Source organism: Lycium barbarum, chromosome 9, assembly GCF_019175385.1.
Source record: "Lycium barbarum isolate Lr01 chromosome 9, ASM1917538v2, whole genome shotgun sequence".
In the NCBI taxonomy this organism is placed as follows: domain Eukaryota; kingdom Viridiplantae; phylum Streptophyta; class Magnoliopsida; order Solanales; family Solanaceae; genus Lycium; species Lycium barbarum.
This window is the reverse complement of record NC_083345.1, coordinates 125,431,406-125,492,353: the sequence shown is the minus strand read 5'-3', so window position 1 is coordinate 125,492,353 and position 60,948 is coordinate 125,431,406. Positions and strand designations below refer to the sequence as shown.

Genomic DNA, 60,948 nt, shown 5'->3' with positions numbered 1-60,948 from the left:
TCACAAAACGTTTCCAAAATAGTACGTATAGTTCAAAACATAACTTGGCGCATCGTAATGTTCAAAACATACCCCGTAGGAGGAAGTTCCAAAAATCAGAAGTAATGTATCCAACTCTATTCACAAAGATAGCCCAATGAGAGAAATAGGGCGTTTCGGGGTAGCGGGCCCACCTCGAGTCAGAGTGAGGTGGCGAACATATTTTTACAAACATTTATATGCCAAAGGTCATACATAATCGTTTCTAGGTTACCCGACCACATTTCGATAGGTTTCGGACGAGTGGTGGCATTCTAGCCAAAATAGAGCCCTTAGGCTTCAATTGAATTGAATGAATAGTAACTTTTCTGTGGATCGGGTTTCGAGGAGCAGAAATGCTCCGGAAGTTCCAATATTCACCTAGGACACTAGGACATGCCAAATGAAGGAGTAGGGAACTTTACATACCTTTCAGACGTCGCATGCTCTCCCAAAAGTCCAGTCCCGTTTCGTCAAAAATCTGCAAATGGTCAAAGTTACCAATTGAGATTCTTAGGCTTAAAAATGCCTTTAACTCCATTTTTGCCTACCGAAATTTCGGCAGCACTTCCCCTATAAATTTAACATCCCCGAGACTTAGCTCGGCTCAAAATATATCAATAACAACAGCCCACACATCAACAAACCACACAAACAATAATCAAACCACTCTAGGTTCAAAGTTCAACTGTATTACTTAAGTTGACAACTTTCATTCATACTTCCAAAATTCCAATTCTATCTCTACACAATTGTATTCATTTCCTCATTCAAACTTATACAATCACATCCTAACTACAATCCAAGCCAAACACGAAATTGCCCCAAAATCCATTACTTTCCATAATTCTTCAAAACATCAAAAATTCACGACGAACATTCTAACTCACGTCGTTTCATTCCGAATTCATTAACATCATTATAAATTCATATTTAAAGTCTCTAGCACCCTAAATACACAATGATATACATAATGATACCAAAGGTATACGCTTTCTGATAATATCCGAAATCATTTTCTAACACCAAATCAATTCATCAAACATTCATTTGCATCACAAGGGATCACCACAATACAACTAACCAATTTAAATAAACTTTAGACGACTCTTTCCCCACCTTATATTGAACACGGCCACGCACAACTTTTCACACATGCACGACTACTTCACCCACAACACAATTCCATAATCCTCACGTTACTCCAATTACTAACACATATATGTCCATTCCATAACATAAAAGCATAGAAATCTCACCTTTTTCTTGAAATCCCGATTTGCCGCAAACGTCGCCCTTTCGTCAAACTAATTGTACTACAACGGAGAGCGTCTTGAGCACTTCACAATTATGTAGAAACTAAGATTTTTAAGGCTAGAATCAAGCTTGCCAAATTGTTTTCTTTCTCTTATTCCCATTCGGCCGAGAGCCTTGTTTGTGCTCAAAGTTGAAATGTGATTTATTTTCTTGATAATTACCAAAGCACATTGATATATATCCATTACTAAGTGTCATGTGCATAGCACATGACATTTAAAAATGGGTTTGGGCCAACCAAGTGGCCGGCCACCCCACAAAATTTGGGCCTCAATTTTTGTTGTCCAATTCTTGGCCCAATCCATTAAAAGTCCCGTTTTGTAATTCCCGAAACAAATTTCCGAAATTCCAAATTTACCCTCGGCCTTCCCCGAGGTCTTAACACCAATGATTCCATAACCGACATAGTCACATCACTTAGAATCAAAATATTTCCTCGCAACACACAAGTCTTGGTTGTTTCTCGATTTTTACTTACACGAAAACACGGGACATAACACCATCCTAATGAGAGGTATACAATCTCGAAGCATGGTAAGAAATTATCATTTTCAGTGATATCAAGCAGTGGCAAAGCCACAATTTTCACTTGAAGGATTCAAAATATTAAAAACCAAACAAACAAGGAAGCTAAAAGATTCATCATTTACTTATTAGATATGCATAAAATATCATTTTGACCTTATATATACAATGTAATTTCTAAAAATAAAGATTCGAATGAATCTTGCGCCCCTAGCACTGACCATGATTCTAAGTCCTGGCCAGCTTTCTGACTGGGGTTGGCAGCTAAATTTAATCTCCAAAACACCATACAACAACACCATATCCAGTGAAATCTCAGAATATGGGATCTGGGGAGGCTTGAGTATACGCAGACCTTATCTCTACCTTGGAAGGTAGAAATGTTGTTTCCGAAAGACCCTCGGCTCAAGAGAAAGTTTGACAAAAAAGATTAGATACGGACAAGTAGATCAAAGCAGTATTAAAATGAAAACAACGAGAATGAAAAAGCCATGATAAAGCAGCCTGAAAAAAGAGGTAGTAGCTACCACAAATAAATAAGGTAAGAGGCAGTAACTACAATCAATATACAAATGAATACACTAATCGCAGTACTGGAAATAACAAGTAACGGAAGTCGCAGGGCAAGAAACTATACAAGTAATACTACGCCTACTACTATGGACCTACTATGTAGGGCAACACACGACTACCTATTACCCTTATACCCTAATCTGTGTTCTCCATAACCTCCTATCTAAGGTCATGTCCTCACTAAGCTGTACCTTCGCCATGTCCTGTCTAATCACCTCTCCTTAATACTTCTTCGGCCTACTTCTACCTCTCCTAAAATCGTCCCTAACTAATCTCTCACACCTCCGCACTGGGGGCATCCATGCATCTCCTCTACACATGACCAAACCATCTCAGCGTCGTTTTCCGCATCTTATCATCCACCGAGACCACTCCCACTGTCCTGGATATCTTCATTTGTAGTCCTATCTTTCCTAGTATGCTTGCACATCCATCGCAACATTCTCATTTCCGCTACTTTAAGCTTTTGAACGCGAAAGTTCTTGACTGGCCAACACTCCACCCCATAACATAACAAAGTCGTGGATTGTTACTCAAGGGTCTAACTGGATATCTTAAAAAGCTCTTTCAATCTTTTTTGTCTAGAATAACATAATCAAGAGGAGCAAAGCTAAACAACACCCGCTTTGGGGTAATTCCCCCTGAAGTTGGAGCTAATTGAACCATTTTTCACCTTGAAGTGGTCAACATTTGCGGAATTTTGACCAATTTTCACCTCGAATTCGACTTCTTGAAATAAAATAAAATAAAATGATAAAAAAACCTGTATCCCTTTAATCGATCATAGGTAATATTAATCAACATTAGTTTGACCAATGAATTTCAAATAATATATCATTATATTAAAGAAAATGGAAGCATATTTCTCCTGCCAAAAAGGAGGAGATGTAAAGAAGAAAGAAGCTACACTGTTCAAAAGTCCTCTTTGAGTCATTACTCATTACTGCTGACTATCCTGCAACATTTTAGAGTAACATAAATTCATAAAGTCGTTTTTTGTGTCTCATCAATAAATAGGGGATTTAAACCAAAAAATAAATAAATAGGGACCACTCTTTATGGGGTCCACACGGACAATGCTAGCCATTTGGCAAAGTCAAATAGTCAAACCATACCAGTTGTTACTTGTGAAAGTGACTTCTTCTAAAAAGCTTCTTTTCAAACTCTTCACTGATTTACATGTTTACGAGGGATGTACAAATCTTTCACTAAGATATTTTTCATTCTTGTACAACATTGACTTCAATGCAATGCATATTCTTGTTCGAACTTACATTAGTTAGTCATGAACAAATAATATGTATTTTCACTTTAATTTGCAAGTCTCGAGGCCAAATCGTTTGATTCGGTGTTAACATTAAGCAGGGATAAATCGAGTATTATCCATGATTAATTATGCAGGGGGTACTTCAGCCAGCCGCTAGTTACGAAGGATTAAGGGGGTTCAATTGAATTTCATTCATCAACAACTTACATTGCGTAAATAGAGAAATAATGAGTTCTTGTGTGATATATAAACTGTTGAATCTTCTTGGTATAAGAAACATTTTCAGTGTAACATTATATAGAATCTTTTTGAATCCCTTTATATAAATTGTTGTCTCCTACTGTCCCAGTACCTGTCGACTTCTTAAACCCGTCCAATTTTTAAGTCAATTCTCCCTTCGTACTACGGTTTTGTTTTTTACATTATTAGTGTTATTTAATAGACTACAACATGTCACTCATCATTTATTCTAAGTTATCGATCAATATTATTAGAAATAATTACCTGCATTTATCTTTAACGCGACCTGATTGTGTCAATTTATATGGAAATTTTAAGCCATCAATGGATATAACTTATACACTTATAGTTTATTGCATGGGTAGTTCAAGAGATTGTTGAAAGAGCTAAAAGTGAAAAGGTAAATCATAAATGTGGACTATTGAAAACAAAAAGTTAAGGGCCTTTAGAAGATGAAAGAACATGGTACTTTCTTCTGCAGCTATAAATACAGCAAAGAGGAAACCAAACTTTGACACAGACCATAAGATATCAAACACAAAATCTTTATTCCAAATTCCAAACTGCCCCTTATTTCCATTTTTCTTTCCTTATATAAGCCAATCATCAAGAACTAGTTCTTTAACTTTTAACAGATTCTCATATTTTCTTGGATTCAGTGTATTTCTTTTTAGATTCTCTCTTTTAGTTTCTTCAACTTATCTTTGTTAAATCTCAAGAAAAGGGCCAATTTTTATAGTACCCTTCCCCTTTTTGCTTTCTCTTTTCTCCTACATCACTTGTCTACCTTGGGAATTTATTTTCTTGAAGTTTTTTTTTTTTTTTTTGAGTCAACATGAGTACAATTCAAGAAGACATGCCTTACCCATATGATGAGGCTGCTCAAATTAGATCTTCTTTATCTCAAATCCTATTAACAAGTAGCACTAACACTTTAGACTCAATCTTTTCCCATTGCCAAGAACCCAAAAATCAATTGTCTACTACTACTAGTCCTGTTCTTGAGCCACTAGGTTCTTCAGTCTACCTAAGACAAACAGATTTGCTACAAAAATTTTGGGAACAAAATAGGACAAATATCACAATTCCAACAACTTCCAAACTTCAAAAAAACACTTCATATTCACAAAGTTATGTTAGTCCAAACAAGAAAAAGTCATATAGAGGAGTGAGGCAAAGGCATTGGGGAAAATGGGTAGCTGAAATAAGACTTCCTCAGAATAGAATGAGAGTTTGGCTTGGAACTTATGACAGTGCTGAAGCTGCAGCTTATGCTTATGATAGAGCTGCATATAAACTTCGCGGTGAATATGCGCGATTGAACTTTCCAAATCTACGTGATCCGAGTGAGTTGGGATTTGGAGATAGCACAAAGATGAATGCTTTGAAGAATTCTGTGGATGCTAAGATTCAAGCTATTTGCCAGAAGGTTAAAAGAGAGAGAGCTAAAAAGGGTGCCAAGAAAATTGTTGAAAGTGAGAAAAAAGTTGCAACAAATGTGGAGTTGGACTCATCATCTTGCTCTTCTCCATTGGTTGGTAGTGAAAGTTGGAGTAATAGTGATGTGATTTCACAAAGTAGTTGTGAAGATGGATTCTTGAAGAGTGAGAACTCACCTTGTTCTGTTCTTGGTGACTGTCCCGTGGGCCCCGAGAACGATGACAGCTATATCACTAGCATCACACATCAATTCGAACAACCAATGATGGAATTGGAGTTTGAAGATAACACTCTCGCAAGAATGCCTTCTTTTGATCCTGAGTTGATATGGGCTGTTCTGGCTAATTAGAAGTTATTCCGACTTACAAAGGCAGATTCAGAATTTTAAGTTTTCGCATTTTATGACTAAAATCCCTTTTTGATTATAACATCTGAGCCAAAAACTATCGGGTTTTATCGAACCTGTAGCACTTCAACTGTATATCCGCCCCTGCTTACCCTCCACGTGACTTGGATTTTTAACCTATAAGTTAAAAGTGGTTTGGAGTTATTTTTAGAATCTGTTCTTGAAGATATATAGCTACTCAGTTATGATTTCTTTTGTCAAGTTTATCAGTATCAGTCTCTTGTTTCTGATTTTAGTTTCTTTCTGGGATGAACAGAGAATATTTTAAGCTGCTCATTCCCAGTTTTATGTACTCAAATTATTGGGGATTTTGTTTAATTCTAATGAAGTTTGAATCTTTCAAACCATAGTGTAGATTACCCTTTTCTTTTTAGCTTCGAATGATCTTCCATAAAGAGAAAGTTCACATTCCTCTTTCATTATCATCATCAATCAATCACTAGCGTTTTTAGTCTCACATAGTTGAGGTCTATACACATCATAAGCGCCATAATGATACATATTGTGAATTTAACAACGCCAATATGAATTTAACTTGGGTACACTGTTACGCCATAAGCCTATTTAACATGTTGTAATAAAGTTATTTTTCTTATTATTCAGGTTACTAATTTCACTTATTATTGGTGATTTTAGAAATATTGCGTTGTGGATGGATGAAGATTTTATGGGAAAATGAGTGTGAAAGAAGAACAGTACCACATCTCTTGAATTACCATATGGTGGATCATGTGATGCAGAAAGCTATATGAGAATTGAAAAGGCCACATGGAAAAGCAGAGCTCTTTAAGAAGTGTTGGTGGTCCTATGTTCTTGTTTTCATTCTCACCTACTCATTCTCTTCTTCTTTTTGGAGATGCACTACTTTGGTTCTGAGAAGAAAAGAACTATCAGGTTCAAATTCCATCGGAAGCAAAAATACTATTCCCTCCGTCCGAATTTATGTGATGATATTTGACTGTCACGGTCGGAGCTCAAGGAAGTGAAAAAGACATTGAAACCTGTAATGTAAAACATTATCTCATTAAGGGTAAACTTGAAAGTTTAAAGTTAAATTATTACTGATACAAAAAGATGACTTTCTTCTTGGAAGTTGGAACATACTAAAAAGAAAGAAAGAGTGCCGCATACGACAAACGGAGTAGGGTGGGTGATTTCCTTCCATCTATCCAAGCCTGGGTTGATAGAGTCACCCAATAACTGTGTTGATGAGACGTAGCAGATATTCCGTGTATTTCTTTGACTAATAGCAAAGAGATCTAAATTTAAAAAGAAAAATAACCTGTGTGTATTTCACTGACTTAGTCAATAAATCCCAATTAAAAAAAAAAAAAAAAGAAAGAAATGGTCCCAATTCCTGTTGTGGATCAATGTGATCCACCAAGTGCAAACTAGGTGATGGGGATGCCTCAGTAGAGCTTGTCTGACTTATAATATAACAGCAACATAAAGAACTTTTGGGTCATCCTTATTTCTTAAGACTTGTCATTGTTTGATAATGTTACTCCGAATATACCAATTATTTGTCTAGCTTCATCTACACTACATGCACAAACCTGATCAACCTAACCAGCTCTTCTTGGCAGACGACATATCATATATGGAGAAGAACTGACAGACTTCTAAGTTGACAGCTTCCATAGAAAAGGTACATATGAAACGTTAAACAAAAATCACACCGGAAAATGAGAGAAGTAAAATGTTATATAAGCCAAAGCACAATTTAACATGATAACATGCCAGGCTTGCTTTTGGGTCAATATGCCATAGCCCAAAGACAAATCCATGAGTGCGTTGGATCAACCAGGACAATATATATCATAGGCTTGACAATTCTAGTTTCATGGCAGAATATGTAAGGAGATTTAGCCTTTAAATTTCTTACCACAAAATTAGCATGATAGTGCTATACTGCTGCTTATAAATTTGCTCACCCTTTTCCCTTATTGAATGTCTTCTTGAAGTGTCGTATAAGTCCAATATAAAAGTTAAAATAAACAAGATATGGCAACTGCAAAGGAAAATTTTGTATGTTGTGCATTACTTAGATGTAATAGTTGCAAAATCTCCTCTACTTGACTAACAACTAGTGAAATGGAGTAGAATAATAAGTAATAGAAGCCACACCTGGAAATCTCATGGGCACTATTTTCAGTATCACATGATTCAACAACATGTTTTCACGCAAAAGCAGTTTACTCTCGAAGACAACTTTCAAGACTGATAGAAAGAAGAGTAAAAATGGATTTGACAGTTCAACGCATAAACTTTCCTGTCCTTCTGGGCTGGTCTAGTTAGACCTTGTACTGGACTTTAGCAGCAAGCTGGTCCACTCATATGGCCTATTCGCTAAATCTTAGCATTGCACAGCGCACAGTGATAGTAATCATGCGCAGATCTAACATGTCATATGTGAGTTTACGTGAATCCAGTACTTTTGCCCAAACTGTGTATATGTGTTAAAGGAATTCATAATATATTTATAAATATTTGATTGTGAACCCATATTGTAATATTAACTTGAGCTCGTTGTAGTACCCATAAACTTCAATCTTATCAATATTAAGGCTTTTGTTTGGATGAAAAAGTTTTACAGCCTAGTTTTTGTACATTATGGACTGCCCTTTATCTGGGATTTGTCTCTCCAATGTCAATCTTCACGTCACCCTAAGACCACAAAACTCTCCATGGAAATGCTAAAAAGGGTGCCAAGAAAATTGTTGAAAGTGAGAAAAAAGTTGCAAAAAATGTGGAGTTGGACTCATCATCTTCTTGTTCTTCTTCATTGGTTGGTAGTGAAAGTTGGAGTCATAGTGATGTGATTTCACAAAGTAGTTGTGAAGATGGATTCTTGAAGAGTGAGAATTCACCTTGTTCTGTTCTTGGTTACTGCCCCGTGGGGCCCGAGAACGATGACAGCTATATCACTAGCATCACACATCAATTCGAACAACCGATGATGGAAATGGAGTTCGAAGATAACACTCTTGCAAGAATGCCTTCTTTTGATCCTGAGTTGATATGGGCGGTTCTGGCTAATTAGAAGTTATTCCGATTTACATAGACGGATTTAAATTTTAAATTTATGGATTGTGACCACAATGGCCTTTTTGCTTACTACATCTGAGCCAAAACTATTGGATTTTACCAAACCCGTAACTTCAACTGTAGTGACGCCCTCGCTTACTCTCCACGTGACTTAATTTTTTTTACCTCAAAGCGATTTGGGGTTATTTTTAGACTCTCTTCTTGAGATTTAGTGAGACCAGTTTATGTTGTGGGAAATGTAAATTTTTTATTTTGAAGATGTGTAGCTATTCAGTTATGATTTCATTTGTCAAGTTTATCAGTATCAGTCTCTTGTTTCTGACTTTTGTTTCTTTCTGGATGAACAGAGAATATTTTAAGCTGCTCATTCCCAGTTTTATGTACTCAAATTATTAGGAATTTTGCTTGATTATAATAAAGTTTGCATCTTTTAAACAATATTGTAGATTTCCCTATTTTTTGCTTGGAGAGGAATGATATTTTATATAAGGAGAAAGTTCACATCCCTTTACACCATCATTAATTAATCAAAATGGTTTCAGTCTCAAATTAGTTGAGATCGACTATACACATACTGTCAGTGAATATTAGTTAGATCGATATCGAATTTGTTGAGATACTGACATTAGGTAAATCTATATTGAATTTTCTTGAGACATGGAACTCGAATAGAATAAAATTATATATATACTAGTTAAGAATTCCCGTGCTATGCACGTGCCCAAGTTCAAGAGATGTTATTTTGTAATTCTTAAATTTTAATCTTTGTTTGAAAATTGTTCCATATAGTGCACAATCAATTTTTTCTACTAATGACGTTGATAAGGTGATTTACAAAGCGGTTGACACCTAAATTTTAATAAATACTTTTTTTTTTCAATTTCAAAGCAAATACTGTCTTAATATCTAGCTCTAAATTTAAACATCAATCTATTACCTACCCTTTAAAATTATGGTCAATATATACCTTCACATCTTGAATCTACTTTTTTCTTTAACTATTTATCTATAAGTTGATGCCTATTGAGTTTTAGGATGAGTGTAAATTTATTAACAATTTAAATACTATTACTTTCATGAATTTGATAAATTTTAAATATGTCAAATCATTAGAACTTTTTAATAAGTTTTTTTAATTTACTTATCAGATGCTAAAATAAATTCAATACAGTTCGTTCCAAATGTTAAAAAATATCTTTAATAATGTAAGTTACATATGTTAAAAAATATTTTTTTCAATGCTCAACAAAGATTTAAAAAAAATATTAAATCAAAAGCAAATAATTTAATAATTACTTGAGTACCCAATAAGCAATTGTAAAGTGGGTCCCTTGCAAGTTACAACTCTCTCAATAACCCCACCTTACAAATGAAAGAGCCTGCATCAGTACATAAAATGCCAAAATTGGGACCATGGGACAGGCAGCTGAAGCTGCTTAATTATGGCTTCTTATATAGGAGAAATATATATATGAAGCATGAAGATTTTCTTAGGGCATGAAGATTTTCTTGGAAAATAAATGTGAAGAACAACAATGCCACATCTCTTGAATTACCATATGGTGGATCATGTGATGCAGAAAGCTATATGAGAATTGAAAAAGCCACATGTGGAAAAGTAGAGCTCTTTAAGAAGTGTTGGTGGTCCTGTGTTCTTGTTTTCATTCTCACCTACTCATTCTCTTCTTCTTTTTGGAGATGCACAACTTTTGTTCTGAGAAGAAAAGACCTATCAAGTTCAAATCCCATCGGAAGTAAAAAAGATATTAGTAGGTGATTTCATTTCATCTGTCCTAGTTTGGGTTGATAGAGCTTCCCGATGAATACACTGGTGGGACGGAGCAGTCCCGTGGTATTTCTCTGACTAATAGTGAAGAAATCCAAAGAAAAAAGACCTATGTGTATTCTCTTACTAAGAGTGAAGAAATCCAAAGAAAGAAGCGGTCCCAATTCCTGTTGTGGATCAATGCGATCCACCAAGTGCAAAGTAGATGATGGTGATGCCTCAATAGAGCTTGTCGGACTTATAATATAACAGCACCATTAAGAACTCTTTGGGCCATACTTATTTCGTAGACTTATCACTGTTTGATAATGTTACTTTGAATATGCCAATTATTTGTCTAGCTTCATCTACACTACATGCACAAATGTGATCAACTTAACCAGTTCTTCTTGGTAGATGCAAAACTGACAAACTTCGAAGCTGACAAGCTTTTGAAAAAAGGATATATATGAAATGTTAAACAAATTTCAGATCAGACAATGAGAGAAAAGTAAAATGTTATACTGACAACACATAAGTTTACATGACAAACATGCTTTTGGGCCAATGTGCCTTGGCCCAAAGACAACTCCGTTTGTCCATTGGATCAACTGGGACAATACATACCTTAGGCAGGGCGGATGGACAGTTTCGGTTGCAAGTTTTACCCGAACTTTCTATATACGTATAAAAATTCCCTAAAGATCTATAAATATTTGACGGTGAATCACCTTATCGTTTTATATATTAACTTGAAGTCGTGGTAAGAACCCATAAACTTCAAATTCAAATTCTGAATCCACCTCTTCAACGTAGGCTTGGTTTTTGACAAATATATGTGTATAGAGGAGTAGTGGATGTAGTCAAAGTATTTTATTCGACCTTAGCTTCTTGGAATTCTAGTTTCTTTGGCAGAGTATGTAAGGAGATTTAGTCTTTTAGCATGATAATGTGCTGTTGCTTATAAATTTCCTCACCCTTTTACCTATTGAATGTGTTCTTGAAGTGTTGTATAAGTCCAATATAAAAGCTTAAAATAAACAACACGTTGCAACTTCAAGGAAAATCTTGCATGTTGTGCATTATTTAGATGTAATAGTTGCAAAATCTCCTCTACTTTGACTAACAACTTGGTGAAATGAAGAAGAATAATAAGCAATAGAAGCCACACCTGGAAATCTCATAGGCATTATTTTCAGTATCTCATTCAAGAACATGTTTTGACGCAACAGGTTTACTCTCAAAGACAACTTCCAAACAGAAAGAGGAGCTAAATAGATCTGACAGTTAAGCACCTAAACTTTTCTGTCCTTCCGGCCTGGTCTAGTTAGACCTTGTACTGGACTTTAGCAGCAAGCTGGTCCACTCATATGGGCTATTCGCTAGATCCTAGCATGCACATTGCACAGAGTGTAGTAATAGTAATCATGCGCACATCTAACATGTCATATGTGAGTTTACGTGAATCCAATAATTTTACCCAAACTATGTATATGTGTTGATGAATTCATAGTATGTTTGTAAATATTTGATTGTGAACCCATATTGTTATATTAACTTGAGGTCGTCGCAGGATCCATAAACTTCAATCGTATCAAAATTAAGGCCTTTGTTTGGATGAAAAAGTTTTGCAGCCCAGTTTTTATACATTGTGGACTGCCCCTTTCTCTGGGATTTGTCTCTCCAATGACTATCTTCATGTCACCCTAGGACCACAAAACTCTCAATGGAAATGCTCTTCATATTAGGAAAAGGAGAGTGAGGGGAAGAGGGGGCAGCCCTCAGCCCGATCATCCAATCCGTTCCAAATAGGCATTAATGTTAAAAGGAGCTGCAATTCAAATCAGGCTGGCCTTGTAGCACCCACCAAGCTGGTGCATGCTCTACTTTCTTATATGGTCAGGAGCATTTCTCATAAGCAAAATTTGGTTGGTAAACCACACTAGGTGCTTACACCATGATCAATTCAACTTACTGTAATTAAGTGATTTAATAATGTGAAAATATACGTTAATTCACCATGATTAATAAATAGTTTTGTATATTCAAACATATGTTATTTATCCATTGATTTAATGTAAACATGTGATACAAGTTTTTACGAAATTTGGTCTCGTTATATGATCGGGAACCATGCTCAGTTCATGAGTTAACTTTAGAAGGTTCAATTCTTAATATAATATCAGTGTCAGACACACATTCCAGCATATGGTTTAGTCAATATTGAGCCCCATATTATGTTGTTCACCCTTTAATTAGGGTTGGGCGTGGGGGGTATTGAGTTTGTCCCACATGGACTTATGGGATGGGGATTCGGTCTTACCTCAGCTTCTTTTTAAGTATAATTAGGTCCAACATCCATTTCTTATCCGTAGTTTAGCCAAAAACTAGATGAATCAAGGTGGGGCTAAGCAAGCAGCAAAATCAATCCTTTTGCCCTACTCTCTCTCTCTCTCTATCTATCTCTCTCTCCTTCCTTCCCAAAGAGCCACCCAGAGCGCGATATTCAATGCATCAACAAGTTCATTGCTTTTCTCTAGAAAATCAGATTCAATAGCACCAGTTATACAACTAACACCAGATTGAAAGAAACAACAGTTGATCTAATCGAATGTCAATCCAAGCATAAAAACTACCTTTGCTATCCAAAAATCAGGAACTTTCTATTCCAGCATTAAACAAAGTTTTTCTGTATATATAAGCCAAGACTTACAAATGTCTAGTACAATCATATGGCAACATATTCCCAAAACGTATTCATATAGTAATAATTAGTATACTTTCTAGTTCTTACTACATCCCACATGGATGCAAAGTTATTTACAAACAACATCAAAACAAACCAAAATAACACACATATAAATACTTATATAGTTCTATTATACATTATACAAAACGTTAGCATATACGCTTCAATCAAAGTAGTTATGCAGGAACTTACGAACACTTCTCATGAATCCACCTTTCTTCTCTTCCTTCTTATGCCACTTATTCGCTTCCCTAGCTTTTTCTTCCTCTGCTTCACCATTGTTATAATGAAAACGCTTCCTTAATTTCATTCTATCGAAGCTATAATGATCTTCACCATAGCGCTTCGCATAAAGCTTTGATCTTTTGTCAGCCTCATCATCATCAACATGATGAGCATGGAATTGATTTAAAGAGAATTCTTGGTTCAGTTCTCCACCTTAACAACATAAAATAGGATTGATCAAATTCTATTGAGTCTGACTCATAGTGATAGCTCAAATAAAAGTCATGAAACAAGTAGCTGGTAAATTAAAATTAGGACTAGCACATTTCTCAGAATTAAAAGCCTTTGCACAATTTTCTTTTCATTTTTCAATTTAATTTTATCAAACGTAGAAACTTCGAGATCTTCCTCGGTTCGTGGAAACTTCGAAAAAAATTTCACTTCATTTAAAAATCAGCGTGTGGCCATGGAAAATCCAAATACAACTTCAAGTTGTATTTGGAATTTGGAAAACACCTAAAACTTTGTTTTCACTTTCTTTCACCTTCTGTACATCCAAACAAAAAATATTATTCGCAAAAAGCTATAACCAAATAAAACTCCATCTTAAAAAATCCCAAAGAAAGTGAAAAATAGCTGATTTCTACGGCCAAACATTGTTTTCACTTTCAGTACATCCAAACAACCAAATATTATTTGCAAAAAACTATAACCAAACACAGCTCCATCCTAAGAAAATTCAAAATAAAGTGAAAAATAGTTGATTTCTATGGCCAAACGCTTACTTAGTTATTTAGTTATAGGAAGAGTCTTATAGTTGATTTAGCAGAATATTCAGTTTCTTAGTTTCCACATGAGTCTAACACATTTAGTTGTAGCAGGAGTCTACTGCTTTGTTTATTATGTGCCTTATGATTAATACTTCCGTCTGTCAAAAAAAGAATGTCTCTTTCTATATTTAGTAAGTTGACAATTCAAACATTCTACACACCAAGTTCATAACCACAAGATTGAAAAGACATTTTAATACATTATACACATCTTTAAACTTTTAAATCACAAGATTAAAAGCCCTCTCTTTATTTCTTAAACTACATGCCTAGTCAAATTAAGACACTTCAATTGGGACCAAGGGACTAAAATTTATATGAGACAATTTTTCATCCATAATGGTCAAAATTACCCCTCTACTTTGGTAAAAGAGTTAAAAATATCCTCCGTTATAAATTTGAGTCAAAAATACCCCTCCCATCACTAAAGTTTCAAATATACCCCTGTCTTAACAAAATCCCCATCATTTTTAGCCCTTCTCCCTATTTTCTACTTTTCTCCTTTGATTTTCATTTTTTCAATTTAATTTCACCAAAATTACCTTGATCTTCACGATCATTGTCTTATTTGATTTATATTAGGAGTCTTATAATTGATTTAGTAGAATATACAGTTTCTTAGTTTCAGTATGAGTCTAACACATTTAGTTGTAGCAGGAAATCTCCTACTTTGTTTATTATGCGCCTTATGATTAATACTATAAAATTTACATGAGACAAACTTTTCATCCATATTTTCTACCTTTCTCCTTGATGTTCATTTTTCAATTTAATTTTAGCTATAGCAGCAGTCTTCTACTTTGTTTATTATGTGCCTTATTATTAATACTATAAAATTTACATGAGACAAACTTTTCATTCATATTTTCTACCTTTCTCCTTTAATTTTCACTTTTTCACTTTAATTTCACCAAAATTACCTTGATCTTCGCGCTTCTGTTCGCGATCATCGTCTTCTTCTTCATTGTCATCGTGGTTGTGGTGGTGGTGGTGAGGTGATTGATCCTTCGATTTCATTTTCCGTAACATCTCACGATCTTCTAGAAACTTCCAAATCTTCTTCTCTTTGTGATCATCGTAGTGGTGATGGAAATTGAACCGATCTGATGGAATCTGTTGCACGCCGATACGGTACACAAACTTATCAAAGTCAATGTTATTTTTCTTCGCCGAAAGTATCATATCATTATTATTATTACCGTAAGGGATCTGATGTTTAAATACCGGATTCCGGTGGTGACGACATAGGCGGAACGGTAAATTTGATTGCAGACGGAAATGACGGTTGATCGGACGGAATCTAACTAAGGTTAACGGCACGTGATGTTTGGTGCGGATGACGTCATTTTCCGAGGGGAGCTTGAGGTGAGTGACGTCATTTTCCGGTTCAGTCAACGGAGTACGAGCAAGTGAGAGGGTGAAAAAGAGGAATAGAATGATAACGGAGAGTTTAGCCATAGTGAAAAAAGTTAATTTGTTGAAATGAAATGAATTGAATTTTGTATATATATGATGGGGTAACGGGCAGTTCGGGTAGGCTAATGGGGTAACGGGCAAGTGTTGTGGATGGAATTGAATTACACACTAATTTTCTCGGGTCTTTAATTTGTACTCTCTCCGTTTCAAAAACAATTATCTTAGTTTAATTTAGCATAGAATTTAAAAAATAAAAGAAGATTTTTAAAATATGTGATCCAGAATAAGTATTGTTTCTAAATAGATATAAATGTGTCAATTTTTTTGAGACAGATTAAAAAGTAAAGGAAGATAATTTTTTTGGAAGGGAGGGAATACTAGTATTTTGTACACAAAGATTTCCTCCATTTCAATTTATGTAATATTTTTTACTTGTTGATATTTAAATTGCACAAATTTTGATAAAATATTTTAAAATTATTTTTCACCAAATTGATATGAGAAAAATAACAACTTAAAATATTTTAAATGTAGTTTTTAAATATATAAATTTTTAATCTAATTCAGTTTAACTTTAAAACTGAATGAATTTTGATCAAATATCTTAAAATTATTTCTTCACCAAATTGATATGAGAAAAATTACAACTTATAATGTTTTTAATGTAAATTTCAAATATATTAATTTTAATCTAATTTAGTTTAACTTGAAAATTTAGTTAACTCAAAAAGCAATAAGTGTATGGGAAGGAAGGAATGTTCAAAGGGAATTGGCATTTAGAAAATTACTTTTGACCGAATCTTGTACCATACACGATACTACTTATAATTTAGTTGAGAGTTATAACGATATTAAGAATTGTTTTAATGGTTGATTTTAAGCAGCTTAAAGTGATTCTTTTTATGAATAATCATTGAAACAGCAAGGCAATAGAGAGTTTTGCCATGCTGAAAAGTCAAAATTGTTGAAACAAAAATGGATTGAATTTCCTATATATATAGTGTGTGGTAACGGGCAGTTTGGGTAGAGTAGAAAGAGAGGCTCATGGGCAACGGGCAGGTCGGTTATGGCCACGTGGCGCTAATTGAATTGCCCGCTAATTTTTCTCGGGTCTTGTAGTTTGTACTACTACTACTATTCAAAGGAATTGGCATTTAGAACATTCTTTTTGACTAAATCTTAGACATATACCAAATATAATTAATCAAGTAGTTTAACGATATTAAAAATTATTTTGGTATGTTTATTTTAAACAAGTTAAAGTGAGTCTTTTTTAGGAATAATCATTGAATTATAACATTTGTTTATTTTATTTTATTTTTGTGATTGTGGCTTTCTAATATTTGAAAATGCTCTTACATTTCATAAAACATATCCCTCCGTTCTAATTTACGTGGCACCTTTCGAATTTTAAGATTCAAACGAATCTTTCTTTGACAGTAGGGGTGGGCACAGTTTGGGCCAACCCGAAATCCAAACCTAAATACGAACTTTTTAAATATTTGGTTTGGATATTTGGATTATGGATTGGACTTCGGATTTTATTTTTAAAATTTATGAATTTCGGATTGGATATGGATTTAGTACTACAGATTTTTGGATATCCGAAAATTCAAAATTTGTATACCTTATATCTAGCCCTACCTATATCATATATGCCCAATACTAATAAGTTTAGTTTCTAAAGATCCAATAGATTAGTACCTAAGGCCCTACCCATAAAAAATTAAGTCCAAAATACAATTCCTTACTAAATAAAATATAATATAGGGTTTTCTTACTTCTCAAGTCTCAAAATTCTCACGTTAGTGTCAAAGTTCTTTGTTATTTTTCCAGATGACTATTTAGATTTTATTTTGTTCATTTCCACTTTTTCAAAATGCTATTATTTGGTATGGATTTACTATGTTGGACAAGACTTGGATTTGTTAATCCTAATTTGAACTGGAAGACTTTTTTACTTAGCAATTAAGATTTAGATTTACCTATGTGGAACTAACACATGAATTTCGTTCCTAATAAGTTTGTCTCAAGTCTCAAGAGTCAAATTCGAAAATCCGAAATATCCAAACCGAATAATCCGAAACCGAACTTAAAATATCCAATCCAATCCGAACTTATTTGGATTGGATTTTGATTGTAATTTCTTCAATCCGAAAATCGAATATCCAAACCAAAAATTTCATATCCAATCTGATAGCCCGAACGCCCACCCCTATTTGACAGTAATTTTTTCATGTATGTTTTAAATATTTTGAATTGTTAATGACTGTGACCTATAATACTTTTTACTTACTATCAGTCATTTTCAGAAGTAAGCTTGAGGTATGTGACGTCATTTTCCGGTTGAGTAAACGGAGTACGAGCAAGTGAGATGGTGAAAAAGAGGAATAAAAAGGCAACGGAGAGTTTCGCCCTAGTGAAAAAGTTAATTTGTTGAAACAAAATGAATCGAATTTGGTTATATATAGGGTGGGGTAACGGGCAGTTTGGGCAGGTGGTGTAGAGTAGAAAAACTGAAGGTGAGGCTACTGGGCAACGGGCAGGTCGGTAACGGATGGATTTTGAGCAATTTAAAGTGAGTTTTTTTTTAGGCAGAATGGTCTAGGACCCTCCTGAACTTGTCGATTTTTATTTACTGTACATATAAACTTTACGTTGGCCTAATTACCCCCCTCAACTTGAAAATATGATAGCTTGGACCCCCCTAGACGCTAATGTGGCAAAGAGCGTGAATACACTCTCTTTTAGGCACGTGAAAGGGTGAAAAATCGAAAAATCAGCTTCCAAATGGGGTGTTTTTCAACTATTAATTGTCACATAATCAATATAATGATTTTATTTGATCCAATTGTATTTCTTATTGGTTTTTCTTAATATACATTGCATATTTTATCCTAATTGTGTTTTTTTTCTTTTTCGATATGATGATTATTTATTTCAGCTATGTATTTTTTTTCTTTTTTCGGATCCAAATCTAAATAACTTAGTTGAAAGTTTCAACTTGAAATTCTATTTATTTTATTCAAATAAAAATAAGGTTTAGCAAAAGTAATGAAGTTTATACGGTGTATTGTTTACAAAAATATTGTGTATTTTTCTTTTCATGCAAGTACTATTTATTTCAACTGTGCATTATTTTTTTTCGGGTCAAATTCATAAAATATTTGGTTAATATTTTATTTGATTTCTTTTTTAGATTCAATGATTATTTGTTCTTACTGTGTATTTCTTCTTTTCGTAGCCAAATATATAAAAATAACTTGATTAGAATATCATTATCTTTAGGCAAATAAAAAAATTATAGTCAAAATATTTTCAAGTTCCTTTTTTACAGATTTGACCCGAAAAAGATGATTCAAATAATTGTTGAACTTAAAAAGCAAAAAATATATATTTTATCCTTTAAAAAATGCCACATGGACAAAAAAATCCATGTGGCAGCGCGTGTTGACCACCTACATGGGTTGTCAGCGTCCAGGGGGGTCGTGTCTATCATATTTTCAAGTTTAGGGGGTAATTAGGCCAACGTAAAGTTTAGGTGTACACTGAATAAAAATCGACAAGTTCAGGGGGGTCCCGATCTATTCTGCCTTTTTTTTTTTATGAATAATCATTGAATTATAACATTTATTTTATTACTCCCTCTGGATCAAGCAGAGAGTTCACTTGGCTTTTTTTAGGATAGAAAGAATGTATACTTATCAAATTAGAAAAAAATTAATCTTATTTTTTTGCTCCTATTAATAGTTATATGATCAAATCTCAATATCTATTTAATTAGGAACAATTTCGTCAAATTACTTTTTTTTTTTGGAAAGTAGTACTTTCTTAAGGACTGCGCAAATAACTAAGTAGACACTCTTTTACATTCGGAGGGAGTATCAAATTTTTGTGTCGTAGACTCATAGGTCGTGAATCGTGACTATGAATTTCATTGTATTTTTCAAAAATTTGAAATTGTCCTTAGATTTTCATAAAACTTAATCTCGTTGAGTAATAGTTTACGTTAAAATACTGAGATTATTGACTTGACGCACGCACTTACGTAGTGCATGTATATGTTTTTTTTTCTTTTTTCTTTTTTATCCTCGATGACAGTTCTATGATAAATAAATAAAAAAGCACAATTCTTGACTATGACTGTTGACTTTTTAACCTAAGTGGATGGAAAATATTGTCCAAACTAATTGACTTGTAAAACGAAGAGGGGAGAAAAAGAAAAAAAAAATGAGAGAACAATAAGCACTAAATGAGAGATAAAAATAAGAACTCTATTAGTTGTGCGCGTTGGTTTGAAGTCGTAGATGAACTTGGTGTAGATCATCACAAGTTATGACGAGATGGTAATTGATAAATATTCTTTCATTCTTCGGGTTTGAATTCTGCAAACGTAATTATCTTTAGTAGGGAACACTTTCTTAAAGTGTAACTTTGTGGTGGTGCAAATTTGAATTAATTGGGGTCCAAGACAAGTACCTAACACGGAGTGGATAACCCAAAAATAAAAACAAAAATTGAACAATTCGCTCGTATCGATCAAGAAAACACTTTGATTCGAGTATGTTTTCTTACTAAAGTATTTATTGTGAGCCGTAATTCGAGTATATTTTCTTACTAAAGTATTTATTGTGGGTATCTTGTTATAGTCATATAATTGCACGATATTAAAACAACAACAACGACAACAACAACCCAGTGAAATCCCACAACGTGGGGTCTGGGGAGGGTAGAGTGTACACAGACCTTACTCCTACCAAGGTAGGACGGCTGTTTCCGAAAGACCCTCGGCTCAATAAAAAAAGCATAAAAAGAGGTCAGATAAGGCTAAGAGATTCAAAGTGATATGCAAATGAAATAACGCAAGCGACACAGATAACATAGGATAATCAAAGCACAGAAAATAACAGATAATAGCAGAAATCAGAGCACAAGAAATTATATTGCGATAATGTGACTACTAACAAGACAGTATAACGAGACTATCTACTAACCTTCTACCCTAATCTGGGTCCTCCAAACCCTCCTATCTAAGGTCATGTCCTCGGTAACCTGTAACTGCGCCATGTCGTGTCTAATTACCTCTCCCAATACTTCTTCGGCCTACCCCTACCTCGTCTGAAACCATCCATGGCCAACCTCTCACACCTCCGCACTGGGGCATCTGTGTCTCTCCTCTTCACATGCCCAAACCATCTCAATCTCGCTTCTCGCATCTTGTCTTCCACCGAGGCCACTCCACCTTGTCCCGAATATCCTCATTCCTAATCCTGTCACTCCTGGTGTGGCCACACATCCATCTCAACATTCTCATCTCGGCAACTTTCATCTTTTGAACGTGAGATATCTTAGCTGGCCAACACTCCGCCTCATACAACATAGTCGGTCTAACCACCACTTTGTAGAACTTGCCCTTAAGTTGTGGTGGCACCTTCTTGTCACATAGCACTTCGAAAGCAAGCCTCCATTTCATCCACCCTACCCAATACGACGATCTTAAAGTCATGTTAAAATTTATATCAGATTATTTATGTTTTACCATCTAGAATTGTAAATCCTTACATGACATTCCTCCCTCTCTCCCGTCTTTGCATTTCTTGTCTCTGCGTATCTCGAGTTCTTTGGCATATCCTGATGTTGGAATTATTCTTTTATTTAGAAATTATTTATTTAATGGTTTGTTTGGTCATTTATTTAATTGTTTGACATTGCTAACATATGTGAAAATGGAATAACCGAAAATCTCAAGTAACTAGCCAATCCGCTAAAGTAGCTAAAGTAGTGATAAATCTTCAATTGTTCAACTCCTAATTATTACTTATTAGGAAGCGGACGAGTGGTTTTAGTTGAGATAATGGAGTACTCTATTTATGTTGAAAATGTAATTGAAAAAATAAAAGTGTGTTCTAATAGTGTAAACTTTTAGATGAGATGATCACACACTTCTGTTGGGATATATACTATTAATCATGTGTTTGGACATAGTATTTATTATAGAACAATTGTTTATTCAATTTTTAATTATGATTCTAAATAGATATAAATGTGTCAATTTTTTTTAGACAGATTAAAAAGTAAAGGAAGATAAATTTTTTGGAAGGGAGGGAATACTAGTATTTTGTACACAAAGATTTCCTCCATTTCAATTTATGTAATATTTTTTACTTGTTGATATTTAAATTGCACAAATTTTGATAAAATATTTTAAAATTATTTTTCATCAAATTGATATGAGAAAAATAACAACTTAAAATATTTTAAATGTAGTTTTTAAATATATAAATTTTTAATCTAATTCAGTTTAACTTTAAAACTGCATGAATTTTGATCAAATATCTTAAAATTATTTCTTCACCAAATTGATATGAGAAAAACTACAACTTATAATGCTTTTAATGTAAATTTCAAATATATTAATTTTAATCTAATTCAGTTTAACTTGAAAATTTAGTTAACTCGAAAAGCAATAAGTGTATGGGAAGGAAGGAATGTTCAAAGGGAATTGGCATTTAGAAAATTACTTTTGACCGAATCTTGTACCATACACGATACTACTTATAATTTAGTTGAGAGTTATAACGATATTAAGAATTGTTTTAATGGTTGATTTTAAGCAGCTTAAAGTGATTCTTTTTATGAATAATCATTGAAACAGCAAGGCAATAGAGAGTTTTGCCATGCTGAAAAGTCAAAATTGTTGAAACAAAATGGATTGAATTTCCTATATATATAGTGTGTGGTAACGGGCAGTTTTGGTAGAGTAGAAAGAGAGGCTAATGGGCAACGGGCAGGTCGTTATGGCCACGTGGCGCTAATTGAATTGCCCGCTAATTTTTCTCGGGTCTTGTAGTTTGTACTACTACTAATATTCAAAGGAATTGGCATTTAGAAAATTCTTTTTGACTAAATCTTAGACATATACCAAATATAATTAATCAAGTAGTTTAACGATATTAAAAATTATTTTGGTATGTTTATTTTAAACAAGTTAAAGTGAGTATAAGGTCCAAAAGTCACTTCATTTTCGGAGCAAAATCTACCCAAGACTTCTCTTGAGTAGATTTCAACATAAACTTGATCCAAATGTCATGTCTTTTATCCTTGGAAGTTTTTATGGAAAGCTTTGAGTATATCCCTTTTGTAAAAATGCCATGGTGTTTATACAAGTATATATAAAATGTCTCTTTCTAATTTACAAGTTATTTACCCATTCCGATTGCTTTGAAGGTCGACCACACTCTATTTTAAACCGTCCATGCTCTATTTTAAACCTTTCCTCAAACTAAAGTCCAAATGTATTTCCCTTTATTTGTTTAACTTAAGATAGGTTTGACCCAAAAATATTTTGAAAATCTTTAAGTTACTTTGAGCAGTTTGAAGTCCATTTCCACAATGCTTGTGGTTCTAAAATCAAGTTAAAACCTTTGTAAACCTTTAAGTGAAAGAAGTAAGGTTACAAATTTCGTCTCAAAGTTGTCCGAACTGTTTCCAGTTTTCCAGATTTTCGAAAATTCCAGTTTAAGAAAAAGTATTAACTTTCTTTGAAGAACAATACATACTTGGCTGTTTCAGTTTTTGGTTTTTGTAAAAGGGAAAAATTGTAAAGTGTTATAAATATCTCAAGTAGTGGATATCCATTAAGTTATAAATATCCCAAAATATCCCAAAATATCTCAAAATATCCCATGTCCTGTTGCTCATATAAATAGGATGCACAGATGCAATGTTGAAAGAGCAGAAGGAATATAATCTGATATCTCTCTACATATTCTCTCTACATATTTCTTCTGTGTATTTACTGGATAGTTTTATTTTATAATACGTTATCAGCACGAGCCTCAACCATCTTGAGCAAATACTTTGAAAGCCTCGAAGTTGCTGAAGGCCTTATGCCAATATTCTACTGGAAGGTTAGTTCGCAAATATGAATTGATTAAATGAGTTTATATCCGTGAACATCAGAAGTGGTAATATTTTTACGGGCTTATTGTGTTTATGATTGAAGATGTGTTAGAGAAAATTTCTCCACATTATATGTATACCTCGATTTGCTCCTGAAGTAGCAATATCTTAAAAGAGGTTATAAGCTATCACGATTTGATATGCTTAAGGCACGTTCAGATAATTATGTTTTATTCCTGAAAAATGAAAACTTTTGATAAATGTTGCAAATACAGATCCATTCTCTGAAGTGAATGTGATAATATGTAGTAAAGCCTATAAATATAAACGTGCATTTGATTGTGAAAATATCATGATTCATCTCCAGAAGAGATAGAATAATTGAGAAGAAATATTCTTAATATTATATGCTTTTCTCCCGAAGTACTAAACTCATAATTTTGCTCCACGAGTAGCAAACTTTGAATTCTACTCTAGAAGTAGTAAGCCTATGTATTTTACTCCTGAAGTAGTAAGGTTTTTAATTCTACTCCTGAAACAACTCTGAAATCTACTCCCGAAGTAGTAGAATTCAGAAATTTACTCCTGAATTAGTCAACCTTTAAATTTTACTCCCGAAGTGGTAAAACTTGAAACTTTACTCCCGAAGCAGTAAAACTCTGAAACTTTACTCCTGAAGCAGAAAGAATTACCAAAATATCTGAGAAATACTTTGAAGCAATATTTTCTTGTGTTTGAGCAAAATAACGAGCTATTGATGAGCGTCGTATTTCAAGCACATTTAAATAATCAGGTTTCATTCCCCGAAGTGAATGAACAAATACCACAACTTATCTCCTGGAGGGATAAAATACAAGGAATGTAGATGTTATATTCTGGTGGTATGAAATTCAGACATTGCTACATGTACCTGTCGTACGTCGAAACATATTTCTAAGGCAAAAGGAAGTAGAGTAGAATGTTTTCTCCTATAACCACATTAATATATTATGGTTAGTTGTTATTGATTTCCTTGAAGGAAATAACAATTAATGTATTTATTTATGAAGGATTTGATTATTATGTGTTTGAGCTTAGATACAAAATACTCAGTTAATGATGAATCTCCCCGAAGGAGATGTTTGAAATATTGAAGTCTAGAATTCAATGTTTATTTCGTGACACCAGTAGTGTCGAAATTTACTTTCATGGTACCAGAAGTATTTAAGAAATATTTGATAATAGAAATTAATGATCAAAGGCTCCAGAAGAGCTAATTATTTATTTACAAGTATCATGACACTAGCAGTGTCGAAATAATATATGATTATGGTAAACAAATTGATGTCTCTCGAAGAGCTTATATATGATAGTACCATTCATCTCAGATCATAATTATTTCGATCGGAAAATAAATTCTAGTAAACCTGAAGTTTACTAGCGAGAAAAATGATCATCATATTGAGACTACAGATGATTGGAAGATTGAATATCTCCAACTTATTACGGGTAGGGACACGCGTGTAAAGCGTTACCCGAGCATGATGAGATCGCATGTCACAATAAACCAGAAGTTTTGACATAAAATTTCATGCAATAGTAAACCAGAAGTTTATTAAAAAAAATAGCACTCGTCATAGTAAACTTGAAGTTTACGGGTACAGATAATTTTATCAGTTGACAAGACCATTTTGATCGTCCTGATTTAAATCTGATGTGCTAATTGAGTATTAAAAAACATATTGAAGATCTAGAAGATTCTTCAAGAATTTGTTTGTGTTGCTTGTTCTCATGATAAGTTGATTACACCAGCTAATGTTGGGACTGAATCCCTAAAATTCTGAAAAATATAAAAGGTGAATGTGGGCCCCTTCACCTGCAATGTGATGTCTTAAATAGATGCATCTATTTAAGACAGTCACATGTATGTTTATTGTCAACTGGCAGTTTGACATTTATAAAGTTGCTTGCTCAAAATAATTGAGTTGGAAGCACAATTTTCAGAATATGTAATCAAGACAATCATCTTGATAATGCTGATTTATATCTAAGTTGGTTTGGCATTGGATGCCTCCATAATACAGCTAAACCACTGCTTATGAGAACAGAGTTTCAGATGTTGGTCTGAGATATGATATATTGCATACAACAGCACTTGTATGCTTCAGATCAATAAATTTTGATAAATTCTCCCCTCATATTTGGTTCAGGGTCAGGAACTAGATATTTCCATCTTTTAGCATTTGAGGTGCGGTACATGATTAATGGATATACCATGATGGATTTTCCCAAAGAAAATGGGGACATATGTCACTAAAATAAGGGGGAGAGAATAAGCAGCTAAGAAATATGTTGTGAATTATCATCAGTATGATCCTCAGATAATTCAAGTCAAATGCTGGAAGCATTTGCTGACCCAACTATTTCATATTTCATCTGCAAAATGCTCTTAATGTCCCTGAAGGACAAAGTCTACAGCGTGCATGGAGCATGGTAGACCAATCGGTTCCAAATATAATAATCCTTGAAAAAGGGAGGAGCAAATGATCATAATAAGGAGGCAATGTGCTCTTGAAGAGCTACGACATAACACTTCATAAACCTTATACGAGGTTCAGGTACCTGAAAATAATGAAGTGATGAGATCTCAGTAAGTTATGTCGAATTGCGAACCGATACAACATGATATCTTGTCGACAATATACAATATAGCGCGCAATATTGTATAAGGTTGTGAGGATTTGATTTTCTATGTCTCTTAAAGCATGTTGACGTAGAATAATTACCAAGTAAAATGATCCATCTTGGTAAACGTAATGTTTATTGGGCCAGCAGTCCAAACAACAGAAGATGTCACATTATTTATACTGATGGATGCTGTCACGGCCTATGTGGCTTACTTGATGAAATTTATATGAAAATTCCTGAAGGATATAAAATGCCTGAAGGATATAAAATGCCTGAAGCATTTGGTTTAAAGTCTCGGGAAATGTATTCAATCAGATTACAAAGATCATTATATGATTTAAAACAATCGGGGCGTATGTGGTATAATCGCCTAAGTGAGTACTTGATAAATGAAGGATATATAAATGATGCCATTTGTCCATGTTTTTTTATTAAGAAAACAAAATCAGGGTTCATTATACTTGTTGTTTATGTTGATGACATAAACCTCATTGGAACTCCAGAAGAGCTCCAAAAGGCGATTGAATATTTGAAGAAAGAATTTGAGATGAAAGATCTCGGAAAGACAAAACTCTGTCTTGGTCTGCAAATTGAACATTTCGCAAAAGGGATCTTTATACATCAATCTGCCTATACTGAGAAAGTTTTAAATCGGTTTTACATGGACAATGCGCATCCTTTAAGTACTCCTATGGTTGTTCGCTCACTTGAAGTGAGCAAAGATCCGTTCCGACCTCAGGAAGAAAACGAAGAGCTATTTGGTCCTGAAGTACCATATCATAGTGCAATAGGTGCACTTATGTATCTTGCTAATGCTACAAGACCTGACATAGCATTTTCTGTTAATTTGCTAGCAAGATATAGCTCTTCTCCTACACGGAGGCATTGGTGTCACACCCCATTTTAACCGGGTTGATTTAGGGAGTATGACGTATTGGTGATTCCTGTTTATTCTGTTTTAAGGAGTCGCCACCTAATTATTTAACGGTGAATTAGGACACCTAGATGTTAACTAAGGGAAAGTTAAAACTAAACCTCAATTAATAATCTGCTTAACCAGTGTGATTCTAGGTAAGGGCTCTATATCATCCTAAAGGGAAGGGGTTAGGCATCCTTTAGAATCCGTTAACTTACGGTTATCCGACCAACTTAGGTTAATTAATTAAATTAAATGTAGGGTTAAATTTTAGAAAATGACTTTAAAATATTGCTAAAGTTTTTAAGAAGAAAATCATGTTAATTAAAATAAGATTTAGAGAAAAGAGCTAATAATTTGTATGAAGGAAATTTAAATGCCATTTTAAATGAAACTTATAAATATTTCTAAGATTTTAAAATAAGATGCTATTTAGAAATAAAACTTGTTAAAAAATATATATATATATATTTTACGCACGAGAGGGTTTTAGGTAAAATTCACAAAATATTATTAAGGTTTTGAAAAAAAAGAAATATAATAATGCTATATGAAATAGGTTTAAACATACATTAATTGACCCCTTTTTATGATTTTAAGAGTATACACAAAAATAGCTAATACGAGTTTCTTTATCTTTTTACCGTTTTCTCATTAGCTACGCATAACTGAAAATACACGATTGACTCCAAACTTGAAGAGTTATTTATAAAATATCCTTGAGTTTATACTCGTGTATTAGTGACATTTTAAAATGTATATGATAATAAGAATAAACTATGGTCCTCTTTACTTAATATATAGTCATGCCATTTTGCAAATCCGTTATTCCCAATAAAATAAATATTAGACATTATAAATAATTTTAACATAAAAAGAAGAGAAATAAACTTATGGAATTAATTGTTAGTCTTCCTTAAACCAACTACCCGTTTCTAAAACTAAACCTACTAATTCATTAGGATTCATCTAAATTAACAAAACAAGATGTTAGTCATGCAATACAAATTAAATGCTTAAAGGAATAAAAATAGAGGAAATAAATCAAATTGAATGGGTTCAGTCCATTCTTTGGACTGCTGCAATCGGGCCTGCTGTTGGACTTTGGCCCAATAATAATCAATGGGCTGCTACGAACTGTTGCCGCTTTATGGGCCTTGGCCCAGAAATTTTGCACAGCTGATGGGGGTTGACTCGGTGAGAATATCCCGTTGGGCTTTGGCCCAACATTGAATGCGGAGAAATAACGAGTCCCTCGGACTCGTATGCGATGGTTATGCAAAAGATAAAAGGGGAAAAGATTAGTATACACTCAATGAATATGATAAAAATATGTAAAAAAAAAAAATATAAACTCAAAGTAGATCAGTAGATGATATATAATATGTATATTTAAAGTATATTTCATGTATACACAATTCAGCCACTATATATTTATGACATACGAAAGCAGGGCAACACTCAAAACGTAGGCAGCAGTAGCAGATGCCATAACACGTGATATTTAGAGTACACCTGATATACTTGGATGGTATACACTAATATATGACCTTTGTATACATTGAGTGTATATTAGGCTTATATCTATGTATACTTTGAAGTATACCATGCCACAGAAAAAATCAGGTAGGAAGGGGATAAGTAGAAGTAGATGGTGCAGCACACTGATGTCACAGCCAACAAGTTCATACAGGAGGGGATGATTATTCCAATATTCATTAAAGCCTAGACAGTATCTAGTCATATAAACTATCTTGATTATACTAGCACAGTCCACATCATGATCAGGAAACCTCCCAGGGTAATCTATACCAAACAGAATGAGAATCAGTTCCTAAAGTAAGAAATCTGGACACTTATTTCTTATAAGAGAAGAACATCACGTAGGTTTGTTTAACTAGTCAGCTTCGATTCTAAATGATTCTCTGAATCTGCCACAGTTCCCATGCATACTATGTTCCTTTTGAGTTTACAGTATCTATTTTTGCACTTGAAACAAACTTTTGTTTCTAAAATCTGGGTTCAACCTGATATTGGCCAGCCAATATTTATTCCTCTTAAAGCAAGTCTTTCAAGTGTACTTGAGCGTAACATCACCAGTTTAGTAAGTCATTACTTTCAAAACTCATCTTAAGCAAACAAAGCAGCATTTCAGCAAGAAAGAGAAGGAAACTACAAACCTGTAAACCAATTGAACCTTACATTGAAGCATGCACAGTCAACATGATCACGAAAACTAAACTAAACAGGACCAAACATGTTTATTGTAACCAAAGTAACTGCAGACAGGCTAAAGCGCAGCTAAGGGGGACAGAAATCAAGCTAGTTTCATATGACACATCTAATAATGCTTTCAACTATACAGATGGTGTGCTATTTCACTAAAATGGAAGACATACAACCTGAACAAATGAGTTACAACCTTTAAACATGCATTACAAATTATTTAAACATACACCACCAGCTATTCAGATAGGTATATCATCCTTAGTATAATCGTAGATAAACACTTAGTACCTATGGAATCCTCACTGACCAAATGGGATTATATTAACCATAAAGGAAAGCCAAACTTATGAGCAGATTTACTTCTAATCATGCCATAAAGTAACAATGAAGCAGACAGGAAGAGGCTCGGTTTAAACTAAAGATGATATGTGCATGATTTAGGCAGCTATTAATCAATCAAGTATAAGCAGTAATCCATTCCTCTATATTAAAACATTTTTTGGTTATTTTGAGCAGGATTCATCAATTCTAACCATGAGTCAGACACACATCTTGATATATCGAAATAGGCCAAATAGGCATGCTTCAAATCCCACATCAGTCTAATGGAAAATCCAGCTTAATTAAACCAAACCAGCTTAACTAAACATGAGACTGAACTAATCTAACTAATCCATCTGTTCCAAAACCAACACATTGATCATGAAAACAGAGAAAAAAAATAGAAAATAAGAATAAAAAGGGAATTACCTTCTTCGGGTGCAGCGAAGTGGGTACGGGCTTTCGAATTAACCGCGAACACTTCAAATCCACTTCGAAGTACTAAGAAAAACCCGAATCTTATACACTCGAGTTCAAACAGATGCCAAGAGCAAAAAAAAAACAGAACAAAAATGGTGTGGATCTTTGACTCGATATCGAACAATAAGGCTAAAAGAAATGATGTCGTCTATGGGAATTCCTGCGATTATCCTAAATTTGACACTTGATTACTAGGGGATTTCTACAGTTAAGCTACCTCTCCTCTGCTTTCTCCGGTTTTTTCCCGTTTCTTTTTCCCCCTTAATAGATGATGAAATCAATATTTATAGACTGATTTTGAGTTTGAGAGGAGCGGGGAACAACGAAGGGTGGAGGTGACAGATACGTGGGGGTGTCGGGGTAACGTGGGTGTCAGAGGAAGATGACGATGAACGAGAGGAGCGGGTGGTGTGACGAAGTGGGGGACAAAGCGAAATGGTGTGACAGAGGGGTGTCAGTCGTAATGGGGAACAGGGAGGCGTGGGACGGTGGAGGTAATGGAGGTATGGGTGTGAGAATTAGTGGCAGTGGGGTGTGTGTGCCCGGCGGCTAGGTTTTAGGATGAAGGGGAGGAAGAGAACGATGGGGAGATGGTGGTGTAGAGGTGACGATGGTGGTGATGGTGGTGATAATTGACGAGAAGGTGGAGAGGACGACGAAAGAGGGAGGCGGAGGAAAGGTGGAGGGAGGCGAGAGAGAAAGAGGAAAGGAAGTGAAGAAGGAGGCGGGTGAAAATGTGGGGAAGCCCTAAGGGTTTCCCCCTTTTTTGGACGAAAATGGGTCGGACCCAGTCCATAAATGGACTGGGTCAATTTTTTAGACTGGGTATTAAGAGAATAGGCTAATAAATTAAAACACGGATTATTCTAAAAATTGAGATAAGAGATACGGACTAGTCCAAAAAATATTAGGGGTTAATCGGACTTTGGTTTGGGGTCCGATAAGTCAAAATACGGATCGAGTGCAAGAAATAGTTTGTCTTCTAAATTTAAATAGAAGACCTAATTTAATTAATGATATACCGAGGGTGACAAAATATTGCTTAATACCAAAATGTGTGATTATTAGACTCGGGTAATAAAATCATATGGTGTTATAATAGCCGTGTAATAATATATGTTATTTTTCTTTGAAAATCCGCACTAAATAAATACTACTATTTAATTATGCAAAGATAAATGTTATGCGTGTGCGTAAGCTGGTAAAATACTGAAAATGATAAAAATTGTTAATAATAATAATAATAATAATAATAATAATAATTAGTAACTGTAATAGAATAATAAAGTGTCGGTATTGATAAAAGGCTAATAATTCCGTAAAATAATTATATATATTTTTTAATTTTTCTAAAAATATTAGAAGCGTAAAATAGGTATTTTGGAAGAGAGGCGGGACAAAATTGGGTGTCAACAACTTGTCCCTCTTTGCCCGGTAACGATGAAAAGTGTTGTCGGGCAAAGACGTTGACTTAGTAGCCTATTTTGTCCCGGCTAAAGGAAATTTGAGAGGGTCATGACCGAACTCCGGTCTCTGAGTTGCCTACATATCTCGGACTATATGAGAATCAGGTCGAGTGTAGTTCTTGGACAATTACGACACTTGAACCCCAATTGGCGTGAAACTTGCAAAATATTGTTTCGGTGCTGAATTATGATAACACTGGGTATTGTGATAGAAACTTGAGAATTCTGAAAATTGAATTGCTGGAACGCAAGAGAATACTTGTAATTAGAGACGAGTGTTCGAGGTAGATCTTTGACCCGTGTCGGGAAGTCTGATTATCCTTCCCGACAAATTGCCCCAGTTCGCTGCCGAAGAAACAGTTCCACGATTTGATGTGTGATGCCAACTTTGATATTGTCAAAAGCCATCAGCTAAAAACAATTGTTAGCAATAAAGAAATATATGTAAATAAGCCAGGGTTGGAGAAGTTACACTTGCAACCCCTGTTTCAAAAGTTGAATCCACATTCGGAGGTGGCGCCTGAACTGAAATATAAGATACCCGCATTCGGAGGTGGGTGCCTGAACTTAAAATATAAGATACCCGCATTCGGAGGTGGGCGCCTGAAGTGAAATATAAGATACCCGCATTCGGAGGTGGGTGCCTGAACTTGAAATATAAGATACCCGCATTCGGAGGTGGGTGCCTGAACTTGAAATATAAGATACCCGCATTCGGAGGTGGGTGCCTGAACTGAAATATAAGATACCCGCATTCGGAGGTGGGTGCCTGAACTTGAAATATAAGATACCCGCATTCGGAGGTGGGTGCCTGAACTGAACATTGAAATACCCGCATTCTACGGTGGGTGCCTAAATTGAAAATTGACATACCCGCATTCTAAGGTGGGTGCTTAATTTGAACATTGAAATACCCGCATTCTAAGGTGGGTGCCTGAATTGAACATTGAAATACCCGCATTCTAAGGTGGGTGCCTGGATTGAAATTGACATACCCGCATTCTAAGGTGGGTGCCTAATTTGAACATTGAAATACCCGCATTCTAAGGTGGGTGCCTGAATTGAACATTGAAATACCCGCATTCTAAGGTGGGTGCCTGGATTGAAATTGACATACCCGCATTCTAAGGTGGGTGCCTGATTTGAACATTGAAATACCCGCATTCTAAGGTGGGTGCCTGAATTGAACATTGAAATACCCGCATTCTAAGGTGGGTGCCTGGATTGAAATTGACATACCCGCATTCTAAGGTGGGTGCCTGGATTGAAATTGACACACCCGCATTCTAAGGTGGGTGCCTAAACTTGAAAATTGACATACCCGCATTCTAAGGTGGGTGCCCAAATTAAATTTTGAAATACCCGCATTCTAAGGTGGGTGCCTAAATTAAAAATCGAAATACCCGCATTCTAAGGTGGGCGCCTAAATTAAAAATCGAAATACCCGCATTCTAAGGTGGGCGCCTATATTGAAAATTGACATACCCGCATTCTAAGGTGGGCGCCTAATCATGTCCACTTCCTATGGTGCAAAAATGTAAATCCATGCCCATTTTTCACGGTACAAAATATAAATCCACGTCGACTTTCACGCCTGTATTATACGGTGCAAAACAAACCTATATCTACTTTCACATCCGTATTATACGGCGCAAAATAAATCCACTTTACTTTCGAAAACGTAAATCTGTATCCACTTTCTACAATTGTAGGTATATTTTCCGTAATATAATTCTATTTTCACTTCCATGCTCGCATCCACAATGTAAATGTAAATCCACGTCCACTTTAGAAATAGTATTGTAAAAAGATATCCACATCTTAATCCCTGTCCCGTTGTGACGGAAATTAAATCTATAATTAACCCCACAATTTGATATACGATGCAATATTTAGATCTTGCTATCTTATTAAAATACCTCATTTTAAAAGAATTTGATAATGATTTGAATATGTATGAAATGATGTCGAAATTGAGGAATTGTAACCGATAACAGGTGATCAAGGTCAGTGTCCATGATTATATGTATTCGATCCATCGATGAATGTCACGAGCTAAAACAATTGTTAGTGATAAGAATAAATAGTTGGGTCTGAAAGAATTATACTTACAGCCCTTGGTTGAGAAGATGAACTTGTGTCCACTGTTGCAATTGAAATTTCGTGATGAGTGGAACGACGCCCACCGTTCGGCATAAGCTACCTTTGCATCCACGCTGAAGAGTATTTGCATTTTGAAGAAAGTTAACTTTTTGATCACGCCCATAATTTAATACATGCACCGTGTTCATGTTAATTGGACCTGTCTCAACAAAGAAAAATTGTGAGTTTAAAAGAAAATTGGTTGACTTGTGCATGTCGGGGAACTTGGCCCTTGAATTGACTTTTGTCTCGGTCGCGTCCACGTTCTTCGATGTCTCACCACATATCTTGCTTTGCCGGGGAGTTTCAGTTATAAAAAAAAAATGTATTTTGAAAATAAAAGTAATGAGATTTAGATGACTTTGAAAGGAAATACTTAGTGGCTCTAATATGTAACATGATTAAGAAGACTCGATTTTTGAATTTACTCACATTTTAGAAATATGGATGGACTTTTGTTTAAGACCACTTTTATGCTACTTCTAAAAATTTGTCCCAGTTTCAGTCTTAGAGATGCTTGATTCTGGACAATTGAAAAATAAGAACTTATAATGAAAGTTTTCGAAAGTGATTTGACCGACTTCGAAATTTGTCCCAGTTTCAAGTCCTGGAAACGCTTGGTTCTAAACGATCGAAAAGTGAGAAAATTGTAATGAAAATTTTTTGAAAGTGATCTGACCGATTTCAAAAATTTGTCCCAGTTTCAAGATACTAAGACACATGAATTTAAGCGGTGGGAAGACCAAGTCTTGTATAAAAATCCTTATGTATTTTATAGGAACCAAAATGTTTGGACAAACTGAAGATAAAAATTTTAAGATAGAAGGGCCGAACCCGCCTCGGGTTGCCTACGTATCCCAAAGGAATCAGGCCAGACGTAGTTCGTGATGAACATAAAGATTTTTGAGTTTGTTTTGTTTTTTAATAAAGGGGGGGCCGAACCCGATATGGGTTGCCTACGTATCCAAAGGGAAATCAGGCCACACGTAGTTCCACCCATACAACAAAACACTGAAATATTTTGAAAAAGTGGCTGAACCCGATGTGGGCTGCCTACGTATCCAACAGGAAGTCAGGCCAAACGTAGTTCCAACCACAAAACAAAGACGTTGAAATAATTTGAAAAGAGTGGCCGAACCCGATATGGGCTGCCTACGTATCCACCAGGAAGTCAGGCCAAACGTAGTTCGTTACAAACAAAATGACAGAATCTTAATTTAAAAAGGCCGTAACAAAACATAGAGGCAACATGACAAAAGGAACTAAATGTTCTAGTTGATGCCTCCGGCCTACTACAAAAGGAAATTTAAACTGAAAAACTGAAACTCCCGACGAACCGGGGCTGAGATAGAAGTTCAATTTTTCAACTCAGGTCCTGGCTCAGCAGCCTATAAAGTCAATATTTCAGCAAAGTCTTTGATTATCGCAGCATGATCATCTTCATCTTCCACGAACAGGTTCTTGACTCCTTCCACGATATCATCATAGGCAACTTCAACAATAAGATCTGAAGGTTTTAAGAAAGTTTGATCAATGGTAGGAATGGGTTTTGGCAATGCAATCTCCTTCCTTTTATTCTTTCGTGCTTTCTTCACTTCTTCCTCAGTTGGCTCATATCCCAAACCGAATGTAAACTGTTGCGTAGGGAGAACGACTGGCTCAACCCGCCCATTTAGTGTTTTCCCTAGCCCAAATCCAGGTTGGTACCCATTTCTCACCATTTCTTTTGCAACCATAATTGCGGCACATGATCTTTTGAACTCTTGAGTTTGACATACTTCACTCTCCTTAGTGACATTCACAACCTCCCAAGCGTGGTAAGCTGCTCCGTCGAACCCTCCTTCTGCCTCGATGAATGGGGTGGATTGCTCTAGATAGAAAGACGTGTCCCCTTCTCCGTGTATACATATTTGTTGCTGATCCCACTCGAATTTGACAGTTTGGTGCAAAGTAGATGGTACGGCCCCTGCCAAATGGATCCACGGTCTACCTAACAGCATGTTGTATGTCGTGGAAATATCAAGTACTTGAAAATCCATAATGAATTCAACAGGGCCAATCAACACTTTCAACTCTATTTCCCCAATAGGGCGCCTTTGAGCCCCATCAAATGCTCGAATATTCATATCACTGGTCTTGAGCTCACTAACATTATATCCGATCTTCTTCAGACTTGCTAATGGACAGATGTTGAGTCCAGAACCCCCATCAATCAATACTTTAGCCACAAACATGTTACGACACTTGACAGTTATATAGAGTGCTTTGTTATGCATACATCCTTCTGGCGGCAGTTCTTCATTATCGAAGCTGATTCGATGGCTGTCAAGTACGCGCTCAATCATCCCAGCTAACGCCTCACTAGTTGTTTCGCTTGGAACATACGCTTCATTCAAGATCTTCAACAATGCATTCCTGTGCATATCTGAACTCAAAAGCAAAGAGAGAATAGGAATTTGAGCATTGGTCTTTTTCAACTGATCCACAACTGAGTACTCACTAGCCTTGATCTTCCTCAAAAATTCTTCTGCTTCGGTTTCAGTCACGACCCTTTTGGGAGGTACATTGGCTTCCTTAACTTGCCCCAATCTAACTAGCTCTTCTGGAGAATAGCATCTTCCAGACCTTGTCATTCCTGATGTCTTAACCTTGTCAGTGATCGTGTCCTTTCCTCGACATTCCATCACAGTTTGTTGATAATTCCATGGTACGGCTTTTGTATCGAGCACTGGTAACTGATTTGGTGCTTGAACTACTTCCACAGGCGTTGATGAAGCTCCTAATATCTCGACAGGCACACAACCCTTTATCACTACAGCCGGAGAAGCAACGGCTACAAAATCATGTTCCTCCACACGATCCACAGGCACTATAAATTCGGCTGGGTCGTCAACATTTTCATCTATTCCAAACATATTTATCGTGGCCCCATCATGGGTTGGGAGTGGATTGTTAACCACATTTGGTGTTGGTGGTTTGACCATGATCTGTTTTGCTTCAATAAGATCCTCAACCTTATGCTTCAATGCGTAACAACGATCAGTGGAATGGCCTTTTACCCCCGAATGATATGCACATGTTTTAGTGGGATCAAAGCTTCTGGGTAATGGATCTGGAATTCTACCTTCCACAGGATATACTAAGCCTGAAGCTTGCAGTCTTTCGAAAACAACGCTCAGTGGTTCTCCCAATGGTGTGAAATTGCGAAACGGTTTATTTGGGCGAGGTGCGGATGCATTGTTTGGATGATGAGTTTGTGATGGTGGAGCTGGATATGTTGGTGGTCGTGGAGCTCGATATGCTGGTTGTGTGTTGTAAACAGGGTAGGATATTTGTGGTGATTGAGGTTGGTAAGATGACAAAGCTTGGTCGTAGGGATGTGGAGAATATTGGAAATATTGTGAGTGGTGAGCGTTAGGCTGGTATCGCGGTGGTCGTTGATGGCGGTATGATGTGTTTCCCAAGGCCATCACCGATGCTGCTTCTTTCTCTTTTTTCTTTCCATTTCCGAGAGTACCAGTTTGTATAGCCCTACTGGTAGACTGCAAAGCTGCTAGACTTGTTATTCTCCCTGTCTTAATGCCATCTTCGATCATGTCCCCAGCTTTGATCACTTCTGCAAAAGTTTTTCCACTCATTGTCACCAAACGTTCATAGTATTCCGGTTCTAGTGCTTGAATGAAGAAAGTAACCATTTCTGTCTCCTCCATGGGTGGGTGTACCCTAGATGCTTCTTCCCTCCACCGTATAGCATATTCTCGAAATGATTCGGTGAACTTCTTCTTCAACTTTGTAATTGAGATTCTGTCAGGAGCGATCTCAACATGAAACTTGTAGTGATCCACAAAAGCATTTGCCAAATCATCCCAAGTACGCCATTTGGTTGTATCTTGCTTAGAATACCACTCCAAGGCTTTTCCACTCAAACTCTGATTGAATAGTTTGACTCTTATCCCTTCATTCTTCCCCACACCAATCAACTTTTCACAATAGACCTTCAAATGGAAGAAAGGGTTCCCCGACCCATCAAACTTCTCAAATTTTGGAATCTTGTAACCTGGTGGCAATTCTACCTCAGGAAATGCACATAATTCTTCATATCTCACGCTTTGGTTACTACCAAGTCCACGCAAACTTCTCATGGCATCTTCCAAACTTTTGAGCTTTCTATTTATCATTTCATCATTAACTGACCGTGCCTCATTTTCAACTTCGACATAATGATCAACATCTGTGCGACATTGTCCTTGAATCTGTGTCATGGGTGGAGCTGTGGTATAAGTATACACTGGCGGAACTTGATGTGTATTGGTAACATCATGTGCCGGCGGTATGAACTGAGCTTTTGAAGAGGTGGCTGTAAATAAAAAAGGAGCATTTTGAGTGAGGTGTTCGGAACGAACTGGCTGAGAAGTGGTGAAATAATTTGCTTGGTTAAATTCGTCCAAATTTGGGAATGGAGGTGGCACAGGCAAAGTCTGACGAACTCCCTGGGACGGAGTCATATGTGGCGGTGTTTGAGAAAATGACCGGTTATGAAGTACCATATGACTTAGTTCGGCAACTCGTCGCTCCAGACGAGCAATGGTCTCCAAATGTGTTTCTGGTTCATTAGAGGATGTGGGATCACTCGTGATTGGTAAACTAAGAGATGGCTCAGATGAAGTGGTTGCATTGATCAAACTTTGCTCCATTTTAGAACGAGTCCTTTTAGTTAACCAGGCGATTAGTGATGAGTCAGAGTCTGATTTCTTGGCTCTAGACCGTGTGAAATATGGATGTTCCGCCAGTTCCCCTTTAGCACAAGTCAACCTTTTTTGTTTTGAAAATAAGTTTAAAAAGAAAAAAGATAAAAATAAGAAAAAGAAAAGGAAAATGAGTCAGTATACGGTAAGGATAATATTATTGCATATAAACACATTATTGCACATAATACATCGCGTTTTATAATGCAAGGGACCTCTTTATGCCAGAGGTAGGCCTAACGAACATTGAAGGACAAACATGTTTTTATGTATCATTCCATAACTCTTCTTACAACTAATTTACAAGAAAATAAAATTTATTACATGCCAGTTTAATAATACAATTTAAAGTTGATCTAGGATATCTAACGTTTTATCTCCACTAATTTCTTTTAATTGTCTTCAACCTCCGGCATTAATTTTAGATGCTCCACGTCAACCTGCAACAAAAGGTCAGTTTTTCTTGAAATACTTATCTATAGAGTACTAGGTCTACATATTCCACATATTTGTCCTTCAAATAATGCACATAGATAGTGAGTAGTGTCACTTAGAGTCATGGACTCTTTTGGACATTTGGTAAGGTTGACTAATGAACTTAATACACCAAGGGTATTAAGCCTCCTACGTTTAAAATGATGCATGTCCTTACAAGGTTTTGGCTTCGCTCTACCCTAAGTAGACTAAGAATGGGTTTACTAGACGCAAGGTTCCCAAGCGGACTGCTCGAGTGAGAAGGCTACGCGGTCCCCGTTACTCGGGCACCCCCGCGCATGCGCCAACTCCCTTAAAATTTGGATTCTACGAAGAAATTTGCGGGTGCGCTAAGCACACCTCGCGTGTACGTGTGATAGTGTGAATTTTCCAAAAGTGGAGGAAATATGAACGGAATGCCAGTTTAAGGAAAGCAGTAATAACATATTACACAGAAAATACATATAAGGAATAAAAATACTTAAAAGCATATAAAGCAACAATATAGACAAAATAAAGCAAAATAAACAAAGCATCCAACAAATGATTTATTAACCTAAGTTGTTATGGTTAAGAGCCTAAAATCCCCAGTGGAGTCGCCAAGCTGTCACACCCCATTTTAACCGGGTTGATTTAGGGAGTATGACGTATTGGTGATTCCTGTTTATTCTGTTTTAAGGAGTCGCCACCTAATTATTTAACGGTGAATTAGGACACCTAGATGTTAACTAAGGGAAAGTTAAAACTAAACCTCAATTAATAATCTGCTTAACCAGTGTGATTCTAGGTAAGGGCTCTATATCATCCTAAAGGGAAGGGGTTAGGCATCCTTTAGAATCCGTTAACTTACGGTTATCCGACCAACTTAGGTTAATTAATTAAATTAAATGTAGGGTTAAATTTTAGAAAATGACTTTAAAATATTGCTAAAGTTTTTAAGAAGAAAATCATGTTAATTAAAATAAGATTTAGAGAAAAGAGCTAATAATTTGTATGAAGGAAATTTAAATGCCATTTTAAATGAAACTTATAAATATTGCTAAGATTTTAAAATAAGATGCTATTTAGAAATAAAACTTGTTAAAAAATATATATATATATTTTACGCACGAGAGGGTTTTAGGTAAAATTCACAAAATATTATTAAGGTTTTGAAAAAAAAGAAATATAATAATGCTATATGAAATAGGTTTAAACATACATTAATTGACCCCTTTTTATGATTTTAAGAGTATACACAAAAATAGCTAATACGAGTTTCTTTATCTTTTTACCGTTTTCTCATTAGCTACGCATAACTGAAAATACACGATTGACTCCAAACTTGAAGAGTTATTTATAAAATATCCTTGAGTTTATACTCGTGTATTAGTGACATTTTAAAATGTATATGATAATAAGAATAAACTATGGTCCTCTTTACTTAATATATAGTCATGCCATTTTGCAAATCCGTTATTCCCAATAAAATAAATATTAGACATTATAAATAATTTTAACATAAAAAGAAGAGAAATAAACTTATGCAATTAATTGTTAGTCTTCCTTAAACCAACTACCCGTTTCTAAAACTAAACCTACTAATTCATTAGGATTCATCTAAATTAACAAAACAAGATGTTAGTCATGCAATACAAATTAAATGCTTAAAGGAATAAAAATAGAGGAAATAAATCAAATTGAATGGGTTCAGTCCATTCTTTGGACTGCTGCAATCGGGCCTGCTGTTGGACTTTGGCCCAATAATAATCAATGGGCTGCTACGAACTGTTGCCGCTTTATGGGCCTTGGCCCAGAAATTTTGCACAGCTGATGGGGGTTGACTCGGTGAGAATATCCCGTTGGGCTTTGGCCCAACATTGAATGCGGAGAAATAACGAGTCCCTCGGACTCGTATGCGATGGTTATGCAAAAGATAAAAGGGGAAAAGATTAGTATACACTCAATGAATATGATAAAAATATGTAAAAAAAAAAATATAAACTCAAAGTATATCAGTAGATGATATATAATATGTATATTTAAAGTATATTTCATGTATACACAATTCAGCCACTATATATTTATGACATACGAAAGCAGGGCAACACTCAAAACGTAGGCAGCAGTAGCAGATGCCATAACACGTGATATTTAGAGTACACCTGATATACTTGGATGGTATACACTAATATATGACCTTTGTATACATTGAGTGTATATTAGGCTTATATCTATGTATACTTTGAAGTATACCATGCCACAGAAAAAATCAGGTAGGAAGGGGATAAGTAGAAGTAGATGGTGCAGCACACTGATGTCACAGTCAACAAGTTCATACAGGAGGGGATGATTATTCCAATATTCATTAAAGCCTAGACAGTATCTAGTCATATAAACTATCTTGATTATACTAGCACAGTCCACATCATGATCAGGAAACCTCCCAGGGTAATCTATACCAAACAGAATGAGAATCAGTTCCTAAAGTAAGAAATCTGGACACTTATTTCTTATAAGAGAAGAACATCACGTAGGTTTGTTTAACTAGTCAGCTTCGATTCTAAATGATTCTCTGAATCTGCCACAGTTCCCATGCATACTATGTTCCTTTTGAGTTTACAGTATCTATTTTTGCACTTGAAACAAACTTTTGTTTCTAAAATCTGGGTTCAACCTGATATTGGCCAGCCAATATTTATTCCTCTTAAAGCAAGTCTTTCAAGTGTACTTGAGCGTAACATCACCAGTTTAGTAAGTCATTACTTTCAAAACTCATCTTAAGCAAACAAAGCAGCATTTCAGCAAGAAAGAGAAGGAAACTACAAACCTGTAAACCAATTGAACCTTACATTGAAGCATGCACAGTCAACATGATCACGAAAACTAAACTAAACAGGACCAAACATGTTTATTGTAACCAAAGTAACTGCAGACAGGCTAAAGCGCAGCTAAGGGGGACAGAAATCAAGCTAGTTTCATATGACACATCTAATAATGCTTTCAACTATACAGATGGTGTGCTATTTCACTAAAATGGAAGACATACAACCTGAACAAATGAGTTACAACCTTTAAACATGCATTACAAATTATTTAAACATACACCACCAGCTATTCAGATAGGTATATCATCCTTAGTATAATCGTAGATAAACACTTAGTACCTATGGAATCCTCACTGACCAAATGGGATTATATTAACCATAAAGGAAATCCAAACTTATGAGCAGATTTACTTCTAATCATGCCATAAAGTAACAATGAAGCAGACAGGAAGAGGCTCGGTTTAAACTAAAGATGATATGTGCATGATTTAGGCAGCTATTAATCAATCAAGTATAAGCAGTAATCCATTCCTCTATATTAAAACATTTTTTGGTTATTTTGAGCAGGATTCATCAATTCTAACCATGAGTCAGACACACATCTTGATATATCGAAATAGACCAAATAGGCATGCTTCAAATCCCACATCAGTCTAATGGAAAATCCAGCTTAACTAAACATGAGACTGAACTAATCTAACTAATCCATCTGTTCCAAAACCAACACATTGATCATGAAAACAGAGAAAAAAAATAGAAAATAAGAATAAAAAGGGAATTACCTTCTTCGGGTGCAGCGAAGTGGGTACGGGCTTTCGAATTAACCGCGAACACTTCAAATCCACTTCGAAGTACTAAGAAAAACCCGAATCTTATACACTCGAGTTCAAACAGATGCCAAGAGCAAAAAAAAAAACAGAACAAAAATGGTGTGGATCTTTGACTCGATATCGAACAATAAGGCTAAAAGAAATGATGTCGTCTATGGGAATTCCTGCGATTATCCTAAATTTGACACTTGATTACTAGGGGATTTCTACGGTTAAGCTACCTCTCCTCTGCTTTCTCCGGTTTTTTCCCGTTTCTTTTTCCCCCTTAATAGATGATGAAATCAATATTTATAGACTGATTTTGAGTTTGAGAGGAGCGGGGAACAACGAAGGGTGGAGGTGACAGATACGTGGGGGTGTCGGGGTAACGTGGGTGTCAGAGGAAGATGACGATGAACGAGAGGAGCGGGTGGTGTGACGAAGTGGGGGACAAAGCGAAATGGTGTGACAGAGGGGTGTCAGTCGTAATGGGGAACAGGGAGGCGTGGGACGGTGGAGGTAATGGAGGTATGGGTGTGAGAATTAGTGGCAGTGGGGTGTGTGTGCCCGGCGGCTAGGTTTTAGGATGAAGGGGAGGAAGAGAACGATGGGGAGATGGTGGTGTAGAGGTGACGATGGTGGTGATGGTGGTGATAATTGACGAGAAGGTGGAGAGGACGACGAAAGAGGGAGGCGGAGGAAAGGTGGAGGGAGGCGAGAGAGAAAGAGGAAAGGAAGTGAAGAAGGAGGCGGGTGAAAATGTGGGGAAGCCCTAAGGGTTTCCCCCTTTTTTGGACGAAAATGGGTCGGACCCAGTCCATAAATGGACTGGGTCAATTTTTTAGACTGGGTATTAAGAGAATAGGCTAATAAATTAAAACACGGATTATTCTAAAAATTGAGATAAGAGATACGGACTAGTCCAAAAAATATTAGGGGTTAATCGGACTTTGGTTTGGGGTCCGATAAGTCAAAATACGGATCGAGTGCAAGAAATAGTTTGTCTTCTAAATTTAAATAGAAGACCTAATTTAATTAATGATATACCGAGGGTGACAAAATATTGCTTAATACCAAAATGTGTGATTATTAGACTCGGGTAATAAAATCATATGGTGTTATAATAGCCGTGTAATAATATATGTTATTTTTCTTTGAAAATCCGCACTAAATAAATACTACTATTTAATTATGCAAAGATAAATGTTATGCGTGTGCGTAAGCTGGTAAAATACTGAAAATGATAAAAATTGTTAATAATAATAATAATAATAATAATAATAATAATAATAATAATAATAATAATAATAATTAGTAACTGTAATAGAATAATAAAGTGTCGGTATTGATAAAAGGCTAATAATTCCGTAAAATAATTATATATATTTTTTAATTTTTCTAAAAATATTAGAAGCGTAAAATAGGTATTTTGGAAGAGAGGCGGGACAAAATTGGGTGTCAACAATTGGAACGGGATTAAGCATATATTGCGATATCTGAAGGGAACTAGCGATATGGGTCTGTTTTATACTAACAAAGGTAGTACAGATCTTGTTGGTTATGCAGATGCAGGTTATTTATCTGATCCACATAAAGCTCGATCTCAAACGGGCTATCTGTTTACATGCGGAGGTACTGCTATATCATGGCGATCGACCAAGCAGTCCATTGTTGCTACTTCTTCAAATCATGCTGAGATAATCGCTATTCATGAAGCAAGTAGAGAATGTGTGTGGTTGAGATCAGTGATACATTTCATCAGAGAAAGATGTGGCTTGAAGTGTGATACAAAAATACCCACAGTATTATATGAAGATAATGCTGCATGCATAGCTCAATTAAAGGGAGGTTTCATAAAAGGAGATAGAACAAAGCACATTTCACCAAAGTTATTTTTCACACATGATCTCCAGAAGAATGGTGATATTGATGTGCAACAAATCCGTTCAAGTGACAATCCTGCAGATTTGTTCACTAAATCTTTGCCAACTTCAACTCTTAAGAAGATGATATTCAAGATTGGAATGCGAAGACTCCGACATCTGAATCTTGGTCTTCGTCAGGGGGAGTGAAATACGCGTTGTACTCTTTTTTCCTTAACCAAGTTTTGTCCCATTGGGTTTTCTTGGTAAGGTTTTTAATGAGGCAGCTCTCAAAGCGTATTTCTAGATATGTGCACTCTTTTTCCTTCATTAGGACTTTTTCCCATAGGGTTTTTTTTTAATAAGGTTTTAACGAGGTACATCATCTATTAATGGACATCCAAGGGGGAGTGTTATAAATATCTCAAGTAGTGGATATCCATTAAGTTATAAATATCCCAAAATATCCCAAAATATCTCAAAATATCCCATGTCCTGTTGCTCCTATAAATAGGATGCACAGATGCAATGTTGAAAGAGCAGAAGGAATATAATCTGATATCTCTCTACATATTCTCTCTACATATTTCTTCTGTATATTTACTGGATAGTTTTATTTTATAATATAAAGTCATTTATTTGTTCCAATTCTTGAAGATGCAATCATTTATCTTTTGCTGGGCCTCAATTTTAAAATAGTAACGGGTTCCTATTCATTCTAAACGATACACGCATCGTTTGCCTATTTGACTTAGTAGTAATCAATAGGGTTTCAATATTTTACAAGCATTCATTACAAGCATGTATATCATATACAAAAAAAAAATAAGGTGGAAAGGAAGGCTGGTGAGCCTACCAAGCCCACCAGTTAACCATTTTCACTCATAGTTGGGCCTTTAAGCTTTGGAACACAATAAAAGAAAAAAGTTGTTGGGCCTGTGGATGATACAATCTCGGCCCATGTGCCCATGGCAGTGTATTCCATGCAAGGAAAGGGAGAGGGGAAAAAGAGAATGTGGTTAGAGAACATCTAATTAAACTTAGTAATTAGTTTAATATGAACTCAGATAACTTAAACACAATCACACACATATATATGTATTGAGTATATCTTATCACACTACACTGAATGATATAATGGAAACCCAGTAGACATTAAGCAGAGACTGGCATTTTTTTGTGTGGATTGCTCTTCAAAAGCGCTAGTATTTAATTTTTTCCCCTCAAATTTGGAATTTTTTTTTTTTTTTCCTTTTGCCTAAAAATTCATGGGTTCCGGGTTCGAACCCCCCTCAGGCAAAAAAAAAAATAAAAAAAAATCGCAAGACAGAGGTTTATATTCGCTAGGCAGAGTTTCCTACAAACTATGCCTTATCAAGTAGAATTTGCTAAGGCATAGTTTGCCTACAAAACTCTACCTTAAGGCAGAGTCTGCCTGCAAACTCTGCCTTAAGGTAGAGTTTTGCAGGCAAATTATGCCCGATGGGGTTTGTAGGCAATCTCTGCCTAGTGATTTTTTTTTTTTAATTTTCCCCTAAACAGGGTTCGAATCCGGAACCCTGATATTTTAGGCAAAAGGCAAAAATTAATACTTTCATTTTGATGGGCAAAACTTAAAGACTACCCCGAAATAAGGGCATTCTTGCAAATTACCCGAGAATGGGTCAAAATGTTTAAAGGGACAACAGAAGCAACATGTCCAATATTGCACGTAAAGGAAGAAAGCCAAACAGGCCTGATAGGTACAAACGGAAATTAGACAGCCCAAGTTGAATGCCAAAGTGGTTATAAAAGGGGAACATGCCCAATCCAATTAAGGTACAGTGTCAATTCACCAAAATTATCATGATAATTTTTTCATTGGGCATAAATTTATATTTTCGCATCATAATATTTCACAAATTATACCTGCGCCCTTAAAATACTTATGTCCCGTTAGACATAAGGTCGATTTGGACGGCCAAAAATTAAAGACCATCACATTTGATGACTTTGAAGGACAAACGAGAAAATGACATAAATAGTCCCTTAATTATGAGGTAGGTTCAATTAGTCCTTTAACTATGTTCTTAACAGTTTTGGTCCTTTAATTTTACAAGTTAACAAAAATGGTCCCTTAACTATGAAAGCAGGTTAAAAATAGTCCCTTAAGTATGCACTTAACAGTTTTGGTACTTTAAGTTCGCCAAAAGTTAACGCTTTTAATCTCTGACAAAATATTCATCGAATTTTGTTTGTAAGATTTGATGAGAACTATGAAAAAAAAAAGAAATTAGTGAAAACTCATTTAGAGGTACACATTACTAAAGAAAAGGCCAAATACCCCGAAACAAAACCAACGGGCGTCCATCGTTTATAGGGAAAAATCGAGAAGAAACCAACACACTTGATAATGTCAGCAAATAGTGTCTTGAAACATTAAAATCGACAGACTGTAGTGGTTAAGATCTAGAGAGTCTATCGGCTAAGTAAAATACATCAGACTTTAGAAAAAGTAGAAAATGCAAAAATTGTCACTACGGATAAAATCGAGGGACATTATTAGAAAGCCAATGATTTTTTTTTTAACTTTTAATTTGTTTACGAAAACCGATAGACGTACGTTGGTTATTTCGGGCAAAAATGCACGTTTTTTTTTTAAATTCACTACAATGGAAGTATTTATTTTTTATAACGAATTTCAATAAAAATTGAGTCTAGTGTATCTTATCTAGCTGATGAAGTCCCTCGGTTTTAACTGACAGAGTCTGTCGATTTTTCTGTTCCGAGGCGCTATTTTATGACATTATCAAGTCTGTTGGTTTTTCCTCGATTTTGCACTATAATCGACGGACATCGGTCAATTTTGTCCTGAGGTATTTGACCCTTTTTAGTAGTGCGTACCTCTCAATGTGAGTTGCAGCTAATTTTTTTCTATAATTTCCGTCAAATCTAACAAATAAAGCTACATGAATATTTTGCCTGAGACTAAAAATGTTAAGGGACTATTTTTAACCTATCCTCATATTTAACGAACCATTTTTGCTAACTCGTGGGGAACTTAAAACGACCAAAACTGTTTTATCGTTTTCTCAAACAGAACATATTTTTGCCCGAAGGTCGGTCATCCGAATGTTGATAGGAATCGGATTTTGGATTTGGGGCATAGCAAAAACTAATATAAATACGGTTTATGCTCCACCTTTACCACTTGTATCTATAAGTTTAGAAGCAGATTCACAAGCAAATTTGAGGTTTCTATCTTTCTTTTTTGATGACTTAGAGCCCGTTTGGATTACAAACTAGCTTATAAGTTATTTTTAATTTATTTGGATGTTTGACAAAAATAGAAAATAACTTAAGATTAAGTTAAAAAGTGTTAAAATAAGCCAAAATAAAAAAATTGTTCAACCCCAACTTAGTTTTTTTTGCTTAAAAGTTATTTTGGTTTGAACAATAATTTTACCTTTTAATCCCTTATGTTTTTTTATTAATTTTAATACTACTCTTATTTCTAAAAATTCTTTAAGTACTTTTATCTAAACACGTAACTACTTATTTATAAAATAACTTTCAACACTTAAAAATACTTTAAGATTTTAGCTAATCAATCAGGCTGTTAGTTATTGTTTTCTCTTTCAAGAATTTATCCTTTCGTATGTATGTATGTGTATTAGAATTGATTTTAAGCACTCAGTATTTGGTTTTGGATTTGGATGTATTTTAATTTGATCTCCAAGTAATTGCTTCTTCTTAATCGGTGTTTGGACGTATTGAAAATTGAAACTTTTAACTTGAAAAGAGTTGATATTTTGTGCATTAAAATGATTTTTCTCTTGAAAAAGTGGTTTTGGATAACTCAAATGTTGGAAATAATAATTTAAAATTGTAGGAAATTAAAATTGATTAGCATTTGATATTTTAATTCATGTCTAATTAGGATTAATAGTAAAATTAATATAGGAATAGGTTTTTCTGTTTTAAGTTAAAGTAGGTTTTATATTGTTATAAATAGAGATACCGCTAGCTATTTTCATAGCAAGTGAAAATAAGAGAGAATAAGAGATATTATAGAAATTCATAGAGTGTATTAATAAAATATTTTCCTTCACAAAATCTTCAAAAAATGATTTGACTTTTTTTTCAGAGCTAAGAAATTACTCATACAAATTATTAATTGCAGACCAAGAATATTGAGTAGTAACTGTGAGCTTGATGAGAAGGCGGCAGCAAGGACGCTTCCAGGTGAAATAATTTTTTACATGTTGAGCTACTTGCCACTTTCATCTTTGTTCAGTTTCAGATGTGTTTGCAAGCTTTGGTATACCCTTTTTCTTCACCCTGATCTTGCCAAACTTCATTTTGAAAATCGCCGTTGGTGTTGGGGTTTGGATGATGTGGACGTTTATAAGGAGATGGAAAATTGTGGAGGCTCCATTTATTCCAGGATTACTGAGAGTAGTTACTGCTTATTTCTGGAGCAGGAGGTAAAAACTCGGGCTTCGTCTTATCCTTTGAGATACCGCGTATACAGCCCTTTATTACACCAAAGTGTTGCTATCCCGAATCCAGGATATCCTAGTTTGTGCAGTGCCTTGGAGTTTGTTCCATCTAATGAAGCTGGAGCGGTCAAGTTGGTTTCTGTTCATGAATGAAGATGATGAAAGTCAATATTCGCTCGGTTATGAAATCCTCGCTCTTGGGATAGGGAATGATCGAAGTAGTTATCGTTGGCGAACCGTTAAAGTACCAACCCCTAACTTAAAAAGTGAACGAGATGCCCGAAAGAGAGAGAGATTTCAGGTTTTCTTTAGAATGGGGGTTGCTTATTGCATTTGGTATGTTAAAACGGATGATGATATTACTATAGAAGTTGATGTTCTGGATATTGTTAGTGAGACCTACATTGGTCATACAACTTGCCCTCGAGGTGGTTTCTTCTCGAAGTTGAGCAGCACTAGTCTCTTGGATTGGAATGGCCGGCTCTCATTCGCTGAACTAGTAAAAGACTAGCTCCACGCCTTGGTATTAGACGATTACAAAAAGTTGAAATGGGCTGAAACAAAGCGGATCATCAGGTTGACATTCTTGAAACCTGATCATAAGGAGCTAATAACATTCTCTACTTTTGCTGATTATTCTATACTCTTCTCTCTGCGGCAGGACAAGAGATCTTTCTGCCAGTATGACACGAATACTGGCAAGTTAAAAACAACTATGATGCCACACTGCATTGATTCTGTTGAAAAGGTTGCAGGGCTGGCCAAGGAGGTAATGTTCGACAGGAAAAAAGCCTAGGAATTAATGGGAGGGGTTGCTAGACTAAGGAAACTTTTATTTCGAGATCTTTGCTTAAGTTATAAAGTCTAAATTACAGTTTTCTTTGCTTCCTTCAAAACTTTTGTATGATGTTTATCTATGATAATCGTGATTCATTATGTAATCTATACTTAAAATGGCTGATGTCTTAGTATTGTAGTGATCAGACATAGTGCTGTATCTCTGCTTATCCATTTGTTTTTTTTTTTGGACTTGTAGTTAGATACTTGGGATTTGAAAAAAAAAAATTATACAACCCAACATAACATATTTCACCTACATAGCCATAGTTTTAGTTTACACATTGTATAATTGTGTATAAGAGGTGTTTAATTATCCTTTATGATCAGCCAATTTTCTTGTCATAACCCGATATGACAATTACTAGGTGTCTGAATAGGTTTTGGATTTTGTAAACCTTATTGTTTTTGGATTTGGCTTTCAAATTGATATTGGTTTGGGATAGCAAAAAAGGTATTATCCGCGGGCGAAGCTGCTTCTTCCTCGTCGGCAACTATGGCACGGACGCTAAAGCTTTTAGGAAGAACTTGACTAGAAGTGCTAGTTACTGTCGAAACTACTGTTGAACTCATATTCGCGAGTATACTAGTAAGTACTTCGTCAATATCATAGCTCAATTCCTTCAGAAGTAAAAAATCGATGAGATTATGTTAGTAAATATTCTTGCATTTATTGCTACACTCTAATTCTCTTTCTCCTTCATTGTTCACTACAACTCTCTTTCTCCTTTGCTGCTTCTAAATGTCAGGTGGCTTTGGGTAGTTTTTCCTCTCTTTCTTCACTCTTTAAGTGTTAAAGTTTGTATGTTCTCTGTCAATGCTTTGTCATGGTGCTTTATGGCGTGGCTCTTCTTTTTATTTTGTTTATTGGTGTTCTTCGGCTGATATATACAAGTTAAGAAAACATAGGTTATAGAGTTCTTCTCCTTTTGCTATTTCCCTGTTTTCCTCTCGTCCAAGTTTGTCTAATGTTACTTCTTTGCATTCCTGAAGTGTTACACATAAAACTTTTCTTTTAGCTTAAATTTGAGATTTTTATCTGAGGTTTGAAATTGGGGGGTTTTAGAGCAGAATCCGTCTCTTACTTTTACAGATGGACCAAACAATTGAAAATTTAGGGGTTTTTTGGAAGTTCAAGTGGACTAAATGGGCAAGGACAACAAAGAAACCGCTGCATGTGATCTATGAGTAGCTCATATTGAGAGGTAAAGAATGAAATCCTTCCCCCCCAAGAAATCTATAAGATTTTTTTTTTGCGCTTACCTAAATTTTCATATTGGTCATGTTATTTTGTTGATTGTGATTCCATGCTGATTTTAATTACTCCCTCTGTCCCAATTTATATGACTCACTTTCTTTTTTAGTCAGTCTAAAAAAGAATGACACATTTCTTTATTTGACAACAATTTAACTTTAAACTTCATCTTTTACGCAAAATGAGATGATCTATAACCACACAAATATCTTTGGCTCATCTTGAACTATAGGATTCAAAAGTCTTCCTTTATTTCTTAAAGTGCGTACATCATATAAATTGGCTTCCAATTCTCACTCTCGCTTTCACTGCTTCGAGTGTCATCTCTCTCTCGGTGAGTCTCTAAACTTTCTTATGCGTTTCCTTCCTTCTTAACTCTTTCAGTGTTGAATCTCTCTGATTTTCCCATTGGTTGTCTATGATGTTCTTCTTCTGCCAGATAAGTTGAAAAAGAGTAGGTTGGATCTCCTTGCTGAAATTTTAGTTCCTTTCCTCTGTGGTGATAATCATTATAATAAGTTTAGGAATTTTCTGAAGGTTGGGAGGGTGTGCTGAGTAGTTTATTTTTCAAAGGATATTTTCTTAGAGTGAAAATTTGATAAATTCATCACGCTTAACTTTTCTTTCTTTCTAACATATTTACGCACTAAAACAACTGGGAGGTACATTGTATATGTGCTTGGCCGTGTGAATGTAGTGTAGTGCATCTGAATAATTAAACACCAATGGTTAATCATCCCGAAACAAAAAAAAAACACTATTTATGAATTAGTATTTTGTCCAAAATTCTTTTTTACTTTTTAAGGAGAAAAGAAAGTTATAATTCACTATTCAAACCAAATAAATCGAAACCGAAATGAGATAAAACCAAATTAAACATACCAAATTTAATTAAGTACGATACAATATACTTAACATTTATAAAATTAAAATACCAGAAAATATCAAACCAATTTAAAACTATACCATACCGGCTCACGAACACCCTTAACTATTCCCTTTTTGTGTTGGTGTCACGACCCAACCCCGTAGGCCGCGACTAGTGTCCGTGTTGGACACTCGAACGTACCCAATAACCCAAACCAGCATATTAGCAGAATATATATATATATATATGTAAGAGTCGATTGGCGTTACTAATTATCACAGCTAAGCAGATTTAGCGCGTGGAAGCCGATAAGGCTATCACAAATCATATCAACCCAAAACATATACACAACCCACATGTATGTCTACAGACCTCCACAAATAGCAACCGAATCACAAGACGGGACAGGGCCCCGTCATACCCCTGAACCACATACATATGTACAATGGCAAAAGACTGTACCAAGACGTAGGCTCCGAACAACCGAGCACTCCAAGACAGCAGAATATAATCCTAAGCGAGCGGATCGGTAAATCAGTCGTCTGTACCTGCGTGGCATGAAACGCAGCCCCCGAAGAAAGGGGGTCAGTACGGAATATGTACCGAGTATGTAAAGCATAAAGTACAATAAACAGAATCATAATCTGAACAGAGGGTACAAAATATAAGTACAATAACCGGAATGTCAAAATGCTTACTCACAGAACAGAGATAATACATGTCAGAGCATATGCCATATCCGACCCCCATTATGGGACTCGGTGAACAGAACGTGGTCGCCACCCCGTCACTGGCGCCACAACACAGCATACTCCAGAGTAGGGAATAGCTCCGTAACATATCATATCATATCAGAATGTGCACATATCAAACATATTCGATGGCCATATCTTATCATATTATCATATATCAGAATGTGTGTACATGGCACAGCATACTCCACAACCCATGTACATGTATACCTGCCCCCTCACATCGAGGCACGGCGAACAATGCAGTGGAATACGCGTGATAACATATCCTGGCCCGGGCTCAGTGAAAGCAGCATTGAGGGCATCCACGAGTGGAGTAGTGAGAAACTAAATGCATATAATTAAATAAATTCCAAAACTCGATGGACAATATATTTACGGCATCCGAAGGCTCAGAAATCAGTTTCGGGTCAATCAGAATTAGTATACGAAAGTTACGAACTTTTGAAGTACAGAACGTTCTAAAAACGTTTCAGAAGCTCTTTTTGGAAATTCAAGTAACAATCATATTAGGGAACTTTCAAATATCCTTATGGATCAAATCGAATGGAGCCTTTAGAGTCATATGTACGTATCAAAATATATATCCAAGACTTTAGCCATATCAAATATTTTTCGAACAACATTCGGAAACATATCAAATAGAACTTCGGACATCATAAGTACGTATCAAAACATATGGAATGGCTTATGGAAGTCAAAGATATTGGCCATCCTAGTGGCTTTAAGAATAGGATTTTCTTTAAAAGCATACATATGTGTTATTTGTTCGTTTCATAAAGGTCATGCCAAAAGAAAGAAAGGTAGGCTTTACATACCTGTCAGCGACTATTCATGAATCCTTTTCGCCTCGTCGCCCTTTTAGCCTATTTATATAAAAGTAACGTTATAGTTAGTAACTATATTTTCTAGTCCACAATTCTATAACCCATTTCTTATTGAACCTATATTTTAGTTTATATATCCTCGTTTAGGGTTTTCTATTATCTAAAAATCTAGCGAAAATCCGGCAGCACTTCCCCTATACATTCGCCTATCCCAAATTTCCAATTGCTCTCCTGTTGACACAGACATACCAACAACAACATATGGATACAATCATATCTTCAATTCCTTCAATTCAACGAAAACAACAACATATTCATATCAACAAAATTTCAACTTTAACTTTCTAATCCTTTCGTCATATAATCCATGATAACAACAACCATACCACTAATTAAACTTAATTTACCATAGCTAGTTTAAATTAGCCTCATACGGCTCAAACTCCACTTCCATATCAACATACACAACTCTTGCAATCTCTTACACATCCACTAATTCATACAAAGACTAATCATCTTCTAAAATATGTAGGAGAACATTAAACCTTACCTTAATAAATTTGCTAAAAAAAATATACCGAGGAGAGAATAGTTCTTACCTAATATGGCAAAAAAAATAATCTTCTTCCACTTTACTTTCCTTTAAATAAAGCCCGGATTTAATGAACTCTAAGTTGAAACAACGAACTTGTTGTGTTGGGATCTATACCTTGAATCCAATCGTTTTGCACAGAACCACGATCATAAAATCATAGCAGCAGCTATCTATGAACTCCCTACCAATTTCCTAAGATTATAGTATTTTAATCTTTACGTGTAGATATATAGAACTACCCTACAGATATATATAGCACACTTTGTAAGCCTAATATTGTTATATATCCCTATAGTGGTATATTAGCTAGTAGGACAACTAAGCTAAATAGGAGGAAAACGTGGCTGCCCCTAGTCCAAAGTTATCCAAATATATATAAGACAAAAATTAGGTAGAACCCACTTCAAGAATTTCTTATGTACCATTCTCATTTATATTATATCTAGAGCTTACTACTTAAGCCACCAACTGACGCATGTCTCACTATGGTATGGACCAATCAGATTTGGTCGTGTTATAATGGAGTCCATTTAATACACTTAATTAATCTTAATTAATTTCTAATCCCCATTTAATAATCTAATCATGGTTAGTTAATTTCCCACTTCGCTAATGTTCCCACACTATTTGCAATTAATTAGTAAGCCGAGCAATAATAAATCGGGATTAAAAATCCTCGTCTCATATCTCAAGATTAATCTTGTCCTTAAACTTATTTACGAATAATCCAATCGTACAAAAATACGAGATATAACATCTAGCACTAGCCCATAGTCCCTTTTGGTACACACAAAATATTATTCTCAATCCCCATGGTCACACTTGTTAAGACCTAAATTATTTCGGGACCTCAAACTTTTTGTACACCGAGCTCTCGATTTTTATCCTTGAATATGATCGAATTCTCCGGCTCGGGTAAATTTTCTCCTATTGGACGATTCAATTTCCTAATCCAAAAATACGGAATGTTATGGAGTCAGATGGAAACTCATCAGAAAAAGATTATTGCTGGCCAAATTTCTTAATTATAAAGAATGAATAGGTAATGTCTAATACATGTCCAAAATCCATGTGGTAACGTGGATAATATGCCACCCCTCCAATTATTTTAATATAAAAAGTAAAATCATAAGATATAATCTCATACACTAATATTTTAATATTTCTTTGAAATACATAAGCTTCCAATTTTTTTTTTAATGAAATATCATATCAACTTAAGACATACACGTATTTCACAAAAACTAATACATCTAGAAATCATGTTCGTCAAATATTTACTAAAAGGGGTTTACTTAAAAGAAAATATCATATCAAGACCATATATAACAGTTTCAAAATTCATCAAACTTATTCCGTTACTAATGTCATTGAACTCGGACGCTTTCCAACTTGTGAAAACGCGAGATGTAACAGTTGGAAATTTTGGAGTGATGAGTTTTAGTTTGTACCCACCCGAGTCTTTAAATCTGATGAATTTGACTTGTAAAGATGAGCTTAAATTTTGAATATGTTAAAATTTTAATAAACTTTAACAAATATAATTATATTATGCTTTAAAAATATTGGGATTCAATGAACCCGATACCTAAAAGTTGCATATGTCCCTGCCCTTAATGACAAAAAGTTCCAAGAAGGTTCTTGCAACATCTAGATGTTCATGTTGATTTTTCAACCTGTCTTTATTTGGCTTAACATTTTCATTCTAGATTGATTACTATATATATAGAGAGAGACAAAATTATATCTCCATCACTAGCATAGGTAGGAACTATTTAAAAGGCACTGTATTTATTTGATTGTTGAACATCTAGAAGCACAATCTTTCCAAGAAGGAAAAAGAAAAAAAAATATAAAGCAGGCATATTGCACGTCTTGTTCTTCTGTACTTTGACAAAATCTACTACTTATCATACAGATGTACCTCTAACCACATTATAACTTACATTGTTCTTCTGTACTTTGACAAAATCAACTACTTATCATACAGATGTACCTCTAACCACATTATAACGTACATGACACCATAAAGAAAAACTAGTACTGAAGAACATACGTATGTGATATGTCGCAAAAAAAGAAAAAGAAAAATCAATCGCTAAATGCGACGACAGATTAGGGCCGCGACTTATAAATAAAACATGTTGCATACATGCTATTTAGCGACAAAAAAGCACCAACCAGGCCTCTCGTTGTTTTGACTAAAGCATGAGTTTATTAAATTTTATGCACTGACAGTTTAACGTAACATATATATATTTATACAAATCATTTATAAGATAATTAGAAATAAATACTTATAATAAGACTTAACATATATATATTTATACAAATCATTTATAAGATAATTAGAAATAAATACTTATAATAAGACTTAACTGATAACCTGATAAAAAGATTACTAATCTTACTAAATTTAAACTCAAAGTCTTACTAATATGATAGAGATAGTAAAAGAACAGTACACATAATGACTCAAATGGCCCAATAATCACCTACATATGTGCAATTTAGTGCAAGCAGCACTTATCTCATCTCTCCAAAAGAATGTAAGGCAAATATTTACTAGTAGCAGGTATTTACAACAAATTAATTTAACTTATCATTGTTAATCAAAGAATTTAATGAAATAAAAGTACGTACTGCTAGTGGACAGTTAAAATTTATATGAAAATTCATAATATGCCTCTAGTAATTTCATATAAATATCTAGTGCGGATAAATATATACCAAAGAAATTAGCATGCGGGATGAAATGTTTGAACTTGGAAGAATCAAAGTTTTGTTTTGTCTGCTCAAGAGTTAACAACTCACTTAATATTTGACTTAAAATTATTAGAAAAAGAAGAGCTGTATTTTCTAATAATTTAATCATTAACGTCAGAATATATAGCCAAATCAGAGAGAGAGAGAGAAAAGAAAAGAAGAATTGGAGATTTGAATAAGTCAGCCTTTGGATTATTAACCTAAAAAATACTTACCTCTTATATTCATTGATTTAGTATAGATATTGAATACGAGTAAGTTTTCACCATAAATCTCTGGTGGTCGATGTTTTTCATTTGCTTTAAGACTGGTTGGTATACTACGTTTAGTTCATTAAATATTTGAAAAACTATGTTAGATAGCAAAAGAGCAGTGCATGGAATGACACATATTTTGGTCAGCAATAACCTAATATTTGTCATTTAACCAATAGAAAGAAAGGACGCGGAATTAGAGGTTTGAAGGGACTAACTTAAAATATAAAAAATAACTTCGGAATGTGTTGAAGATGGACAAAATTCGTTAGTCCTTGATTATTATTATTATATTATTATTATTTTAGTGTGAGCAGTAGCGAAACTTAAAATTTCAACAAGGAAAATTAAAAAAATTCGAACTTGTCATCTCAAGTGTTTTAGTTTTATAGTTTTTTTTTTTTTTTTTTTTTTTTGTATAGTATAATATTTCAGCGATGGAGATTTAGCTTAACCATCTTTCGTAGTTGTGGCTCTATTACTGGTCTCAAGTTTGAGCTCAGAAAATAAAGAAAGTACTGATAGAAAATGTCTCTCTGAATGAGCCATATATGATGCGAATAAAGAAAGTTAATGCATATGCGACCCCCTAAATTTGTCCTTTTTTTTCATTTTGGCACTTCAACTATGTGTTGTTCCTATTGAATTCCTGAACTCTTCCTCAAGTGTGTTTATCAAACCCCCTAAATCTGATTTTTATTAGAAGCAGAAATTAAATTGGAAAAATGAAGGTGGTGTAATATTTTAGACATGTGGTAAGTTATTCTTTAGGTCATTGATGTATCGATTTCTGCTGGTTCTGCTCTACTACCAGCTTAATTAAGAGCTACTATTTTGTCCCCTCTCAATTCCTCCTAATCTTAGCTAAAAAATGGCATAATTAAATTGTAACACCCCGTATCTTAAAATAAAGGTTAGACGTGTATCGTTAGGGTTTTAGAGGAAATTTGAAGGTTTGAACGTTTTCCGAAAGTGGCAGAGGGGCCTACTTCGGGTAACCATAACACCTTGGTTCGTTGGGAATTTGGAAAAGGTTCCTAATGAAATTTGTAGTACATAGAAATACCTTTCCAGGTATATAAGGATCAGGCCAATCGGGGTCCAGATCAAGGAGATATGATCATCTCAAAATGTCTAATAGAGGGGTGCTCAGATTCGATAGAATCGGCTAAGTTTTCGCTAGGTTTTCCTTCCAGCCCGATTTAGTGAAAATTTATTAAGAATTTGAGAAAACTTAAGACATGAAAGTTGTAGCCCTTTGAAATAGATTTCCAACGGTATATTATGGAGCCCGAACGGAGCTCTGTGCTAGGAGTGATTCCTATTTTACTAAACGCTGTTGACTGAGTGTAAAAGTGACAGGGGAGCTCGCCGAGCTTGCCCCAAAGCGAGGCAAGGGCTCGCCTTGGACGGCGCTCAGCGAGGTAGGGGTCGAAAAGTGGGAAAAATTCAAGAAAATCGTCTAAGTATAAAATGGACAAGGGAGATCGCCGAGCTCGCCCCAAAGCAAGGCATGGGCAACCCATAGACGGCGCTTGGCGAGCATGGGGGTCCAAAATGCCCCATGCTATAAATTCAATACTTAACTCGAAATTTCAGTTATTAGACATTACAATTTCGTTCTAAAGCCCTAAGCAGCCGTTTTCCTACTCTCCACTTCCTCCCACGTCAAGGTAAGGTCGCTCTAATGATTCCTAAGTAATTCCAACAATTATTCATGATTAGTAACATGATTCTTCAACCAAAACATAGGATTTCCAAGGTAAATCCTTCCCAAGTGATTCAAAGCTAGAGTTTTGGTGTTCTACGTTAAAAAAACAGTTTAGTTCGTTGGATGGAGCGATTACAGGTATGTGAGGCTAACTATCTACGTTAGGGAATGTTCATGATTCTCCCTACGCCTCATTCTTCATACTTATCAGTAAATTGACTCAGAATACAGTTTAGCCCTAGTTTCTTGAATAGTTGTAGAACTGTTATCTTCTAGGCTTATAGTTTCAGAATTCGTTCATGGAGATTAATTTGAATATCATGAACTCAGTACGTAATCAATATAGACTTGTGAATTATATCTCATGAGTCTCAGTATGAGTACTTAGAATTATTATGAACAGTTACTAGTTTCATCTTCAAAATCAATAATCAGTATCATGTTATCAATTATATCTCGGTCTCAATTCTTGTTATTGAATACCTGTATTAGGGCATCTGTTACACCCCGGAAAATTTCGCGCTACCTAGACTGAAGACAGCTTAGTGTAAGCTCGAACAAGAGTAAAGTTATACAGGGATTAAGGAGGAAGGTTATATCATAAGAGTGTATTCATATGTATATATGATGTGTGGAGACCAAATGGGGTGAATCGGTTCATATGTCACTTGACGAAAAGCCCTCGTTACTGTAAGCTAAGCGGGGGCCACACGTCGGGAGTTTTATAAAGGACATATGAATATATATATATATATATATATATATATGAGTAGTACATGGGAAGTTGAGCAAGTCCTAAGAAGGACCCTTAAGCCAAATATGGGCATAAAGCCCTCCAAAAGGACGATTTAAGGGAACATTTTCGGATGATCTGACTTGGAGGGGCTAAAACGATATTATAAGTTTGGAATTTGGAAAAACACAAAGAATGAACATTGTAGATAATTGAAAGAGCTTTCCAACCATATGTTGTGGGCCCTCACAAGATATCGGGATCAAGAGTTATGATCTTTTTACTGAACAAAGGCGCAGTTAGAAAATCTAACCCAGCGCGAACGCGCTGAAGGATTTTTAAGTCGGTCCAGGCAGAACCTGGACCTCTATATAAAGGGTTTAACCCCCCTATTTTCTTCACTAAACTCCCCAAAAACTCTCCAAAATTCTGGAGAGTTCTCCCCAACCTTCCCACACCCATTTTTTAGCCCGAAACCAGGTATAATTCCCAAATCCCGGTCCAGACGGCGTATAGTTGCAACTACAAAATTGTGTATTAATGTGTTGTGGCTTAAGGTCAAGGTGCAAAAGTGAAGATACGGCAATATTATCGAGAGAAAGGTATGAATCTCCTACTATTAACGTTAATCTTGGTTTATTTACAGAGAAGGAGCTATAAAATTGCTATAAAATGATTCTATGATGGAAATATGGGACAAACACCATATGGGATGTTTATGAAGTATTTTGGAGTTGGAAATGTTATGATTAATGTTGGTATTGTTGTGATTGTTGTTGGTTGTTGAATTGAGAATTTGGGCTAAGCATATGAATAGGGGAGATGCTGCCCGATTTTCGGCAGAATATCGAATAGTTGATTTGAAACTTGGAACAAGTGTACAATAAAGAGTCTAACGCTAGTATAACTGCTCTTAAATGTAGACTTGCGAGCTCAGACGAATAAGCGTAGCTAGTAGGAGGTCGAACAAGTATGTTAAGGCTCGTCCCTTTCTTTCAAAGGCATGATTCCTATGTTATGATTCCATAAATGTTTCCATAATAGTCTTGTTTTCAAAGCTCGAAGTTCATGACTCTTAAAACCTCTTATGACGTTAAATGGAATATGTTCTATGATGATTGTGACGATGATGATGATTCTCTTCTTTTGAAACTCCGAAGCTATGATTTGAGCGCATTATGAGATTATTGAGCCATTCCATGAATCCCTCAACCGTACTTATTGTTAATG

The 60,948-nt window shown here is 35.2% G+C and overlaps 2 protein-coding genes and 1 long non-coding RNA gene across 4 annotated transcripts; 1 reads left to right on the top strand and 2 right to left on the bottom strand.

Annotated features, from left to right (window-relative positions):
• Positions 1 to 4,440: 4,440 nt before the first annotated feature.
• On the top strand, positions 4,441 to 6,130 carry LOC132609930 (ethylene-responsive transcription factor ERF061-like). Its single transcript, XM_060324143.1, has one exon. It carries the CDS (start codon positions 4,776 to 4,778, stop codon positions 5,727 to 5,729), a length of 954 nt encoding a protein of 317 aa, XP_060180126.1. The 5' UTR covers positions 4,441 to 4,775; the 3' UTR covers positions 5,730 to 6,130.
• Positions 6,131 to 13,273: 7,143 nt separating this feature from the next.
• LOC132609929 (uncharacterized) lies at positions 13,274 to 15,894 on the bottom strand. Its single transcript, XM_060324141.1, has 2 exons — positions 15,324 to 15,894; positions 13,274 to 13,786 (listed from the first exon to the last, which is right to left on the bottom strand). Exons 1-2 carry the CDS (start codon positions 15,859 to 15,861, stop codon positions 13,512 to 13,514), a joined length of 813 nt encoding a protein of 270 aa, XP_060180124.1. The 5' UTR covers positions 15,862 to 15,894; the 3' UTR covers positions 13,274 to 13,511.
• Positions 15,895 to 52,076: 36,182 nt separating this feature from the next.
• On the bottom strand, positions 52,077 to 54,593 carry LOC132609928 (uncharacterized). 2 transcript variants are annotated; one of them, XR_009570964.1, is made up of 3 exons: positions 54,259 to 54,558; positions 53,651 to 53,698; positions 52,077 to 52,628 (listed from the first exon to the last, which is right to left on the bottom strand). It is a non-coding gene; the product is annotated as an uncharacterized LOC132609928 (long non-coding RNA). The 2 variants fall into 2 exon arrangements; XR_009570963.1 differs by having other exon boundaries at positions 52,077 to 53,698; positions 54,259 to 54,593.
• Between the last annotated feature and the right edge of the window lie 6,355 nt (positions 54,594 to 60,948).

Bases quoted from the DNA above. Each gene is read 5' to 3' on its own strand.
- LOC132609930 (XM_060324143.1), top strand. From the start codon at position 4,776: ATGAGTACAATTCAAGAAGACATGCCTTACCCATATGATGAGGCTGCT.
- LOC132609929 (XM_060324141.1), bottom strand. From the start codon at position 15,861: ATGGCTAAACTCTCCGTTATCATTCTATTCCTCTTTTTCACCCTCTCA. The intron at 13,787-15,323 runs GTAATTTTGGTG...TATGTTGTTAAG, and splicing joins ACAGAAGCGCGAAGATCAAG to GTGGAGAACTGAACCAAGAA.